This window comes from Lutra lutra, chromosome 11 (genome assembly GCF_902655055.1).
Source record: "Lutra lutra chromosome 11, mLutLut1.2, whole genome shotgun sequence".
Lineage (NCBI taxonomy): Eukaryota > Metazoa > Chordata > Mammalia > Carnivora > Mustelidae > Lutra > Lutra lutra.
Genome location: NC_062288.1, coordinates 62,721,965 through 62,782,912, shown reverse-complemented (window position 1 = coordinate 62,782,912; position 60,948 = coordinate 62,721,965). Strand labels below are relative to the sequence as shown.

General features: G+C 53.6%; 1 protein-coding gene across 6 annotated transcripts; it reads right to left on the bottom strand.

The window, feature by feature from the left end:
* Window positions 1-384: 384 nt before the first annotated feature.
* On the bottom strand, window positions 385-56,529 carry ADCYAP1R1 (ADCYAP receptor type I). 6 transcript variants are annotated; one of them, XM_047695204.1, is made up of 19 exons: window positions 56,156-56,529; window positions 46,714-46,829; window positions 45,643-45,782; window positions 44,644-44,749; window positions 29,868-29,975; window positions 27,484-27,504; window positions 26,419-26,460; window positions 23,988-24,100; window positions 23,251-23,348; window positions 22,634-22,766; window positions 21,531-21,684; window positions 21,050-21,110; window positions 20,447-20,516; window positions 15,893-15,984; window positions 12,944-13,027; window positions 8,921-9,001; window positions 5,699-5,828; window positions 4,291-4,332; window positions 385-2,768 (listed from the first exon to the last, which is right to left on the bottom strand). In XM_047695204.1, exons 3-19 carry the CDS (start codon window positions 45,691-45,693, stop codon window positions 2,580-2,582), a joined length of 1,575 nt encoding a protein of 524 aa, XP_047551160.1. In that variant the 5' UTR covers window positions 45,694-45,782; window positions 46,714-46,829; window positions 56,156-56,529; the 3' UTR covers window positions 385-2,579. The 6 variants fall into 6 exon arrangements, with proteins under 6 accessions (XP_047551160.1, XP_047551159.1, XP_047551162.1 ...); XM_047695203.1 differs by lacking the exon at window positions 46,714-46,829; XM_047695206.1 differs by lacking the exons at window positions 8,921-9,001; window positions 46,714-46,829 and having other exon boundaries at window positions 56,156-56,528.
* Window positions 56,530-60,948: the final 4,419 nt, after the last annotated feature.

Genomic DNA, 60,948 nt, shown 5'->3' with positions numbered 1-60,948 from the left:
TCAGAGAGGGAAAGATTTTGTCCAGACCTTATGCTATCCATCCCCCTCCACCCCCCACCCAACTGCCTATGACCCTGCAGGCCAGCTGCTTAACCTTCTGGAACATTCAAAATACATGGGGTACATCTGTTCACAAGATGGACAATATTTCATTCAGATAGAAAAATAAACCAACAAACCAACAGGAACCTGGAACCTCTACAAGGATGCACCCCAGGGCTCAGGTGGCAACACAGCCCATAGGATTCTAAGCTGATGATGTCTTTGCTGTTTTAAGAGGATATCTGTATAAAATCAAAGTCTCTTTTCCACAGTGAAACAGAGCTGCTGGTGGGGACTGGGACGAAGAAATGAGGTCTACTCAGGGCAGTGGTCCTAAGGTCCACTCAGTGGCTACCTCCAGATCCTTCTAGGACCTGGAGGTAGCCACTGTCCAAGCAGCCTTGGCACCCTGACCAGGCTAGGGACATGGCTGGATCTACACATCATGCCGAGGCCCCTGTCCAACTGTCCCTGGCATGATCCCTCCCTCCAGCCCACCAACTTCCACTATGGTGTCCCACTGGAAGAGACAGATGTTTCCTTTCTAAGAAAGGGAAAATAAATGGCGTTCTCCCCTCCCACCACATATACATGAACACATACACTTCAAAGCCTTAGATGATACATATTAACAATGATGCATGCCCTTTTATCTGCTTAGCTTTGAAAGCAACAATTGCTGAAGTGCAGAGCTTGGAGAAGCTTTCGAAGCCACTGCATCTCACATATGGAACAACTGAGACCCCGAACAGGGAGCTCTGTGTCCATAGTCTGAGCAGTAGAGGCCCAATGGGGGGCAGATTCTAGGTTTGCCAAAGACCCAGGGGTCTACAGTGCTTCACTGGCCAAGGACACAGGGCTCATCTCTAAACCATGCAACTAAGTCCTTCTCCAGTCATCTAGAGGATCTCTCCAAACACGGACCCCCAGGTCCCCCAGGCCCTGTGCTCTTTATAAAAACAAGCTAAGCAACATTCCCTCTCCACCCAAGTTCCCCAAGCATTACAGAACATGATCACGAAACAAGTCTGCAAACACACTTGGACAGGAACAACACCAAAAGTTGACATGGAATGAAATGGGCCCCCCACATGGGCCATGGCACTCTAGCACTTTCTCCCACCTTCCCTCAAAATCTGGTTCTACACCATTTTGAATTCTTAGACTGTGGCCAAGCAACTTGCAACTAGAGAACCACAACAGGAGCTGGGGAGCTGCTATGCCTTCCATCTGTGGCTTCTTCTAATAGGCATGGTAGGTGTGGTTCTCCTCCCAACATCCTAGGCCACTCTAGCATCTGTGGTGATTCAATGTCAAGAATACACAGAGGGAAGTCTTTGCAAAGGTCTCAGAGATAGTTCAGTAGCTGAGCCCAAGCCCAGGGAGCTGGTGGCCGGGGCTCCTCATTGTCCATGAGGGTTGGGGGAAGGGGAGTTATGAGGGCCCTGACTCGGGCACAAGGAGGTAAGGTGATTTGGGATTCATTGACATCACAGGAAGGCGGCTGGTTCATCCTATTCATGGCTTTGACTTGAGGAGAAATGAGGAGGGGGAGGGCTTAGGGGCTCCTTGTGGTAGGTAGGGGTGGGGAGCAGTCTCTCTGAGGCATGAGTCTTTCACCTCCCGCAGCTGATGCCTAGGGATGAGAAGCGTAGAAGGGAGGCTACTCGAGGAAACCCCCCCCCCCGCCGCCCACCTCAAGTTGGGAGCGAAGTAATGGAGCCAGTGAAGGTCTTCTTCCACGGGCCCCCAAACTCTTTCCATCTTCTTTCTGATCACATCCACATTGCTCAATCTTGGCAATTTTTCTTCTACCAAATGAAGAGCACCAGAACATGCCGGAACCCTGAGCCCCACACCCAAAATGGAGTCTCTGATTGGAAGAGTCCTGGAGCTGTCCACTGCCCTGACACCCAGAAGCTGGGCACCTGGACACCAAGATGCTGGGGGCGGAGGATGGGGGAGTCTCGGCTCAGTTCTCACCTCCACTAAAGGATGCTCAGAGCACCCAAGCCAGATCTCTGGCAGGCCTCAGGGACTGGGCCCGGCCTGAGAAGAGCCTCAGGTGGTGAGCAGACTCAAGGAGTCCACACTGAAAGTCAGACACTGTGGGGGCTCTCGGGCAGGCCCCCCCCAACTCCTCCCCCCAAAGCAAGGTCGTCAGCCTCAGCTCACAAGGCCTCATTCACAAGGGCAAGGAGATCACTAAGGCTGGTGGAAATAGGATAGGGTGAAGCTGGGGACTTGCCTGAGGTGAGCAGGGACAGGGGGTCAAGAGGTGGGGATGATGACTTTTCAAAATTGGTGGAGTATTTACAGGTTGGGATCAGGGCCCAGGGGCCCATGGGGTTGGGGGGACAGTGCCAGATGGGGAGGAACAATACCCAGGTTCGCCCTGCATCCTTCTCCCACCTCGGGGAGCCCGGCCTCCAGCCCAGGGCCTGCCCGAAGTGAGAAAAGAAGCTGAACATGCGTGGGCCAGCGCCCGCCTGCAGCCCCAGCCTGTGTACGGAGGAGAGAAGGAGGGGAGGACGGGCTCAGGTGGCCAGGTTGTCAGCCGGGAGTCCGGACATGCGGATCTGGGAGCTGCTCTTGCTCAGGATGGAGAGTTGGGTGCCCCCGTTCACCCCGCTGCTGGCCAGGGACGGGTGCCGGTGCTTGAAGTCCACGGTGAAGTAGCGGTTCACCTTCCAGCTCCGCCACTTACGCTTGATCTCCGCCTGCACCTGCAGGGAGCAACTGGGACGGTCACTTCCAGACAGCCTCTTCTACCTGACTGCTCTGCCGGGGCCCTCCCCAGCACCCACTGCCACCTCCTACAATACCCACAGACTCAGACGAAGGCTTGCAGCCCTTCAGGCCAGCAGTGGGGAAAGGAATGCCTCTGAGGAGCTGACTTGAGCTCCTTTCCCAAGGCACTGCCTGAGCAAGGAGCTCGAATGGCTTCTTGTTCTCTGCGGGCTTCTGGTCCTGGGCTTTGGCATTCCCCAGGCCGTCGCAGGCTCACAGGATCTTTCGGGCAATCTTAAAAAGCAGTCGCTTGGGGCAGACAGACCAGGGAAGGAGCCCCTCTCTCTCAGACCATTAACAGTGGGCAGCGCATCAGAATTACCTGGAGAGCTTTACAAATCCAGATGCCACAACCACAGCCCAAAACAAAGACATCAAAATCTCTGGGGTAAGGCATCTGTATGTTGTAAAGTTCCCCAGGGATTCCAATATGCAGTCAGGCTCGAGAACCGCTAACTAAGGTGCTGTCTGAGTGAACACACCCCCCATGTTGCCCTTAGCCTGGTATGTACAGGGCATGGCCAGCTTCAGCCTCTCTACGCCCTCCCCAGTCCAGCACCTCTGTGTGGAGCACAGACTGCACGCCTGCAAGTGAGTGGTCCCAGCACCCAGCCCTCCAGTTCCAGCTCCCACCTTCCCCACCGGTCTCCTGGCCAGCTCCCTGTGCTCCCACCCCCTGCCTCCCCTAGCCGCTGGATGCTTGGGGCTGGCGCCTCTCCTTATCTGACCTTGCTGGAGGCTGTCTTGGCAATCTCCGAACCCAATCTTCGTGTTTCTCAGATGCAAAAAGGGGAAGAGCCTGCTGTGCTGTGCCAAGACCCAAGCACAGGTACAATGACTCCTGGTCATTCCGCACACGCATCCCACCCATTCAGCCCCCACTCTTGTCCCAGCACCTCTGTTCTGGGCTCTGTTCAAAAGCATCACCTTAACAAACAGGAGCAGGAGGCCCTGAGACCATAGCTCTGGAAATGACACACTACGAGAAGGTGCCAGGCCTCTCCCAGGGTTTCTCGCAAGTTCCAGGGTCCCCACTCTACAGGGGATGGGTTTGGGCAGACAGGCAGGCCTGGTGGGGGCAGTGCTGAACATTGGGTAGCTCCCCACTTGGCACCCCTACCTGGCACAGCCTCATAAACTATAGGTACCATTTTTTGTGCCTTCCTCTTTCCATTTCTCTTTACTAAGGTGTGTCTTATAAGCAGGGTTGTGCTCAGCAGGGGACACCTTTACAAGTCCAGATGATGCCTTGCACAGCAGGCAAAGTGAGAGATTCTGGCCTAGGACAGAGGCTTCCAGGAGACTCTAGCACCACTGCCTTCCCCCTTCTCCAGGTGCTGGGAGCCTGGCATGGCCCTGGTCAGGAGCATCAGCTCTGGTGGGCAGCAGGCTATGCCCCGTCTGCTCCCCAGCAATTCCCACCTCCATTGCTAAGAAGCCAGAGGGCCAGAATCTTACCTCCCCATTCAGAAAACAGTAGAGAACAGCTACCACAAAGCCCTATGGAGAGAAAGCAAAAATAACCTGAGAATGCTAGCAAGGGACCTTGGGCACAGCGAGCGTAGGAGGCAGCAGAAATGTGGAATGACCCCAGGAATCAGAAACATACCTGGATGGGGGGCCCTTGCCCAGGAATCTGCGGTAAGATGGGAGAGGTTCTGCTGCACCATGATGGCCATGCTTAGGAGGCCAAATGGCTACAACCTGGCTTTGGAGCTCACACTCCCTAGGTCAGATCCTTCCCATTCCCAACGGCCAGCTCCATCCCATGTGCTGCAAGAAGCCTTTCATGGATGTCCCCAGGATGTTCTTGGGCTCCCTAACCAGCCTGCAGGACCCTGAGGGTGGCACCCCTCCAGGACAGAATGGACCCATGTCTTTATCCCCACCCCCTCCCCATCCCACACTTCCTTGGCCAGATACTCTTAACAGCACACGAAACACCATGACTAATTGCCTGACACAGAGGAGGCAGCCAGCTACCCTACATATGGCCTTTACATATACTCTTTGCATTTAGAATTCTACGCTAAGACGAGTACCCTGGGCTCTGACTCCGAGGCTGGGCTGCAGCCACACAGCTCCCAGCCATGCCAGGCTAAGAACCATTAACAGGGAAAATACCTTGAATCAAAACTGGGGGAGGGAGAGTAAGAGTAAGTTTACTCTTACTCTTACTTACAGAGTAAGCTCCTGACCCTCAAGAAGCTGGGGCAAACAGCGGGTTAGGGCGAGGTGCTTTACCGGGGGACACTCAAGTTTGCCCCTGGAGCACCTTCACGGACCCACTTGTGCAGCCGTCCATTAATTTACTCACTAGGCATCCTCACGCCCACTTGCTCACTCTTTCGCTCACACGTTGACAACCCCATCCACTTATGCCCTCAGGGATGGAGTCATGGTCCCTCTCTCACTATTCTCTGGATCATCTGTATCTCTCTTTGCTCATCCACCTCTTTGGTTCTCTTTGGCCAGGTCCTGTGCTGGGGACATCAGAGTAGGTAAGACTGAGCTCCAGGGCTCCTAAGAGGCGTGGTCTACAGGCTGGAGTCAGGGTGTGGACACAGAGGTCTCCGGAGAGCACCCTGCTCCCCGCCCCCCAGGCTGAAGGGGAGGGATGGAGTACCCAAGGGAGGCCTTGCTCAGAACCCCCAGATGCAGCCGCGGGAAGATACCAGCACCTGTTCTCACAGGAGCCCACGGTAGACAGCAGAATGGGCTCTCCCAGCTCTCTTCTTTCTACTGCTATTCCGGACATGGAAACACAAGGCTGAATCTAGGTTACAGAACTTAGAACCACCAGCAGATTAGAGACTGGGGCCCTGGCTCCCCACAAGCCCCCACCTACCGTACCCACCACACCTACCTGGAAGGAGCCCAGCCCCAGCTCAAACACAAGTCTCTCCCTCTTGCTGACATTCTCCGGGGAGAAGGCGAATACCGTGTAGTGGATTCCAAACAGTGGGATGAGCAGCAGGGTGGACCGGGCTAGCCGTCTGTTGAGAGAGAGTGAGAGAGTGCTTGCTCTTAGGGTGGCCAGGTCTTGACACTGGAGCCATGGAAGGCAGAGAGGCTAAGTCCCAGCTCCCCGCTCTCCCCCAGAGCTGGGGCTCCTGTCCACAGACTCTCTCAGGATTCTCTCCCAGGGCATGGGGGCTGGGGGGAGGGTGGCCAACCCATCAGGGCTTCCAGAACCCCCTGGGACGTTCTGGGTGGACATCCCATTCCTCTAGGCCATGTCAGTGTCCTGTAGAACCACTACATGTGAGTGTGGGGTTTACAGACACCCCTTGTGAGAGGTACAAAACCCTTGGCAAAGGGAGATGGGGACCAATGCGGGATTCGGAAGGTTTGTGATGTCATGGACGCTCAAGCAAAGCAAACTGTCCCCTGCTCTGGATGGAAGCTCCACGTGATTGGAAAGAGCAGCCCCTGGGGGGCCACGGAGGCAGCAGGCTTTTCTGAGCCTGGGGTTGCCACACACATGGGGAGTGATGGGGAAGTGCTGATGAGGGAGGGGGGGGGGGGGCACCGGGGGGTGGACCACAGAAGGAGAGACCCAGGAGGGATCCAAGGAAGGACTGACTGCCTCTGGGAATTAACATGCACCGGCTAAGCCGGAGGAATCCACCACCTGGGGACAGTCAAGGGAGAGGAGGCTGCCTACTTGGAACTTGAGGGGGTAGAGAGAGATGGAGCCAAAGGGCCCTCCTTGCATCCTGAGGCTGCTCTTCTGGGATTCCTCTGCTTGCCACTGGTTACTAGGCCCAGCGAGGTGGGGCTCTGCTCTGAGGGGCAGGGGCACAGAAGCCACAACATGACATCCAAAGGGTCCACACTGCATGTGCTTGTGGGTCCTATTCTGTCGGAAGGGGTGTTCCCAGAGGGTCTCCAAGTGGGACCCCAGCTTTGCCCACTGCAGGGTACTGGCTCCCTCTGGATCTCCTGGAAGACCCAGCCCTGCCCTTGTAGGTGTGGTATGCCCCCTGAGCCATCAGAGTGGGGGCGGTAAATGGGAGGTCTGGCTCCCCTCCCTCTCAGTTCCTGTCCGCGGGGGAGGACATTGGGGAGTGAGGAGGGTAGCCCTTTGATTTGGGGGTATTGCATGAGCCCTGCCCTCTTCCCCATCCTAGCCTTTCTGGGAGAAAATGTTCTGTTGAATGTGGGGGCTCCAGATTTCAGGAGGTGAATCCATGGGGTCTGCGTGAGGCCCTTGGCTTCCCAACTGAGAGAGAAGGAAGGAGAGAGAGAGAAGGGAAGAAAGAGAAGCAGAGAAGGAGACACAGAGGAAGGTGGTTGGAGTACCCTGGGAAAACCTTCAGGTGGACAAAGGCTGAGCCATGGAAGCAAGAAGCACCACGTGGGCAGATGCCCGACTCTTCCACCCCTGGCCACAGGCAGCCAGTTCTGCAGGGCCCGGGCGCCCTGGGCCAGAGCTGGCGCCAAAAGGATAGGAGTAGGTCCCACCCTGAGCCCAGGTGTCCTCAAGTGGGCTGTCCTCTCTCAGACTGTGGATCCTTGAAGATGCTCTTGGTGCTTCCCTTATCGGTTAACTTCCCTGGCCAGTTTGTGCCAGGCTGGGGGTTCACACTCAGAAGGTTCCTGCCCAGGAAGGACAAACAAACACACAGGCCATGGGAAAGCCTCAGAGTTCTGCAACCTGAATGTGACCTGGGGCTCAGGTCCTGCTCTTCTCTGTGTCCCCCGTGGTAAGGGGCAACGCATGGCTGAAGGACGAAAGCCTGAAAAGAAGTGGCAGGTAGCCTGGAAACTCAGGCATGTGGGCACTTGTGGGCCCCTTTATGATGCTGCCCAAAGGCGGGGGTTACCTCACAAGCAAAGTTTAAGTGAAGGGGCTTGGGAGGAAAGGTGGCACTCAGATGCGCCTGTGGTTTTTGCCCTCTTCCTCCCTCCCTCCCTCCCTGGGCCTGTTTGCAGGGATCCATCCCCGCAGTTTGAAAATTCTTAGAAACCAAAAGGCCAAACCTCTTCAGCTTTCACATGGCAGTGGTTGGATGGTTCCATGTGTGAGAAGCAGGGACCTTCCAGACATGAGCTCAGGCCCTTCCCAGTCCCTGGCCAGGTGGCAAATGGCAGCAAGGGTGACATTGGTGGCCCAGAAGCACCCCTGGAATGGTTGGGGACTTCTGCCAGAGCAGATGGTCGCCACTTTGGCAGACAGAGAAGTGGGGTGCAGACGAGGAGGCCATGAGAGCCCAAAGTTCTGGGACCAATATAATTCTGAGTGGACCAGAGGCCTTGGAATGGGGACACATGGTGTGAGCCTAGGGAACCCTCTGAAGACAGTCGCAGAATCACCCTATCTGATTAAGCCACAGAGACTGTGACACAAGCCTCAGCCTCTGTCCTTCTGCCCCCAAGGGGGCATCGATGGACAGAAGATCCCTAAAAAAACACAAGGAAAAATTTCCAATGGTCAGAGCCGCCCAAATTACGGTGGGCTCCCCCACGTCAAGGGATTTCCAAAGGAAGACTGATCTTCAGTTAGAAATGCCCTGGGCCTTTGTGCAGAGGACTCCCTGGGTTCAAATCCTCGCCCTGCCAGGGATGGGACCTTGAGTGAGTATTTCTCCTCTCTGTGTTCAGTTCTCTCATCTATAAAATGAGGTTATTACAAGGACCCCACCTCATAGGGTCACTGTGAGGATTAAGCCTCTTAGCACAGGATGTGTGAGCAAGGTTCCTCGGGGGTGAGGGTCCAGTGTATAGGAACTCAGGCTCTAAGACTCTTAGAACTAATTTGGTGGGTGCAAAGACTGAAGCCCAGAAGAGTGGGGGATTCAAGGGAAAACCACGCACCGTGGCAGCAGCAAGGAGGCTGCTCCCACAGGGACCACAGCTCCGTCCCCACAGCCCCCCGCCCCCCATCCCAATGGCTTGAGGTTGCATAGAATTCACAAGACACACAGACACCAACATGCAACAGCAGAGAAACCGCTGGGCTGGAGGTACAGGCTCGCTCTCCGCCCTCGGCCAGCTAGCAGGTGCAAAGCTCTGGGCAGCAGCGGCAGCATGCGGTCCCCTCCCCTCCGGGACCCCTGGCCGCAGCCACGCCTCGCACACTTACAGAGTTATGGTGGACAGTTCTGACATCTTGCAGGAGTGCTGCTGAGCCCGCTGTGGCTTGCAGTAGCATTTCTGCACGCAGCTGCTGGGTGTGACAAGATCAGCACTTCTGTCAGCTGGGGGCATTGGGCAATGAAGGAACTGAGGGGAACCTAGAGCGACACGTGGCTCAAGGGAGGGCAGAGGAGCCCAGGTACAGAGGAGCCCAGGAACCCCAGGGCGGGGGCAGTGACACAGAAGAGAATGAGGAAGCCAGGGGCCAAGATGTGGTCAGCTCTGGACATAGAAAGGCATGCCCAGACATGGACAGGTGTGTGCATGGAAACATACGCACACAATGAGCACTCACACTGGGTCTGCAGCAGGTGAGGGGAGCTGGAGGGCACGGGTGTTCTGAAGGCGGGGGAGGGCCTGGGTCTCAAGCAGGACCCTCCACCCCGGAAGCTGTCTGCTGAGTCAGCGCCAGGCCCAGAGCACGGCCTTGCCAGAGGTCTCGCAGCAAGACGGACAGCTGGAAACCCATGCCGTGGACCTCACGCCGCCCAGCCTGGGCCGACCCAGCCCAAATCAAGCATTCTGGGCTTGGGTGTCCACTGGTCTTCTTCCTCTACACCTCTCCCTCTTCTGCCTGGACCTCCTCCTCTCTGAACTCCCAGGCAGCTTGGCGTGGGCATACAGGGGCAACAGAAGTGGGATGGGTGGAAGAGACGGCTAATTAACCTAACTCTGCACTATCCAACAGGACAGCCATAACCCATCTGCAGCTATTTGAATTAAAATTAAATCAAGCTAGAAATACACCTTCCTCAGTTACCCTAGCCATCTCACAAGGGCTCAACAGCCACACATAGCTAGCGCCTCCCATACTGCACAGCATGGTCCAGGGCATGTCCATTCCTGCTGAGGGTTTCACAGCACAATGCTGGGCTAGGCTTCCTGATCAAAGTTCTGCAGGCAGGGGCTGGAGGGGCATCTTTTGGGCGCTTGCCCACAGCCTGCAGAAACAAGTCATCTTAAAGGAGAGGAGCCCCGGGGGTCAGGCTCGCTCTATATTCTGCTGGGTAGGGCACAGAATTTCCACCTTCTCAGAGAGGTCAGGCTGAATTTCCATCTGTCCCAGCTCTTTACGGTCCCACTGGCACTTAGGTGGGGACAAGCCTTAGACACTTCTTTTCCTTCTCTGATAAACATATAAGACCCAGGTCAAACACTGTGTCACCTCATCAGATAGCAAAAGAGTGGCCTCCTCCACAAACCCTCCTCCACGGAGCCCCTAGTACCTGCCGGTGACCTGAACTGAGGGGCTCGGATGCACATGAGAACAGAGACACACGATGAGACCAGACCTTGGGCATTCACCAATTCATAATTTGTGATTCCAGCTCTTTGAGAGGAAGTCTACAGGTCCTTGACCTGGGCAGACATGTCATTTTGCTGAGGTAAGAATCGGAGTCACGTACTTAAAAGATGAGGCAAGCCGAGGTCGCTCCAGGACCCTTGCCTCCATCAGGTGCGTGGTTCTCATTTAATAACCAGCACCTCTCGGTCCGCACCACATGGCACGGTGGGAACCACCACTGGCTCACCTGACAGACATGGGATGTGAGGGACGGCACAATGCTTGGTGCTGCCCAGACCAGTGGCATCAGCACCGCCTGTAAGCTTCTTAGAGATGCAGAATCTTAGGTACCCGCCCCCCACCACCTCCAGCACTGCTGGCTCAGAATCCGCCTCTTCACAGGACCCAGAGGTGATCCACAGACAGCTCAAAGCCTGAGAAGCACTGTCGTGAGGAAGTTATGTATTTGAGAAGTTTCTTCATGTGTCCTCAGTGAATGTCAAAGGTCTGCTTCGTATACATACAAAGAGATGGACAGACACACAAAGGTATGTTTTTCTCACAACTTAAAAGAGCTTAATTGGACATTCAGGAATGGGAGCCCTCCTCATCTCCACATATCTCTGCCTGGCCCAGATTGGAAGGCTGGCTACTTTCTCCTACAGCCAGTAGCCTGGTTGGTGCCCAGGCGCCTGAGAGCCCAAACCTCAGATGTGGCCCCCTACGTGCCCGTCTTAAGCCCTCACCCCAAATTCTAAAGCTTCAGCTGCTCTCCTCTGAGACTTCTCCTCCTTGAACTCCCAAAGGGTTATCCCTGCCCTTCCTGGGCCCTGGCCACAGTAAATACAGACTCCTCTGATTTCTTCTCCTCTGATTTCTAACACTAAAGGCCACTTAGTGGCAAGTTAGCTGAGAGCTCAGACCCCTGGTCAAGATGTGGGTCTCTGCTGGGAGGGGCAGAATAAAGTGGGGGGGGGCCTGATGCCTGGGAGGGCTCTCGGGAGAAGAAGAACCTAGGGACAAAACTAAGTGTCTTTCTTCCCAAACACCACTTCTCCCAAAACCTCCCTGGCTCTGCACAAAAGGACATACGGAAAAGCATATGAAAGGGTGGGAGAAAAGCCAGAGACAGGTGTGAGAAAGGAAGAGATGTCGCAACCTCTCAGGAGTTACTACAGTTGGTGAAAAAGGGGAAAGGAATCAAGAGGAAGACGTAACCCCAGACTGGCTGGTGAGCTCAGTTTTGATTTGGACCTGAAGGGAGATGAGAGACAGGCCAGGGTGCTGGGTGGGAATGGATCAGAAGGCTGAAGAGCCCCATAGCAGGTACAGGGTCCACACCTCCTTCTGGAAACCAGGGAGCCCTGGCCTATAACTCAGGGAGGCAGCGCATGGATTTTCGAGGCCTGTTTTTGTCACAGGCTAACCTCCATGGAAGCTCTGGTGCCTTTGTGTGCGGCATGCCCTGGGCGAGGCGGCCCCAGGGAACACCCCACAGAAGGCTGGAGCCCCCCCACCCCGCCCGCCCCGGAGGGCAGCACCGTGTCTACTCCACCCTGCTCCTGGCCAGCAGTGTGGTGCTGGGTCACTGGGCAGGCCCGTGAAACATCTCAGCCTGAGCCAAACACTCCCCATAGGGTCCCTCATGGCCCTGAGATGCCATATCCCCCTGGAACCCTGGCCCAGCACCTGGGGAAGCACTGCACACCACACCGGCACTCCAGCCAGAAGCTCAGCTCAGCAGATCTTGGAGCTCCCCTGCCGGCTCCTACCTCCTCCCCTACCACTGAGGACAAGCTCAGGCTCTGTGCCCCCTCCCCAGCCTTGGGGGCAGGGCTCCTGAGCTCAAGGCTTTGTCTAGACAGTGACTTGCTGGGTGGTCTCAGGCCTCAGTTTCTTCATCTGCAAAATGGGAGTAACCATTCCCCGCTGCTGATCCTTAACAGGAATTATGAGGACGGGGTGCTCCCCGATAGGGTAAGGGTGCTTTGGAAGTAGAAAGTGAACCTCCATGTGAACTGGGAGCCTTAGGCTGTGGGCTGAGTTCCTGGACTGACAGCTTCCTGGCTGCATTTCTGCCATGACAGAACCTGTCTTTAGAGTCAATGCCGTCCTTCAGACACTGGGTATGACACAGCCCTGCTGACTAGCGACATCACTAGTGACAACCTCCTTCCTTTACCCCAAGAGGCCATGCAGACTGGCTCTGTGAGGTCCCCAAGCGAAGTACATGTGGGGTTTCCCTCCCCCGCCTCAGACCTGAGAAGCAGCTTCCAACACCCGCTGGGAGCAGACCTGGGGAGCCCGCTGGAAGGACAGCCAGCTCCTGGAGGCGGTCTCAGCACAACTGGTGCCTGTGTGGGGACCTCACCCTTCCCTTTCTGAACAGCTGGTGCCTCACAGAGCTCAGGGCAGGAAAGGGCAGACTAACCCTGACCCCAGCCTCAGGCTGAGCCCTAGCCCCAACCCCAGACCAAAGGGAACCAGAGCACATGCCAAGCCTGACCCAGGCCCACACTCCATGCCTGGTCACTGCCCAAGGCCTGAGGCCAGCCCCTCATTCCATCAGAAGCCTCAGGTGAGAGTGTGGGTGGCTCAGTGTCACCGCCCCCTGCAGGCCTCCAAGCCCCCAACAGAAGCCCGTGTCTCAAACCCTTATCATCTGAGCAACTGGAACCAACCTACAGGAAAGGGAGTGAATGCTGGTTTGAGGGCACAGGCAGGGGGTCCTCTCGGGCTTTCTTGGGGACTCTCAGGCTTAAATTTGTTCTGGAAACAGAGGAAAAAACCGGAAAGCTGTTGTGGGCAGATTGGAAGGGGCTTCTCAGCCCCACACATACCTCTGGTAGACCAAGGGGACTCGGGCACAGCCCTGAAATCTCCTCTCCCACCAGGTCCTGGCCCTTCCCCTCCTTCCACCACCCCCGTAGTCTCCCCTCCCCAACAGCAGACACCTCCCGGGCCCAAAGCACTCCAGGTGGGGATGTTCTCTACAAGGCCAGATCCCACTGGGGCCTCTTCTTCCAGGAAGCCTTGTTTATCCCCTTATTTAGGGACCATCTCTCATCTGTAACTTCCTAGAGGATAGGAAAGACAGTGCAGTCAAGCTTAGAGCCAAGGGCCCCTGCTGTCCCAGAGCCATGGCTCCACTCGTTCCTACTGGATTCATTTCACTTCACTGACAACTAGTTCCCTAAGCTGTAAAATGAGGATTATCCTGAACAGTTGGCAACTCAGCCCATCAGATTCACTGGCTGTCTGTGAGCACAAATTGTGCTTGATCAGAGTGGCAAGTGTTGCTAGGAGCTCTGCAGTCCCCAGCAGCACCGTCACTTTGATTGTCCCTCCCTGGGTCTCCCTGACCCTGCAAATGCTCAGAAATGTTGCTAAATTTCATAGGATCAAACTGATCCCTTATCCCGCGTCAGCCCTCCCCGCTGGCTTGCAGACCACATCTGAGTTTTCCATCTCTGGGGCTGGAGACAAGTACAGGTTTTCTCTAAGAAGAGGATGTATGCAGACAGCAAGATGATTTTTTTTTTTTTCCAGAACGGAAGCAAACCAACCAGCTGGTTCTTTCAACATGGGCACTTAAATGTAGAAACCACTTTGAGAAATGGTCATCTACACATCAGGAAGGCCCAAAGACTACAGCTCCCAGTCTGTGTAACTTGAAAGCCCCCCCACCGCCAGCCCCACCCTTCTCTCCACCAGACCCTGGGGCTTCCTACTGCCTGGGACAAGATGTCTGAGCTGAAGTGCGGGGTTGGGGTCCATGGAGTGTCCTTATTTAGGCTGTAGCTGGGTCCCTGTGTGCCTCCCTGCACAGGCAGGGTGAGGGGAAGTGGGGAGAGCCTCCCAGAGAAGAGATCCCAGGAACCGAAGAAGAGAAAACACTTCCTACAAGGAAACAAAGAGTAGGGGGAATGAAAGCTACAGCTCAAAGGAGAGAAAAGGGCCCCTTCACTACTGCTAGCCCCCTATGTCTGAAATAACCATGTGGGTGCAGACATGAGAGCATGAGTGCCGACGGCAGAGGGAGGGGAGGGAAGCAGGAGGGCCCTGTTTTGTGGGTTCTGGAGACTAAGACAGGGATGACCCCCTCAAGGGCACTTAGTTGCAGGGAGCCAGCCCCATAGATGACCCCCCCAGTACAAGGCCTCAGAAACTTTATGATTTATATATAATTTTTGACGACATAACACATACACATAAGCAAAAACATGAAAAAATGTTTGGGTTGGCAAAAACATGAAAAAAAAAGAAGACAGTAAATGCATAGCAAAAAAAAAAAAAAAAAAAGAGGGTCTTTTCTAATGTAATGTAATCATCCTCAATGCAGGGAAAAAAAGGTTGACCAACCCAGGCCCTGGGCAGAGCCCCTACCCCCACAAGAAGGACTTCCACAAGCAAAGTGCCCAAGTTAAACCTACAGACCAAGGGCAAGCTCCAGCTCCCTGGGGAAGCCCCAAGGAGCGGAAGGATCTGGGGCTGGTCTCTGGGTATTTCCTGCCTCCCCTTCTATGCGGTACAATGGTCAGCTGTGGAGAACCCTCTGCTGGGTCTCTCTGTGCTGTCCCACTTGTCCACTGGTAGCCATCAGGGCTCTGAGCCTGGGGTTGGGGTGGCTGATGAAGGCAGGACCCATCCCCCACCGATGCCATGAGAAGACCTCGGCTCCTTCTAACCTGCCCTCTTCTTAAAAAACCGAGGAGGCAACACATTTTCTACCTTGCCTATGGACAGACCACTAGACTGCCCTCCAATATTCTGTGCCCATCTGGCCCTTCCAGCCAACCACAGGGGATCGACCTTCCTCATCAGCATCAGAAATGTCTCCAAACCCCATACACCCACCAGCCGGTCATTCTTGGGATCATCAGGCAAGATGGGTGAAATAGAAGATGCTTAGACTCAGAACAGGTGGAAGGCTGGGGGAAGGCTGACAGAACGAGTGGGACAAGCTGTTAGTGACTCCAAAAATACTTGTAGAAAGCAAGTCAAATGGCCATGGAAGTGGAGAAAACCCATGCTCAATGGTAAGTGTTGGCCCCAAACCCCCTGGATCTCAAACATATCAGTGTACGTCTGCTCAGGGAGGAGGAGGGAGAGCTGCAGGAGGAAGACCAGACCCAGAGATAAAGCTGCCCTGAAAGAAGGTAGAGAAGAGAAAGGACTCCCCCCTTCCAATACCCAGACCAGCAAAAATGTCCGCCTGGCTTGCTAGTCAGGCCTGAGCAACTTGCACACACTGGGCTGGTGGTGGGGACATCAGGCCACAGTGCATCCAGTGGCATTCATGAACTTCCCACAGACCCAAGATCCCCAAAGGAAATCCAACTGCTAACCAACGAAGGCCCTAATTACCCTAAGGAATCTGGTGTTTTCCACCTTGATTTTCCTAGTGTGACACAGGATGTGACCACCTCATCCTCTCTTTCTTCCCTCCCACCACGCAGATTAGCAGCTGGGTTGGCTGAAGGATAGGCAGGCAACTACATTTTAATGGCACTTTAATCAGAAAGGAATCTTGCAAATGCCCTGTCAGCGAAACCTAGGCCTTCTCCTGTGACTCGAGTACAGGGCCCACACAGCTGTTGGAAGTGACAATGGCATTCACATGAAGGTACTTACAAGTAGATGCTGGACTCATTGCCTCCCATGTCCGGAGACTGAAGTTTCTGCACAAGGATAACGATGATGCCAATGAAGAGAACAAAGTTAACCTGAAGAGCGAAGAAAAATAGAACTGATTCCGGGCCAAGGCTTTCCACAGCCCTGCCTCTGCATGGCCTGTTACAGCCCCAACCCTCCCCGATCCAGTCAAAATCCCATCTCAACTTATAATTCAAGATGGTGGCAGGAGAACATGCGTTTACCTCACCACTTACTAGTGCTAAAATGACAGAAAAGAGAAAAGAACAAGAATTTCACAGGAATCATGAGGAATAGGAAAGATTATCCAGAGTGAGTCAGAAAAGCAGGCAATTTCTGGTAGAGAAAGAGCAAACAGGATTGGGGTGATGGAAAACAACGCCCAACAGATAGAGAAGAGGCTCCCACAGAGGTGGAAACTGTCCTCTGGAGAAACTCCAAGTTCAAAGAATGGAACATGGGGAACCAGAATGGACGGGCATAAGCATTATTAATTAAAGGGATGCCCGGGAATAGCAATAATAGCCTTTACCTTCAGAGGAAGATCAGGGACAAAAATCTCTCTAAACAGAGAAAAAGCGGTGGGGGCGGGGGGGGGGGTGGACAGGGAGCAAATAAATGGAAACAAGTCGCAAGGAAAGGATCACATGGCAACAGCCTCTGAAAGTGGCCAAAGCAGCTACAGCCGGAGGGAAAAAATGTAGAGCTTGACACTAAAAAATGTAGAGCTTGACACTAAAAAATGTAGAGCTTGACACACTATCTTAGCACTAACTTGACACTAAAAATAATAAATACTGAAGATAAAATAATTAAGCATTCAAATCAAAAGCTAAGGGGAAAGTGCCACACATTTAACTTCTACAAGAAGGAAATTAAGAAAGATAAAAATTCATTATAAAAAGTTGGGAAAAAGTAGACTTGATCAATAAAAACTTTATTTGGGGGTCTGGCTTGTTGGCTTGTTTCTACATTCTCCACGAAGGTAGTTCTCCCAGTCTTCTCCCCCACTCCAAGCCCAGGGCCCCAACAGTCCCGGGAATTCAGCACAGAACCTGCTGCTCCCTGCAGAGGTTAGTCAGTCCAGAAGGAGAAAATGCAAGTAAACAAATTTAGGGATGAGAAGGAGAACAAGACAACAGATGTATAGAATATTTTGAATCATAAGAGAAAATCAAACAAAATGGGAAAGTAGAAAATAACAAAATCAAATCAAGGAGGTGTAGAAAATCTGAGTAGAGAAATGACCTCAGGAGAAATTTAAAAAAGTAATCAAAGACATAAACATTAAAAGGCTTTGGGGCCAGTTAACTTTACAGACCAGTTTCATAACACCTTTAGGGAAGATGTCATTTACAGACTATGTCATTGTTTAAAAGCAAATAAAAAGACAACCTCACAAGTTGCTTATTAGGCTAACAAAACTCCACTACAAATCCCAGACAACGGGGCACCTCAGTGGCTCAGTAGTCAAGCATCTGCCTTCGGCTCAGGTCATGATCTCAGGGTCCTGGGATTGAGCCCCGCATCAGGCTCTCTGCTCAGCGGGAAGCCTGCTTCTCCCTATCCTACTCTCCTTGCTGTGTTCCATCTCTCACTGTGTCTCCTTCTATCAAATACATAAAATCTTTAAAAAACATTGGGAAGGAGACAAACCATAAGTGACTCTTAATCCCACAAAACAGAGGGTTGATGGGGGGAGGGGGGTTGGGGGGGTGGGGTTATGGACATTGGGGAGGGTATGTGCTATGGTAAGTGCTGTGAAGTGTGTAAACCTGGCGATTCACAGACCTGTACCCCTGGGGATAAAAATATATGTTTATAAAAAATAAAATTAAATTAAAAAAAACAAAAAAAACAAATCCCAGACAACAAAGAAAGCATACAGATACACATGCACACACACACACACAAACACACAGACCCAGAGAACTTACAAAGAGTAATTCAAAAACTATAAATAAGATACTAACAAATAGAATTTATCACTGCATTAGAAGAACAAACAGATCATGGCCTAAAGGTTTTATACCAGAAATGCAAAAAACCTCAAAAAACAAAACCAAAAAAGTCAAAATCTACTAATATTTCTTACATTAACAGATTAAAACAATAAGCTACCCTTATCCCCCGTAAGATAGTGAATAGTTCAATGATCAAAACATCAACAAAGACATGAGAAATGAGCAATCTTGGATTCTGCTCATTTGATATCTATGAAAAATTTTTTTTTGAGATTTATTTACTTATTTATTTGAGAGAGAGAGAGAGAGAGATCACAAGTAGGCAGAGAGGCAGGCGCTCAATCCCAGGACCCTGGGATCATGACCTGAACCAAAGGCAGAAGCTTAACACACTGAGCCACCCAGGTACCCCATCTGTGAAAATGTTAAACATACATACTCTTTGTCCCAGAAATTCCACTCCTAGAGATTTATTCTAAAGATATATTCACACACTCAGATATGCACGAATATATCCATTGTGGCATTGTTCATAAGAAGAAAAACTGGAATACTGTAAAAGTCCATCACTAAGGGAAGAGACCACTTTAAAAAATGTTTCCAAAACACATTTGATTTCCTGATTTTTTAAAAAATACACACTAAAATAAGCCAGAAATAAAAACTTTCCTAATTCAATGAAGAATAACTGCTCAAAACTATATAGCAAACACCATCCTCGTCCAGACCAAGGAATAGGGGTGCCTGCATGGCTCAAGTGGGTTAAGCATCTGCCTTCAGCTCAGGTCATGATCTCGGGGTCCTGGGATCGAGCTCTGCATCAGGTTCCTTGCTCGGCAGGAGGCCTGCTTTCCCTCTCTCACTCACCCTGCTTGTGTTCCTGCTCTCTCTCTGTCAAATAAATAAATAAAATCTTAAAAAAAAAAGAAAGAAAGAAAGAAAGAAAAGTAACCAAGAAAAGAAAAAATACACAAAACGAACTGCTTCCTTACGCAGCAGCTGTAACCCACTAGAACATACGATGACAGAACGAGTCCCAGACACAATACAAACCCAAACTGGAAGACACTCTAAGATTTTATTTATTTATTTGACAGACAAAGATAACAAGCAGGCAGAGAGGCAGGCAGAGAGAGAGAGAGAGGGAAGCAGGTTCCCTGCTGAGCAGAGAGCCTGATGCGGGACTCGATCCCAGGACCCTGGGATCATGACCTGAGCTGAAGGCAGAGGCTTTAACCCACTGAGCCACCCAGGCGCCCCTGGAAAACACTCCAGAGCTAAATTGAACAAGACAATAGGAAAAGCTGTACAAAATGACTCCATGGGAAAGACTGAATCAATGGAGAAGGATCAGGCCATGTTCTTGGAGAGGAAGACTCCATATTTTAAGAAAATCACTTCTCCAAATTAATTTATAGATTTAATGCAATTTCTCTAAATATCTCCATCACACTCTTTTTGCAGCTTGACAAGGATATTTGACAATTCATCTGAAAGAGTGAATGTGTAAGAAAATTTTGAAGGAAAAAAAGAATGAAGAAGAGGATATTATAACATATTTGATTTAGACATCAAAACCTGCTACCAGGTTATAATAATTACCACAAGGAGGAATTCACTGCAGAAACAGCCAAATAGATTAGTAACATAGCACTGAATACCAGTAGAATATACTGAATATTCACAATAAAAGGACATTTCAACATAATTGAAAAACGACGGTCTATTTAATAAAAAGATGAGAGGGTAGAATATCTATCCACTGGGAGAAAAAAAAAACTAAGGATGATTAGATATCATTTCAGATCAAAGAAATAAAAATTCAGCTAGATTCGGGACAAATATATAAAAATCCAACCCATAAAAATGTTATAAAACAACTAAGAATACTTCTATGTCTTAGGATGGGAAAAGGCTCCCATAAAAAGATACAAGTTTCAAAACTTATGAAGACAAAACTTGACAGTTTGTATAAAATTATGCAGACTTGGAAATATACTTACAACATACTTAACAAATAAAGCGTTACTATCTTTGAAACAATTAGGAAGACAACTGAGCAAAGCAACCAAAAGAGAAATGAGCAAGAGAAATAAATAGGTAATGATCAGAATAAAAGCAAATTGTCAATAAATGTCTGGGGAAAAGTACCTCACTGCACTAGCAATATGGAGAAATTCACACTAAAACAATGAGCTACCAATATTCCCCAGGAGCCTGTGCAAAAATTTAAATGATTGATATTGTAAGCACTGACAAAGATAAGAGGTACTCTTTCCCACCCAACAATTCCATTTCTAGAGATTTAGTCTAAAGAAATACTCATGTTCAAAATTATGCACAGAATTGCTCCTAGTAGCACTTTTTCATTATGAGGAAAAAAATGAGAAAATATAAATGTCCAATACTAGGGGACTAGCTACATAACTAGTGTCTCCATGTTGCCAAATATAATGTAGCCGGGAAAAAGGAGAAGGCTGGCTTATGCAGTGGCCTCTGTATTTGTCCCCTTCTCCTGCCTTCTGTCCAGGCCCCTGTCTCTTCCCCATCCTTGCCCAAGGATACTCACCATTATGGAGCCAACCACAGGGCCTTTGATCACCCACCACAGAGCTGTGTTGTCATTCATATCCCAGCAGCTGAAAGACAGACAGAAAGATGAGAGATTAAGCTCAGTGCTGGGATGCCTACAAGCCAATGCTGACAGCCCCACTGTGGCCCTTTTCCCTTGCAGCTGTCTGAGGACGGGCTGGCTAGGAAAGGAGTTTTCAGGCATGCTGTAGACCGGAGCCCAGCTCTGGTTCTTCTAGTGTCCTGGTCCTTCCCTCTTAGAATCACCAGTGGGCTCCTGGGCAAGGGCCATGTTTCCCCTTCAGGATTGTGAAGGTGCGACCTCACCCTCAACAGCCTTCCTCCCCTCCCTGAAAGGAAAACAGGACACTCAGAGCTGGGCCCAGCCATGGAGAGGGCCTCTGAAACCTTGCACATTCTCACTAGGATCCGGCTGAGATGTGGCTAAGTAGGTCCATCCGTGGTGCGATCAGGGTACAGTCGGGGGCAGGGGATTGGGGTGCAGTCAGGGGCTATTAACGTGAAGTCAGGGGAGCCACTGAGGCCCATCTGTAAGAACCTTCTCGGGGCTCTGGGCCCTGGCTCTTGGGCACGTACTCACCCTGTGTCATCGAAGTAGAGCCTCAGCATAGCCCACACAGACACACACACAGTTGGTGTCCCTGGGAGAACAAGAAAAGAAGCCTGGTGACAACAAGAAAACCAACAGGCCTTGGGGTCCCCTCAGATTTGGGCTCCCAGGGGGTTTCTGACCCATGGGGCAGGTCTCTCTTTCAGACCTGGGGTCTTGGGGACCCTAACTGTTCCTCATACCTCTGCCTCTGCAGGTCCATGTATCCCTCAGACCTTTGTCTATCTCCCTTCTCAGAAGGACTCCTGTGCATACCATGTCTTTCAGACAGTGGGCTTTCAATGAGCAGGAAGAACAAGAAAGGGTCCAAGAACCAGAGATGCCATCAGCTGCAGACAGGGCAGCGCCTCCCTTCCCTGACCTAACATTCCCTGACAGCAGGACCAAGGACATACCTGGCCATGAGGCCTGAGCCATGTGGCCTGAGCACTGGCCACAGTCAGTGACCTACCCCAGCCTATGATGGTGTACCAGTAGAAGTATCTCCTCTCAGGAAAGAAGGTCTCCACTAGCAGGGTGAAGAGGTACAGACCCTCGATGAACAGCCAAAAGTAGTTCGACACGACACAGTAGTGGAAGAAAACCATTATAGCCTTGCATTCCACCTGCAAAGAGGGTGGGGAAGGTGAGGGAGGCATGAAGCCCCCACTGCTGGCTCCCACCCAGCCCTGAAAACCCAGCCCAGCAGGAGCACGGAGAATCCTGGGGGTCCTTCTGCTCAGGCATGCTTGGGCTCAAGCATCCCACAGATCTGCAAGACTCAAGGTTCCTGGATTTGAAGAGTTAAAAATGGCAGCATCCTATGATTGTGAGTTGAAGCTGTCCACAGAGGCAACTCTAGGCGTGTCAGAAAAGGATGAGGGGAGGGCGAGCAGGGGGCCCGCTCCTCTCCCCAGGTTCATTCTCCCCCAACTTTCCTGCTCCTTCTCCAGCCCCTCTGCTTTTCCAACCCTGCATCCTCGTCAGTAGGGGAGTACAGAGGACCCTACAGGAGGCTTCTTAGTCAAATGAAGTTTTTAGACATCAATGGGGAGACTCCTGGTCCCCAGAAATCTCGGACAAGAGGGGCCCACCCTGACCCCTCCAAGTGTGCTCTCTTGGGTCAAGCCCCAGTGCCCTGGGCTGTTCTTTCCATCTTATTCCACCAAAACCTATATCCTCTGCTTACCTCCAAAGGTATGAGAACTGGGGAGATGGTCTGGAGAGATCCCAACCAAGCAGCCTCTCGGCTCCGTCACCAGTTAGTGAAATGACCAGAGACCAGGCAAACCCTCTCTCCTTGGGCCACCAAGACTCAGTGTTTCCACCTGACCCTCCACATCAGCTCTGCCATGTATGCCAAGTACACTATGTGTCAAGTACACACAGACTGAGGGACAGGAAATGACATCGAGCTGGGGTCTCGCTGGTTGCTAGCAACTCGTGATCCTTTCTGGATTTCTGCGTTCCCTGGGGACAGTCACTGTCCCACCTGGATGGCAGAGGGGGTGGGGGGGGGGTTCACAGGGAAGGGAGCCCTGGAAGGGCTTTCCTGCCAGGGTTCCACACACTCACGGTGGAGATGAAGCAGTGGTTGCTGTCCTGCTCTGCGTAGAGGATCCAGTCTTTGATGAAGACAGAGATGGCCCTCAGCATGAACGACACGAACAGGTTCATGTGGATGAAATTGCGGGTGCAGTGCAGCTTCCTACACCAGCAGGCCGGGGGGAAGAAGAGGCCTTGAGGTGAGGAGCCCCATGGCACCTCCTCCTCCACTCCAAGCTCTGCTCTGGGCCAGCTCCACGGCTCTGACTCGGGGGCTCCCCACCTTTCCACATCTCTACATCCTCCCTCATAGCCAAGCCATTGTTGCCTCGCTCCATGACTCTGAGACACCAGACTTTCCCCTCCTGTGGCCTCTGTCCCTTGGACCAGGAAGATAAAAGTGAGGCATGGGGGTCTCCTGCTCAGGTTCCCCTTGCTGCGTGGCCCTGGACATATCAGTTGCCCTCTCTCGGATGGAGTGTCCCACCTGTTAGTGTAGGGGTGGGGGAAACACCTTCTAAGGGCCCTCCAGGGCTGACATCCAGGGGAGAGGGTAGGGGTGGGTGGGACAGAGCCAGGGCTCTGAGCTATGGTGCTGCTACTCTGAATGCTGTTGGTGTGTGGGTGGCGGGGGTGTGGGGTCTTACCGGAAACGACAAAGGATGACCATGGCAGTGGTGAGGGTGACGAGGGATGTGCTGTAACCAACTGTGTACAGGGCCTTGACCGACAAGTAGTAATAATCCTGGAGCAAAGCACAAAACATCCAGGGCTTCGCAGGGAAGCTGCCCCAGCCCTCAGCTCCCTCAGGCCAGGGCCTGTCTACCCTGGGGGCCCACCACCCAGCTCCACCTTCCTTTCTTCACCTCTAGCTGATCTCATCTCCTCCTCTCCCCCCACCCCAGGGCCTCGACTACCCTGTCCTCCACCCTCTCCCCAACAAGCTTCCTCTTCCCCTCCGCAGGGTCTCTACTCTGTCAATACTCAGTAAATGCTTGCTGAGTGCAGGGGCACTGACCCACCAGAACAGGCATCAACCTTAGTCTGGAGAAGTGTCCAGGAGGCCCCCTGCTGGGCCTAGCTTCAACCCTTCCTTTGCTGGGCCACAGGAAGGATGAGCGGCCTGGAAGAGTAGCCAGGGAGGTAGGGGACATGTGGTGGGGGCTGGGAGGACTCAGGAAGAAAAGCAGATGCTTCTTGGCCGAGAATGAATGAACAAAGGCCTTGCCCTCTGTGTGTCTGGCTTGGGTATGCAGCAGGTGCTCCCGTGCTGCCTAGGGAGAGACCTGTAGGCCCAACAGGAGCCAAGGTCTTTGGTGGGAACACCTGGTCACCAGCTCCGCAGCCCGACCCCTGCCACCTCCACAAAGGGACAGCCACTCACCTGGTCCCCGGGCTCGTACTCATCATAGTCATCAAACCCACACGCATCTACGTAATGAGGGAAGGGCTCTGACCATCCATCCTCTGTGCAGTTCCGGCTCACCACCCTCATGTCTGCAGCAGAAGAAACACTCAGCGAGACATGGGAATGATTAAGAAGACCCTGTAATTCTTGAAAATTACTTCTTAAGTGGGAATTTCTAGAACCCGCATATGCACATCCGGGAAGCACGGTGGTTGAAGGTTCATGAAATTTTCCACTGTCTGAAGGAACACAGTGCTTGCTAGTGACCTCTAGCTCAGCCTGAACATGAAGGACACTGGGGAGGACAAGGCACAGCTGATCTCTTAACAAGGGCCAAGAGGACCGAGCCTCTCTCTCTTCTGGACCTGGGAAGTGCCCCTGGCCCCTTCCCCAGGCCATGGGTCAGCACTCGTCAAACGTCAGCGAACAGAAAAGAATGACATGAGATCACCATTGCAGACTCCAGCAGCCACCACTCTCTAACCCAGGAATTCTGGTCCAGGAATCAGCTCAAGTGACCTTGGGGCAGGAGTGCCCCTCAGACATTGGGAGCTCTGTGCCTTACAGCAGCTCCAGAGCTCCCGCACCAAGCCATGTATGGCTTGCTTGATTAACAAGGACCAGACTTCCATTAACCTAGCGCCAGATCTTATTAAGATATGTATTCAGGTTTAAAAAAAAAACAACTTTTGTCTTCCCAGGTTTAGAGGTCTGTTTCCTCTCACTAATGTACTTTAATTTCCTTTTGATAGACTTTAAAGGCCATTTTGTAGGACACCAAGAGGGAAAGAGTCATTTACAGTCTGCAGGGTGGGATTTAGATTGGTTTTTGTCCCGCCTGGGGCCTTTTAGCCTTTAATGATTGCTCATCTCATCTTCCCCTCTCAGATTGTCTGCAAGGGTGAGCCACAGATGTTCCGTGGAGGGGAGAAGGTCAGCAGCCCCCTATTCCTCCAGCCTTGGACTCTGGCCCCGACCAACACTGGTTCCCAGACTGGCTTCCTGGGAGTTTACCTGGTATATTATGACACGTGGCAATGGTTCTTTTTTCATAGGATTCAGGGGCCAGAAACTTGTGTAAAAGACACTTCCACAGAAGAGGGGCTCCAGCACCCATGTTGCTGGACAGTTCCCCCTGCTGGGGCCAAGGCCACCTCTGGGGAGGTCAGGAAGGAGGCAAGGGCAGAGGCCAAGACAGGAAACCCCTCTGCTTTTCCAACCCTGCATCCTCACCAGTAGAGTTGGAAGAAATGAGGCCAATTCTTTTTTGCCAAGAGAGTCAAAAACACTTGCTGGGACTCTGGGAAGCAGAGGGTGAGTGACCCTGCCACAGAAGACAGCTCTGCCCAGAGTGGGGAGACTACTGGTCTCCATCACTTCTCGAATTCGAAGTCCTATGACATAGGACAAGGAGGATGCCTGGCAGGCCCAGGGAGAGGAGTTGCTTCCGTCCCCCATTTTGATGCCAAATTCCTCCTTCTTCCAGCAAATCCATGTCAAGCTGTTACTAGCGACCTCCTTCCAAGTCCTCTGAAAGTCTTCATGCCCCAGGGGAGTCATGGCCTTGGCCATGGGCCTCCTCTCCTCTGTGCTTTGCCCACAGCAAGGTGGTGGGAAGAGGAAAGGGAAGCTGCTTTGAAAAAGCAATTATTTAAAAGTGTCCCAGAGGTAGAAGCCATTTCCTTTCTTTTATTTTTCTCCTTTCTCCGTGTCTTTTTATAAGATAGTGTGGGCACAGAACTGTATAAATCTTTTTGTTCAGAACTATTCCACGAATTTGTCACGCTATTGTTCTGATGGAAATCTCTAGAAGATGGAGTACTCTCAGATTGTCAAAACCTTACAGTGACTGCACCCACTTCACTAGACTTTTACCCCAGCAATTTCATAGGAGCACAGGATTTTAGGGCACTGGTTCTCAAAATGGGCACCCTACCCAGACAGGCCCCTCAGCAGCACTGGGAAGACAGGCTGGAAATGCACATTCTCAGCACCTCCCCGCCCCAGGCCAGCTAAATCAAAGACTCTAGGGGCAGGGAATCAGAGTTTTAATGAGCCGCCTAGGTGACTGAAGTCACAGTATAAGTTGGAGAACCACTGTTGCCCCTGAGGGAGTTCCAAACTTTCAGGGGCCCTTGAATCTAAGGTGTCTGTATTTGGAGTCCATAGTGTGGCTTTGAGAGATCTGTGCTCCCAGAAATCATACACACAATGCTCTGTCTGGGCCCACGAGTGCAAGTTTCCGTGGAGAAAATCCACACCTTCTATAGGGAAGGAAAAGGACCCAATAAAGATCCCACAGCCACAGAAGTCCCCACCTGTCCTGGACCTGGGACCCTCAAGCTCCCATGCCAGCACGTGCCCTCCCTCCAGCCAGGCCATGGTGGGCCCCAGTTGATGGCCTCACCTGAGAGATCCAAGGAGTTACTGTCAGGGAAATCGAACTCTCCTGCAAAGCACAGAAGTGGGCATGAGTCAGCACACACGGCCCTCATGTGCCAGAGCTGTGCGTGGTACACTCTCTACCCTGGAAGGTCAAGGCTGTCCCAGGTCTGAAGGACATAGGTGGGGTCTCCGCCAAAAGGCTGCAGCGCACACAGCAGCCGCACCCCTCTCCGACACAGCGTGCCCTCCAGCATCAATCCCATTTGCTTTGTACTGCAGTGATGCTAAGGATGGCCCATGACTCAGTTCTCCCCACTGAGCCACAGGAAGTGGAAGTGGAATAGAGTCAGGGAGGTGGGAGGGCCTCTGGACTAGGAGAGGAATGCAAAAGGATGACTGGGTCTTTTCCAGAAAAAAGCAGGAACAGCAACATGGGTCCTGGGCTTGGGTTTCTTCTTGGGTCCACAAGCCTCCATCTCAGCCCCAAACCTGTCTCATCCGAGGGGGCCCAGGACTTCATCCACAGACATTTTTTCTCCTCTCTCCTGACTCTTTATTCCACCTCCATCCTTTTCTCATGACAAAGCCCCTGAAAGCAATGAACCCTCATTTCCATTCCACTTCTGAAAACCCTATTTCCAACACATAGCTGACCTTCCACCCCCTACCCCTAGGAAGCCTCTCCTGACCTTTCACTATCCTGCCTACATGCTGCACAGCTAGGTATCTCCTGTTCTCAAGCTTGCCTTCCATTCCTACATCAAGGCCACCAAGGATGTCTGCATCTACATGGGCTCACACACACATTCAGGGCTGTACCATGACCATTTTCTATCCCCTCCACAAGTGTGTCTCATCCTTCCAAATCAGTGCTGAGTGCCCCAAGACCAAGGGCTGTGTCTTCCATGTGCCTGTATCCCCCACCTCCTTGGATGGCTAAGGGCAGGGGGTGGGGGTGGGGGGAATCTGGTCCCTGAGAAGCCTCTCATTCCACCCCCACCCATTCCCAGCAGTCAGAACTGGGCTCCCACTGGATGGACAGATGGGCAGATGATCAGCAGTCTCTCCTCTCCAAGGTTCCTCTTACCAAAGGTTTCTAGCTTCCACACTGAAACAGAGAAAGAGAGAGAACCCATAGGTGAACCAGGGAGCTAACGTTGGGTCTGCTCTCACAGGGTCCTGCTGATTTCCTCTCTTCCCCACTCCCCATGCCCAAGCTCTGCTGGGGACCCAGGGGCATGAGGACTGTAGCCTGTGGGTGGGCCAGACACAGGAGACTTCTATCTCTCCCTTCAGAATGGGACCCAGCGAAGGAGAGATGAGCCAAGGCATTTGAGAGAAGGAGAGATCCGTTCCCCCATATCTTCAGTAGCCTAGGAAGCAACAACTACTATAGTGAGCAGATTCAGCCCTGGGAGCCATGAACTAGAATAAGAAATGCCATTTTCAACTTTCTAAGCAAGTCTCACTAATCCAGGTTTGTGAACAGAGACGCTAAAGGGCCCTGCCTTAATGAGCCATTAAGAATTAGGTGTAAATAACACATTCACGGTGCAATTGTCAGAGGGAAGGACACAGTGTGAAGGGAAGTTTTCCTTGGCATCTTAGTTCACCACTGATTCATTCTGCCTTTTTGTTGTTGTTGAAAAGCAGCCGTCTCGCCATGGTACCTGACCCAAAGTAGATGTTCAAGAGACCTCAGGTAAATGATGAATGAGAGGAGTACATGAACAAAGGAAGTGAGGAAGGCAGTTTCCACAGGAATGCAGCAGCGATGTGGCTGAGTCACCGGATGCCACCGCACCAATGTCCCCTGTGCACACTCTACCCTGCACTCCTGCACTGCTTTGCCTCTAATTCCAAATTCGCTTCCTGTCTGGCTCTGGGGCACACCCAGTCCTCCAGCTGTCAGGATGGGAGAGCCCGGGGCGTCCTCCTTCTGGGCTGGGGGGTCTGGAGGCGGGAGGTGTGGCTGAACACCCCAGAAGGGGAAGTAACAGGGAGGGGGAGCTAAACCCTGCCTCCCTTGGTCTTCGGATGGGGCCCCACACCCCAGCATACAGCCACTCTCCTCTCTGCCACCTCCCACAAGCACCTGCCCCTCCAGGCAGGGTCACAGTTGCTGGCGTTCTGGAAGTGAAATAGAATGTGCCTCTGCCTCTGATAGACGGGTCAGAGGTTGGAGGTAGGCAGGACTCCATAATGGAGTGGAGCTCAGAGGTTCTCCAGTTCTAGAAGGACCCTGTCCTAAGCCTTAGGCAGACAGCCTCAGGGGGCTGAGGGCCAGGTGGCAAGGTCATGTGCATGAGCACACAAGTGACTCAGATGCCTCTAACTCCCTCAAGAGGCCCTGCCCTCCATCCTCCCCTAAACAAGTCCCCATCCCTGGGCTCAGCAGTCAGTGGGCATGTTCTCAGGACATTACCTGCCTAGAGCCCGGCCCTGCCTAACTTGGTGTCCTGCTTCCCTCCACAGCCACAGGAGTGGGGTGGAGGACCAGAGCAAGGCTCTAGGCCCTTCCCAGGGCTTGGGAAGCCTGGCTAGGAGCAACCTTTCTCAGGAGTCTACAAGGTGCCAGTTGAAAGGTGGAACTGGCCTAGAGAGCCCAGTGGACTCACACCCAAAGAAGAGATCTGCATGAATCCATCTTAGACCCCTCCCCTTGGAGATGCGGTCAGTAAAGCCTTGTGCCTTTGTGAGGAGCACCACCCCCTTCTCTTGTGCCTCCATCCCTACATCCTGAGTCACACAGCTCAGCCACTGCCCAACTCTAGGACTCTCAAATGGGTCTGGGGCCCATGAATATCTCCACAGCTTATCAGTGCTCCACACCCCCAAGACCTCAAACACAGGCATGTCCCAAGCAGAGCTCTTTGTGATACCATACCTAGTTTCTAAGTGGGTATGTGAGTGTGGACATGGGGGAGTGTCTTGTGTCCAACTGCCAGAGAGCGTCTCACTGTGTGTCCATCTCTGGGTGTCTCTCTGGGCCTCTGAGCATCCCTGTATGTGTGCTATGGATAGTAGCACCAGCTGCACTACTGACCACTGCAATGTGCCTAGGCCTGGGCTGCCATGTGCATTTCTCCACACAACTCCCCAGTCACTATGTCACACTGCCATTTGACAGACCAGGGAATGGGGAACAGGGGACAGAGGGGTAAACTGCCTCACTCAAGGTCCAAGTTGGCTAAGAGTAAGAGCCCACATCCAAGAGCACAGCCTGGCCTCACCCACAAGGCCCCATCTCCAGGGCATCCTGGGAGCCATGTCTGCGGGCGCTTCCATGTCCCTGTGCGGACCAGGGTCTGTACTCTCATGTTCCTGCTAGCATGGGAGCTCTGGAAGGGGTAACATGGTTACAGGGGGGTCCCAGGTCCTGGGTACTTGCGTCCCAGGAAGGCTTGGGGCCAAGTGTGGGGAGAAGGCTAGACCAATCATGGTCTAGGGAAGCTCCAGGGGGAAACTCACCTTGGTCTGGGTTGAAGATTCGGAAGAATTCAGGGCAGCTGACCAGGACAATCTCACCCACGTGGGCAGGCTTCCAACACGTGAGGTTGTCCCACATCCCAGGGCAGCCTATGGAGGAGAGAACCATAGTGAGAGGGGGCCCAGCCCCACCACACCAACCACACTCACCACACTCATGCAGGTGGGCACACACACACACCCTGGTGAGTCAGGCCCCTGCGGGGGAAGAAAACAGTTTCAGGGAGAGAAGGTGAGGCTCACTGTGTGAGGCAGGGCTCAGCCTCATCCCTGGAAGACCCCTCAAAGAGGAGCTGAGACATTTCAGGGGCTTCTGGGGTGGAGAGAGAGCTCTCACCTGATTTTCCATCTCTCATAGCCCCATGGTGCCAGGAGGACTATGGGGAAGGGAGAAGCAGGCCCATAGCAGGCCAGGGTGGGATCACCATGCACGAGATGCTGGGGGGGTCCTTGGAGCACCACACTATCTCTCCACACCAGCTCCCCTAGTCCTCCCAGCCTCCAGCATCACAATGGGGTCCAGCTTTAGCTCAGCCTCCTTGGTGGGTCCTCCCTGCCTCTAGGGGAGTTACAGGAACTGGCTGGCCTCAGGGTGCTGCTCCAGGCCTGCCCCTGCCTTCCAGAGATCGAGGCTCTGAGACTTGGAGGGGTGCGGCAAGCGGTCTGACAAGGAAGAGGGCAAAGCCGGCCAGGCAGAGGCCTGTGTGGCCAAGGCCTGGGACTGTGAAGGGACTCAGAGCCCAAAGACAGAAGAGGCCAGTGCAGTAGTGGCACAGGCCCAACTCAGGAGAATGCTGAGGGCTGGAGGGGGAGCAAGGACAGACCAAGGGGTGTTTAGAAGTCACCCAGACTTGGTGTGTCACCGGACACATGCTGCCAGGAACAAGAGAAAGATGGCAAGCTTGATGACCAGGTACTAATTTGGGGGCTCAGCAGACCCTCCTGCCCCTCTGCCCACCCTGTACCCTCTGTCTCTCTCTCCTTCCACCCCTGCCAGCCTTTCCTGAGAGGTCTGGGCAACCCCATGGCTGCTCCCTCACCTCCCTTCACGCTCCACCCCTTCCTCTGACGTTATCCCTCCTCTCGGATGAGGTGCCTCTGGCCACCAGCTGCCCATGTCTTCACCCTCCTGATGGGGTCCGCCTTGCCCACCTTAACTGAAGGCAGATATACCGGTGGCCATCCTGCCCCCGGAGCCTCACTCCTCCCACCTTGGACAAGATCACTGGCTCATGGACTTAGGGACAGAGCTACACACAGACAACCCCGGATCCTGAGACCTGCACTCCCTGAAAACAGGCTGGATATCCCCACCATGAAAGGCCCCAGGTAATCCAAACCCAGCCTGCCCAAGGCTCCACTCAGCATCTCCCACTACAGCCCTGTTTCCTGTCTCAGCCCCAGCTAGACAGACTTGAAGCCACTTCTGCCCATCTGGCCAACCTAGTCATCTTCAGACTTTAGCAAGCACCCTTAACCCACGTGATTAACGAAACCTTTCTCTGTACACCAAGAGATGATGCATTCTTTCCTAGAAGAGAACACAGCCCTTCTGCACCAGTCACCAGACCCTGCTGTATGGCCTGTGGGCACCCCGATAATGTCTGCAGCTGGCTTCTGCACGCAATCAAGAAATGTTACAGACCACTGGCCTCCCGTAACTGCCCTAAACCCCTTTAAATAAATCTCTGGGCCAAGCAGGAACCTCGGAGTTGGCTTTTGGCCAAGACCGCCATCTTCCCAAGTGGCAGGTGTCCAGAACAAAGCTCGTATTGCTTTCCAATCAAAACTCACCTCTCAGGGGTCGGCTGTTCAAACAAAGGGCAGCCGAAGTTGGGTTTCAGTAACAGACTGCCCTTGCTATGTCTCCTCCTCCTTCTTGCGCCATATCCAGAGGGCCACCATGTCCAGTTGGTCTGACTGACAAATATATGTGGACACTCGTGTCCTATTCTCCATCCCCTCAGCCCACTGACTTAAGGGGTAAGCTACCTTGGACTGACACCGTGTTCTCCTCACTTGACACCACAAGGCTGTGACCGTGACCTTTTTGAAAGGAAGATCTGGTCAGGACATCCAGCCCACCCGCAGTTGTGCAAACCTTTCAGAGGACCTACCACCTCAAGTCCTCGGCACGGCCCCCAAGGCGCAGCCCTTGCTTCCCCCTCTGGTACACAGGGAGAGGGTGAGGCCCTGGGATGGCAGTTCCCCCAGGGAAAGGGGGTGAAGTGCGAAGGGCATGAAGAAGGGAGCCCCAGGGAACCACACATTTATCAGGTGGGCAGAGGAAGTGTGAGTGGTGACGTAATTCCCAAGAAGGGGAGCAAAGGTGGAGGAGGGAAGTGGCCACATTGAGGGTCCGACAGCATAGTGCAATTTCAGGAAGGGACCCATATCCTGCTGAGGGGGTCTAGAAATATGGGCTTTGGAGAGGGCTTCTTTACCAGATCAAGGACAGTCAGAGGGTGACCGACAGTGTCCCACCACCCGGAGCTGTCGTGAGGATTAATGAATTCATCCATGTAAAGCTCTCGGAGCTCCAGGACCACTCAATGCATGTTCATTGCTATTATTGGCATTAATTTCATTATTTCAATTAGGTGTCCCTGAGAAGCATTCCCCTGGGAGAGGCCCAGGCAAGGAGATGAAGCAGAGCCCCACAAGGTGAGGAGAAATTCCAGTGGAGTGTCACGGAGGACGCCTGGGCAGGCACTAGGCCGGGCAAGGGGGCCTAGGGCAGGCCTCATGGGCTCCCTGCCTCTCTATTGGGGTCCACAACGGACTTAGCCTTTGGACAAGAAGGCACCCAGAGCTTCCAAATGCAGAAAACCTGGTCTCTCAGAATCCAAACCCGGCCACTTTGGAATTCACACCCAGTCACATTGGCCTATGGTCTCCTGGCTCCTGGGATGACCAAGTTTGGGAGCTGGAAGCCCCACAGAAAATTCTGAGGGAAACAAACCAGAAAGACTAGGTCACTGGGGCCATGTGAGGGGAGCAGGGTCCCAGGTCTCACAACAGTAGCCAGTTATTGCTGATTCCTGCCCACCCTTCACAGCAGGAAACCAGCCGACACATGGCTGGTTATGACATCATGTCCTTGAAAGAGACCCAGCAGCGTATCTTTGGCTGCCATGGCCCACGAGGATCACGGAACGGCAGTGGAGCACGGCTGTGTCTGGCCCATGCCCTAGCAGCCCCAGCCAACAGATGTTCCCTTAATGTGGAACATTAGGCCCTGGCCCAGCCAGCTGCGACAGCCAGCTGATGCTCCTGAGATCTCAGGGCCCTTCAGATAAACAGAGCATGCTCCCGAGGGTTAAGAGCAGGGAAAGATGCAGAGCCCCAGGCAGCAATGCCATGAGGCAGTAGGGGCCCCCAGGTCGGAGGTCGGAGGTCGGAGGCCTAGAAGCCTGGTTTGAGAATTTGTCCTGCCCCACCTCTCACAGCCACCAGGCCCAGGGCCACAGTGGAGCAGGAAACAAATTTGAGAAGGTTGCATGGGAGGGCAGAGGAAAAAAAAAAGGCCCCTGCAAGGCAGCCTTAAGACTCGAATTTGGTTGACTTCTGCCAAGGGCTCCCTTCATGACGCTGGCAAGTCTCTACCCACTCCACCTGACTCAATTTCCCTGTGTGCACTGCCAGGGCGGAGAGTCTCTGAGCGTATGCCCAACTCTGGATGACCAGATCTCAAATTAGGAACAAAGGTTCACTCACGACCTGCTGGTGTCCAGAAGGGTGGCCGGGGAGGCCGGGGCTGCCCTCCAGGGCCCCACTACCAGGGCAAGCATCTGCCAGGACCTACCCGCCATGGTACCCCACCCTACCCCATGGCCTGCCACACTATCGAAGCCTTCCTGGTGCCCTCCTTAGGTTCCTGGCCTGGTTCCCTTCCAGGGACTAAGGTTCCCAGGGGCAATTCCTACAGCACCAGGGCAGGTGGAAAGACTAGAATGGAAATCCATAACTCGAGGGCCCAATCCCAGTGTCTGGGTTTAGGGAACCGCATGGTAAGAATTAGGTATTTGGTCTTAGTCCCAGCTTCCAGGCAAAGCACGTAAACCTGTGGAATTTCCTAATAAAGGTAAGGGGAGTGTCTTCAGTTATTCATAAGGCTCTTCCGACCACACCTGAATTCATGCTAATGAGGTGACTTTGGGGCAAAGATGGCTGGTTGCCAGCGGGTACTTTCAGCTAAACCCACCCACACGGGCAGGGAGCTAGAAATTGGGCTAATCACCAAAGGCTAAGGATTTAGGGGATCATACCTACATAACAGAACTTCCATAAAAACCCTAAACAATGGGGTTCAAAGAACTTCTATGTGGATGAACACATCCACATACTAGCAAAGAGGTGAACCCCAAACTGCACAAGGACAGAAGCTCCTGTGCTCCTTCTGGACCTCACTCTATGACCCCCTTCATCTGGCTGTTCATTATATCCTTTATAGTAAACTGGTGAACGTGTTTCCCTGAATTCTGGGAGCTATTACTGCAAATTATTGAAACTGAGGAGAAGGTAGGACATGGGAACCTCCAATTTGTAGTCAAGTCAGACAGAAGCGTGGATAACATGGGGACCCATGATTTGCAATTGGCATCTAAAGTGGCGGAGGGGAGAGTCTTCAGACCGAGCTCTTAGCCAAAGGGTCTGTGCTAACTGCAGACAGTGTCAGAAGTGAATGAAATTGTAGGGACACCAGTCGAGTGTTCACAGAAGCCTGGAAAACCCACACGTTCGATGTCAGAAATGCTGTGAGTAGAAAAATAGCTTTCCTTTAGGGGACAATGTCCCTGACCCCACTGGGAGCTCACAGCCCTCTGCCCACCCTCCTGCCCTGCATCACAGGGTTTGCAGGAGACCGAGAGAGCCACCTTGGGGCTTCCCAGGATGCTCCACCTCTCAGAAGTGGCATGGGCTCTAGCTTGTCTCCCCTCCTTGATGGGGCCTGCTCTGAATCCCCCCCAGAAACCTCTTCCAGGAAGATGAGAAGGATAGGGAAGAGCCTTGGGTTTCTCTAACTGAGGACAGCAACTCATTTTCCTTCCACCCCCACAGAACACATCCAGTCCTCTATCTCCATCTGTTTCAGACTCTAGTCCCAACAAAGCTTAGTGTTGTTGGGACTGGAGGATTTCAAGAAGCCTTTTCTCCTTCTCCTCCCCCTCCTCCTTTTACCCTATTTTTCTCACTCTCCCTTCCCCTCCCTCTTATTCACACATTTATTCAAGAAATTGTGTCAGTTATGAGTCCAATGCTGCAGAGCAATACAGGAGTGAAGAAAACAGCCCCAGTCTCTGCCTGTACAGCGCTTACAGCCCGGTGGTCTAGGGAAAGATCTTGCTCTTTAGGCTAAATGCTAAGAGAAGCCCTTAGATGATGAATTACCTTCCTATTGCTATTGCAACAAAGCCAACTCAGTGGCTTTAATGACACAATGTCTTATTTTGCAGTTCCGGAGGTCAGAAAGTCTGAAACTGACCTCCCTGGGCTTAAATCCAGACGTTTGCTGGCCTGCATTTCTTCTGGAGGATCTAGCGTGAATCCATTTCCTTATCTCTTCCAGATTCAAGACACTCTTTGCCAGTGGCCCCTTTCACCACCTTCAAAGCCAAGAGCACAGCATCCTCAACTCTCTCCTTCTCTGACCCTCCTGCCTCCATCCTTCCCTTATGAGGACCCTTGTGATTACACTGGATTCACCTGAATAATCGAGGATCCTCTCCCCATCTCAAGATCTTTAACCCAATTACACCTGCCAAGAACATTTTGCCATGTAAGGTAACATATTCTCGGGTTTGGGGGATGAGGATGGGGCCACCACTGCTTTGCCTCCCTTAGATGTGTTTCAAGACAAGGTGTCCCCTAATCCTCCTACACTGTTGGTGGGAATGCAAGCTGAGGCAGCCACTCTGGAAAACAGTATGGAGGTTCCTCAAAAAGTTGAAAATAGAGCTACCCTATGAGCCAGCAATTGCACTACTGGGTATTTACCCTAAAGATACAAATATAAGTGATCTGAAGGGGCGCGTGCACCCGAATGTTTATAGCAGCAATGTCCACAATAGCCAAACTATGGAAAGAATCTAGATGTTCATCGACAGATGAATGGATAAGGAAGATGTGGTATATATACAATGGAATATTACGCAGCCATCAAAAGAAATGAAATCTTGCCATTTGTAATGATGTGGATGGAACTAGAGGGTATTATGTTAAGCGAAGTAAGTCAATCAGAGAAAGATAATTATCATATGATCTCTCTAATATGAGGAATTTGAGAGGCAGGGTGGGGGGCTTGGGGGGTAGGGAAGGAAAAAATGAAACAAGATGGGATCGGGAGGGAGACAAACCATAAGAGATTCTTAATCTCACGAAACAAACTGAGGATTGTTGGGGGATGGGGGGTAGGGATAGGGTGGTTGGGTTATAGACATTGGGGAGGATATGCGATATGGTGAGTGCTGTGAATTGTGTAAGCCTGACAATTCACAGACCTGTATCCCTGGGGCAAAAAATACATTATATGTTAATAAAAATAATTAAAAAAAAAAAAAAAAGACCAGGAGTTCCCTGATCTGATTCCGTAGGAATTCCATGGGAATCAGATCACGTGTGGGAAGGTAGAACATTTCAAGAACAGTCAATCAAACACGGAGACATATCTGTTAGGATAGGGCAGAAGTGCAAGGGAGGGCGGAGGGGCTCGATTTGGAACCGGGACAGCCAGGAAGGAAAGGTATGTCATGTAGGGAGGTCTGGAGGCAGGACTGAAGGGCCCTGCGACAGACCAGCTGTGACCGGCAAGCCTGCCCACGATTGTTGGGGGCTCACCGATATCACATCACTGAGTTCGCACAAAGGTAAGTGGAGGTTATGGACTGCTCTCAGAGGCATCCCTCACAGGCTCCACGCCCTTTCTCTCCCTCTCCTCTCTCTGCAGCATCCTTGGAGGCGCCAGGTTGAGGCTGGCAGTGTTCTAAGATGGAAGGAACCCGGGGCTCTGAATGATGGTGCAGAGTCAGGCTGAGTCCCGTGTCTGCCAACCACGCCGCCCTGTGACCCGCGTAAGCAATAAAGGCTGCTGGCCTGCGTCTCTGAAACTTTAAGGTCTTTTGTTGTTGTTACTGCAGTGAAATCTAAGCTACCTGACTGATGCAGTGAAAGGGAGGCGGGTACCAGAGATGGCACCTGGGTTTCTGGCTTGAAATGTTGGTATGGCTGGAAGGGTCAGCCATTCCCCACAGTGGAAAGAACCTGGATGAGAAGCAAATGGTGGTGGGCACGATGCAGGCTGGAGCTCAAGGGTTTCGTCTGGAGTATGTTCAGTTTGAGATGGTGCCAAGAGCCAAGTGGATTTCCCACAGGCGGTTAGATAAAAGTCCGGAGTGCAGATGGGGAGTGGGAAACTGGGGCAGGAGAACAGGAGTGGTCAGCACAGGGAACAAGAAGTGCCCAGCATAGGGATGCTAGGTAGGGCCATGGGCCTGGACAATGGCTCTAGTGAGAGGGTATGTGCCAAAGAGAAGAGAAGAGGATACGGCCTGTTCCTGACAGAAGAAGGAATGCAGCATCAGAAGAGGGGCTGGCAAAGAAGGCTGAGGAGGGGTGGCCAGAAACCGGGGACACCCAGGCCAGGTTAGCAACACAGCAGACAGGAAAGCATGCTTCAAGGAAGACATGGTCAAGTACATCAGTCCCTGTTCCCCTCCTCTCTTCGAGTCAAAAATCAGAATGGTCTCTCTCCCCTGGGAGAACTCTCTGCTTGGACATCCCCAAGCACCTCTCCTCTAGTTCCCCAGTTCTACATGAGGACCATCTCTGCCCTCCTGGCTCAGTCTGTTCCCCAGCCCCACCCCCCCGAAAACCTGAAAGGCTCTATGGAACCTGGTCCAAGGAATCCAGGTGCTTCAGGGATCCTGCTCGGGGCAGAGCGCCGTGCACACTTGGCATTGGGGGTGGGTGTGGCTGCTGCTCATACCAAGACACGAAGACACAAAGCAGCCAAGGAGACACAGTGCCTTGCAACAGCAGGAGGGGGAAAGACCATTTGAGCTCACTGAACAGCGAGAGAATACAAGGACCATTAGCCTCGACTGGAACAAAATAAGAAGCTAATCGCAGGTTGTCATGGTGATGATTTTGTCCAGTTCCACACAGTGTTCAAAACCCATGAGACCAGAGGCACCAAAGGGACTCAGACAAAGACGCAGTCCTCCCTGTGAGGATGCTCAGGTAGTGTTAGAACAAGCCCTCATTTTAGCACAATTCAAGGGTAAAAAAAAAAATGATTCCATTTACTGTAATTGACTTTCCAGCCAATATTTCTGATCCATAAAATGGGAACCAGCTGTGGGCTCAGTGCTGGGTGGTGGGGAGGTTGTTGGGGAAGGAAGAAGATGCAGTCCTCCCCTCTGGAAGTCAGCGGCCCTCAAAGCGGGGACCCCGGACCAGGAACACCACAGGGAACTTGCCAGAGATGCCGCTGTTCAGGCCCTACCAGACCCACTGAGTCAGAAACTCTGGGGCTGGGTCCAGGAATTCTGCATTTTAACAGCCTTCCAGGAGGTTCTGAGGCAGGCTGGAGTCTAAGAACTACGGGGCTAAAGGAAAACCAGTTCGGACAGAAATGGAACCTTTTGTCAGAAGCGAGGGTCCCCTGGACCCTCTCCCCATCCCATGTTGAATGCCTGTTCCATCTCAGAGCAGCTGAGAGATGTGGTCAAGAAGGGCTGGGGAGCCTGGGCCCGGCCCTCCTCCAGGCCTCTCCTTGTGTGGTGAGAGTGGAGGTAGGAGCTGGGGCGAAGCACTCGGCACCCCGGACAGGCCTCACAGGCTGGAGCAGAATAGCAATGAGCAGGCTTCCTCATCTTCCTGACAAATCTCCCTCCTGCCCCAGCCAAAGCCACCGCAGGCCTCTTTCATCTTCTCCAGAATAGGGAGACCCCCAAGGAGACCACACCCAAGCAGCCCCACTGAAACGCAGGGAAGACCTCCAGGCTGACGGAAGCCCGCAGCCCCGCAAAGCGGAGGTGCTGACCAGACCCACCTCGCACAGGCAGGCCCCTCGGGCTGAGCACAGGGAACAAAGCGGGCCGTGCCTGTGACTTGTGTGCCCGGCACCTCTTCAGAGTGGAGATCCCGTTCCCACGCACAGGACTCCTTTCTCCTCTCTGGGCACAAGAGCACTGCCACACAAAAGCACCCCCCGGCTGGGATGGCAGACCTGGGTCCTGTCCCAGAGCTGGCTCCGGCGCTCCGTGTGACTGAGCCAGTGACGGCCACCTCCAGCCTCAACCTCTCTCTGGGTCACATGACAGAGCTGGACTTGGTGTTGTCTCAAGTTCCATTTAGCATTCAGGGGCTTGGGATGAGGTTCAAAACCGCCAAACAGGCCGCCTCAGTAACGGTCCCGAGAAACATCTTTAAAACACACCCAGGATGTTGTGAACAAACCCCGAAGTCAGCAAGCCTGCTTTCACTCTGCCGGCCTCACCTGGGTTTTCTACCCTCTTCAGCTGGCTGCCAAGCGCTGGCCCCACTCCCCACCCCCACCCGGCATCTCCCTGCCCCTTGGCTTCCACCCCGAAGGCCACTCTGGGCATTACCATCCCATGTTCTCTTTGGGGTGTTCCAGTGACAGACAAGAGTTGGGGAGGAAACAGTTACCTTCCTGGGAGCCCTCCCCCCCAGCCTGCCCCCGCCACACACACTGTAGCGTGGACACACCTCAACCCTGCAGATCGGTGTCCCCATTCCAATGCACTTGCTTCACTGGATTTAAAAGATTATAGGAAATACACGAAATACATAGAAATACATTTTTCAAATACAGCAAAGCATGACTGTGAGTTCATAACTCATGGTAACTAGAGCAAGAAGAGAGTTTTCCTTTTTTCTCTTTCAAGTGCACTTCGGGGGCATCAGTCGACCTCTGGCCAGAGTTCCATGCTTGGTGCATGTGCTTAAGGGCAGAAGGGGCAGGAGAGGGGCAAAGAAGGGGTGCAGGGGGAGGGCTCGTCTCCCAGGTCACCCCAGCGCAGACCGGCAACACCATGCCAGTTGCCAATTCTCCGTGACATTCATGTTTGACTCTTGGCTAGGAACGAGACCCCAGCCTGGCTTACCTGAACGCTGGGGGCTGCTCTCTTGTCCAAGATGGCACGAGCATCAGTGGCTGCTGTCCTCTGGCCACAACAATGGCTCTCAAACTTGGATATACTTTAGAATCATCTGAAGGCTTTTACCACAGACCTCCCCACCAAATGCTGATTGCATTCGTCTGGGAAGGGCCTGGCTATCAGCATCTTTAAGTGCTCCTGGGGGTTCTAAGACGCCTTGCAGAGCAAGGAGATCAACTGTTGCCTGGATTTCACAAACAGGTTTAATATGAAGCCAAGAAGCCTGGCTCGACGGCAATGACAAGGACACCCCCAAGGACCTGAGGCTCGTATGGAGCATGTGGGGAAAACAAAGGCCCTAGCAAACTCTCCCCTGTCTGCTGACAGCAAGATCAGTGCTCCCCCAGAACTTGGCACTGGAAAGATGCCCAGAGGCCACCTCCTCAGAGACCCCCCAAGGGGTTCTTCTAACCTCAGCTTGTACAGAAAAGCCCCTGGTGACCACTGGACACTCCCAGGCCTCCCCCCTACCCAGCACTGCCTCCTTCCACAGCACTGGAGCTGGGGCCTCACACCCTTAGAAACATAGATGCCCTTTAGCCTTTCTGTAGCCAAGTGAAGGGCAGGCTTCGGGGGGGTGCACTGAAGCCCCCACTCCTACTTATCTCTCCAGCCTCATTGCAACTTCCTCTGCCAAGTGATATTTCACTGCACAAGGGGGAAGGGTGCAGTGGATGGTCTCGCTCTGCTCCTCCTCTGAGCCACAGTGCAGTTGTCAGCAGCAAGGGCTACGGAACCACCAAACGCATGTCCCAGCTCCTCCCTCCCTGGCTGTGTGACTTACCAGGTAACCGGCTCGCAACCCGATTTCTGTGAGTCTGAGAAGCAGCAGCTATAAGACGGAAGGGAAAACTCTGCCTAGCCTGTAGGTCGGTGCGGTTTCATGAGCCACCCTGGGCAGCTCCATGGAGGGGAAGATTCAGAAACTGTCCGTAGCCAGCTGCTACAATCCCCATCTCCCATACTCCTGGCTCCCTTCCTCCCTCTATCAGGTCGTCTCCCACCTGGAGCTCTTGCTCCCCTTCCCATGCTTCTCCATCTGCCCTCTGCAGCCTGGATCTGGTTCCCAGCCCCTCCTCGGGTCTTCCAGAAAGCCCTTCCAGATTGTCCCAAACTGCAGTTTCCTGCAGAGAACTCCACAGTTCCCCAGAGCTCTGATCTAATGGAAGACGGAGACCCCAGAGGCACTCCACGCCCTAACACTCAACATCTTTGTTGAGTACTTAGCAAATGCCACATAACACCCTTAGCCTTTCCCACAATTGGAATTTAATGCAATAATCCTACATGGTAGATATTATTTTTTAAATCTCCATTTTGCAGACAGAATAAATGAAGGGATTAAGTGCCCTTTGCAAGGTCATATAGCAGGTGAGGGGGGCTAGGGGCTCAGTGTCTCATATCCTTCTTCCAAGGCAGTGGATCCCAGGAGTTGAGGGTACAGAGTACCCGAATACAAGTTTCACCTCTGCATATTATTTAACTGTCTCTAAGCAAGGGGTATAACTTCTGTGGGCAGCAGTTTCCTTATCTACAAAATAGGGGTGATAATAGACCCCACACCTAAGGAGCTGCAGTGGGAGAAAAAAGCACTAGCACAGTGCCTGGCATGTGTAAGTCTATATAAATATTGACTATTAATGTGATCCATCTCACCCACTTAATTAATAGAGAAGGTTCTGAGGCACAGAGAAAGAAAGGGCCACGGAGGTGACAATCCAGCTAAGCCCTCAGTCTCCTCTTCTTTTCCACCTGCTGGTTGCCTTTTGGCTGTGCTTTGTCCTACAGAGATCACATCTCAGCTTTGTCCTATAGAGCCCCACCCTATGACTCAGAGTAGGAAGATAGGAAGAGGTAGGAGAACCTCTCTTCAGGCAGACCATGGGAGGGTGTAGACTCCTCGCTCCTTGGGGCACTCAGAGTTAGAGGAAAGCTTGCTTCCAGGAGACCCCTCCATACCCTGCCTCTTGCATGCTCAGCCTGAATGCCCCTTCCTCCTTGAAGCCCTCCCTGATTCCACCACGTCCACTCACCCTACCCAGCACAAAGTACTTTCTCCTTCCACTGAATTCCCACAGCATCAGCTCCACCTCTGCCATGGGCATGATGTCTTTGAAGTAGCCAGGGCTAGCAGGGTGCAAACCTCTGTCTCTACAGTCCCCTGCCTGTGGCCTTGCCCCATTCTATCCAGGCGAGACACTAAGATTCCAACTTGTCATGTGAGTGAGTGAACAAATGAGTGGGTGAGTGAATGAATGAGAGTGACTGAGAGTGCATGAATGGGTAAGTGACTGAGTGAATGAGTGAATGACTGGGTAAGTGGATGAGTGACTAAGTGAGTGAATAAGTAAATGAGTGAATGGGTGAGTGAATGAATGAATGCGTGAGTGAATGAATGAATAAATGGGTGAATGAATGAATGAGTGAATGAGTGAATGAATGAATGAGTGGGTGAATGAGTGAATGAATGAATGAGTGAATGAATGAGTGTGTCAGTAGATGACTGAATTTGTTCCAGAGGCCTGGGGTCCCTCACCCAAATCCAGGTCTGAGGGGGACCTGTGGTCAGCCTTGACTCACAGGGCCCCTGGGACCCTCAGCCAGACCCTCTTGATAGCCCACCCCAACCCACCTTAATTCAGGGTTCCAGACACAGGGAGGTACCCTTTCCCCTCCCCACCTCTTACTGCTGGGGTTCCCTCAGCCTAGAATGTTCTCCCTGCTCGTCCATCCTTCAGCTCTCATCTGCCAGCAAGTGCTAAGCTTTGCTCAGGGGTTTCAGCCTAGCTTCTCATTGGAATGGCCTGGGGAGACTTAAAAGATCCTGACTACAACGGACCATGGTGCTGATTTAATGGGTTTGGATTGTGGCTTCAGCACATTTTTCTAAAAGCTCCTGGTGATTCTAATGCGCAGCCAGGTTTGAGAACCAAGGATCTGGTTTAAATACCACCTTTTCCATGAATCCTTGCCCATCTTCCCCAAGAGAACTCCTTTCTTCCTCTTCTGAGCATTACCTGGTGGTGAGGACCCCCTCCCACCTCGCACTGTCCTGCCCCCTCCTGGGAGGGTGTCCAACCTTACATCCATCTCACTCATGCCTCTGGGAGGACACCCCTGTGGCCAGGCCCTTGTGTCCCCCCCAACCCAGGGCTCCCCAAACTTCTGTGCAATTAACCAACACACAGCTCCCCAGGTCTGGTCCCCACCCCACCTCTACCCTTCCTTTCTGGATGCTTCTCACTACACAACCCCAAGTGTATCTGAGACCCGTGATGAAGGAGCCACGGCCCTGGGCTGGGAGGCAGGACACCTCAACCTGCCACTCACTCCAACCCCTGTGTGGTCTAACGAGTCACTGCTATCCAGGGTCCCCTTTTCCCATCCCCTTGACTAGAGGTTTGGACCAGGTACCCTTTTGGTCTCCTGCCACTGTGTGCCCATCTGGGCCCCCTGCTTCAGCTTCCCTGGGTGGTGGGACCTAGAATCCACTTTCGGCCTCAGTTAAGACCGAGTGAGAGCTCGGCCTGGAGGGAGAGGCCAGCATGACCAGGAGCTTCATTACCAGTTAATGCTCACTGACTGTACGGGGAGCTCAGCCCACAGGGACCATTACATTTAACTGGGCTGCCGATTAATCAAGTATTTAAACAGATGGCGCTCAGAAGAGCTCCTCAGAAATGGGGAGGATCCAGAGGGAAAAATCGAGCCCTCCAGTCAGGGAAGGGAGCCCCACCCTCCAGCAACTCAGGCACAGTTGAGGTTGGCAAGGCCACCAGGGAGGCCCTGGCCCCAACTCTGCAAGCTCCCACACACCCCACTCTGTGGGCCTGAGTCTGCAGGAGAGGCCTTACACAGACTTCTGGTTCTCAGCCAGGGTCCCTGCCATGTCCTTGGGACACTTGGAAAATGTGCGGAGGATTTGAGGTCATCAGTGGGATTGGGGGTGTTCTGGGCATCTAATGGGGAGAGCTATGATTGCTAAGTGTGCTGCCGTGCATGGCCCCATCCAGCTCCAGGAAGCAGTATCCTCCCCTCTCCGAGTGCTAACAGCAGCCGCAGGAGAACACTGCACCCAGCAGGCTTAGGAATGGGGTCCCTGCTGCAGCCTTGTTCTCTGGCTTCTGGTGGGGTGAGCACAGGAAGAGGGAAATGACCCCGCAATGCCTGCCCGGGGTTAACCAGGTGCTCTCCAACTCAGCCACTGGCGACAGCTGTGTCCCTGTTGCCACCAGGCCCAGGCTGCTTGCTAACAAGCTCTCTAATAGCCACTCCCCAGCCCAGACATCAGCCCGCTCCCAGCCCCCAGGGGATCAGAGGCGGCCAGTCCAGCCGCCCAGAACAGCCTCCTCCAGAATGAGGCATCCGGGGTAGGATGTCCCTGAGGAGGGCAACCCCAAGGTCACTGCCCAGAGCAGATCCAGGACTCCATCACCCTGCAAGGTTTCCAGAAGGACCCAGGTACCTGTACCCTCCACCACTTTCTACAAAATGGCCAGAGACCTGGATGCCAGTTTCGAAAGCCTGGCCAGGCTGTGATGGGAACTCGCTGACCTCCTCAGCACCCCACTCACCTGGGGAGGAGTCGTTCAAACCCATCAGGTCGTTCGCCCTCTGGATCTTCTCCAGGCACATGGCTTGCTCCTTCTTGAAGATGCAGTCAGAGTGCATGGAGGTGGCCTGCGAGGGACACACGGGACACATGCGATGGATGGGAGGAGCAGGCAGGAGGTTCACAGACAAACCCTGCTACCTAAGCCCCGGAGCAATGTGGGGGGTGGGGTGGGGCAGAAGCAGGGAGAGGATAGTGCCAGAGAGATTTGGGGGCCAGCAGGGGCCCCAAATATCATGAGGGCTCTTCTCCTTCACCAATTCAACATGTGGCCATCAGTGGCTTCCAGCCTTCCTTGAGTCTCAGTTTCCATGTGTTACAATAATATTAGCAAATACACATGCAGCTCCGTCCTGTGCGTGTGCATTATTCTGTTTTACACACACACACACACACACACACACATATACATAACATATAGCTCAGGAGCTCTACAAAGTAGGTGCTTTTCATCATTCTCCATTCAACAGATGTGAACCCTAAGCACAGAGACGTTAGGTAACTTTCTCAAGATCACTTAGCTTAGCAGACTGTGCAGTGAGGACCAGAACCTAGGCAGTCTGGCTCCAGAGACCAGGGGACTAGCACTGTACTTCAGGGGAGCAAGCAGGGGTGGGAGAGAGAAGGGGCTAAGGGAGTTCATCCTCTCTCCCCTCTGGGGGTTCAGGAGGCGTGCACACCCAGGTGCTGCGGGCAGAGGAGCACTGGTTGCATCCAGCGAGACCTACGAGCTGCTCTCATTCCCTCCTGCCCCCATTTTACAAAAGTGGAAACCAAGACTCAGAAAAATCACACATTCCTGCCCAAGGTCACACAGCTGGTTAGTGGTGGGCACTGTATTTAATTGTAGGACCAAGTAACTTTAAAGTCCATGAGAGCTGTATTCTCGTGCTGGGGCAGGGACGGTTCCTCGAGGGGACGTCTGTAAGCATGCCTGGAGAGGAGAGTCCTGGGCCCTTACCATAGGCAGCAGGAGGAAAGCAGCCAGGGAGGTCTGCAAGATTCTGGCCATGATGCTTCTCAGTCCGGACGGAGACTCAGGCCAGCTATGCTCGCCTCCCACTCAGAGCAGCCGCTCGCCAGCCCCGCGGTGTCTATGGGCTGGAGAGAAAGGAAGGCATGAGTCCTGTGGGTCCCCTGGCAGGGACAGGTATTCCTCCTGACACCCCCCCTTATCTACAGCAAGGCTCTCAGCCTATCAGGGTAAGCCCCTCCCTGCCTTGGTATATGTGTTCCTTACTCCTCCAGCAAACAAATATCCACTGAACACCTACGCAGCGCTCGGCACTGGGGATACAATGCAGGGCACAAGGGCTCAGGACCCCATCAAGCCATCAGAATGGTCTGCATGGCTTTCTTCTCTGTAGCAGACAACTGTCTCCCCCAGCTCCCTCCACTGTGACAGAGTTTTTGCCAGCATGCCCACCTAGAGAGAACATTACTCGTTCCTTCCCGCTTGCAGGTGTGGGCTTGTGACACAGGCCCCACCTACGGAATACAGGTGGGAGGGACAGGTGCCACCTGCAGACCCCCCGTCCTCGAGGCAGCACCCGTTCTCCACTTCTGCTCTTTTGCCCTGCCTGAATGCCAGAGCCAACCCCTGGGCCGTGGGAAGCCCCACACTGAGAGGAACGGGATCACCGTGAGCACCCCACCAGCCTGGGAGACCACCCTAGCTCCCAACTGCCACGTGAAAAAGAACTGCTCCTTGACTCCCGTGCCCACCACAGAGCATCGCTTCATTCCAGCTGCCAGGCCAGGGCTGCTTAGACGTAACCTCCTTTCACCCTGCCTCCTTTCACTGGGCCTCCAGGAGAAAGCAGTGGTTGCTGAAGAGCATGCTCCAAGAAGGGTAGGTCCCTGAGGACAGGGGCTGCCAGTGGGGACCGGACAGGGGACCGGAATCCAGTGGGGAGGGTGTGGGGGCCCTGGCACATTCCCGAGGGGGAGAGTCTGGTCTGCTTCTAAAATCTAAAATCGATTGTTAGCACACATTCCCTTCACCCCAGCAATTCCGCATCTGAGTATTTATCGAGAAATACTTGCACTTGGCCGAAAAAAAGCACGTGCAATGGCAGTCACTGCAGCATCACTTAAAATAGCATCCACAGCAGAAAAGGAAGCAACCCAGCATCCATCAAGCAGACCCTGTTAACAGGCCCCAGCAGCCATGCAAGGGAACACCACACAGTAATTTAAAAATTATTATTCGCATTCCTATTAAATTATTATTAAAAGGATTCAGTCGGCTGGTGTCAGAGCCCCCACCACAGGTGCCTGGGCTCAGAGACCCATGGTGGGGGGTGCACCCCAGCCATTAGTCTCCACATACCCCCCACTCCCTGGGCAGAGCTGCCGTGACCCTCATTCCTTTTGTGCCCCTGGCTTTTTGCCACCCGTGTGTCCTCCCTCCCTCTCCCCTAGCTTCTCCAAGCTCACTTTGGTGACCAGCAAGTGCCCAAAAAGGAGAAAGCAAATGAGCCGCAGGATAGCTCCACCAAAGGGGGACCCTGTCTTACCCACCTCTTGCTCTACTCCTCAGGGCCCACTCAGAGATGCTGAGGAAGGCCTTGGGGGTCCCCAAGAAATGCTCTGAGAAGCCCAGGGGTCCCTGAGGATGCTGATGCAGGCTTTCCCCTGCGGGTCAGGAAGGATGGGCAGGCTGGGGGAGCTCTGGCCCCAGCATCCCGGCACCCCGAGGCACCGGCTGTGCCAGATTCTCAAGCCTGGGTTTCTATACAGGACCCTCCACAACTCTACTGGTCATGGGCTGCTTCTGGCATGACCAGGCACTGCTGGTCCCCAGGGGGCTCGGTCAACCTCACTCTCCCTGAGCAGCCTGAAGCCCTGTGTGCTGAGGCTGGAGCTGACCCTCTGACCCACCTGGCTGGGGCAGAGGAATGCCTGGCCCCCTGCCCACAGCACAGAACCTGCAGGCTGTTTCTCTTGGCCAATGGAGGGCTTAGAAAAGCCACTGCAAGGCATCGAAAGCCTGAGATCCGCAGCTGACTCCTCCCCACCTGGGACAATATCAGGCCAAAGGCCGGTGAGATGTGAAGTCAGGTGGGCCCCCACCCACGACCATGCCGGGTGGCTCTGGAACCTCTGGCAGCCCATCTGGCAGGGTCACCAGCAACCTCAGCCCACAGGCGACACCTGGGCTCCGGCCCCAGCACCCAGCCACAGTCAGGACCGTTGACTTGTGTGGGTCTCAGCAGTGTTAGCCAGGAGGAAGATGACTCCTCCTCTCAGCTCCCTCCTGGCCAGCAGGGCCCAAACAAGAGCCAGAGAAGGAAAATGGGTACACAGCCTGTGTCACCAAGTAGACACAGTGCTCCTTCCTCAGGGGCCACCTCTCTTGTGCTCCCAGCAAGGTGCCACCAGAAATAGGGCCAGTGGCTGTCTCTGTCCCTTGGGGGAGACCTCTGCCCTGGGGCACAGAGCAAGGTTCCTGGAGAGGACATGTGGCAAGAGCACTCAGCCATGAAATCGGGGCTCCCTGCTCTCAGCAACACCCTGAGATGGCAATGGCACTACCTGCCTCCTTCAGGACGGGGACCCGGCAAATGAAGACTTGTCGCCCCCTCTCCGGCCCCTCTTAGCCCACACTCAGCCTGGACCACCCATCAGAACCACTGAGGAGCGTTTAAAGATACCCCCGCCCAACTGAACCACTGCCTCTGGGGTGGGGGCCCAGATATCAATGCTGGTTTTGGCTCTCCAGGTAACTCTCATGGAGAGTGGGATTTTAAAATCCCCATTTTGACCTTTATTAGAACTCAGAGAGCTGGCCCGGGAGAGCAAGCAGCTGCCACGCCCCCGGTTGCTCCAGGGGCAAGTGGGAGCACCAAGCAGGCAGAGAATGAGTCTGTGTTTGAGAGCTGGCTGATTTCTGATTATCTCCTCTCTCTCTCTCTCTCACACACACACAAATACACAAATACATAGAAACAGGTCCACAGAGAAGAGCACAAACAAACGTCAACCCCACAGAGTCAAAGAGAGACATTTATCCCCAGGGGGCATCGGTGCCCTGCCAGGCATGGAATACACAAAGGTAGAGACCCCTTCAGGGGCCGACAGACAACTCCGCACACACTCACACACACGGCCCTTCGCAGAGGCACAGACACGCACGCAAAACACAGAATAAAGACACGTACAGATGCAATCAGACGGCGGTGCCGGGATTCACCTGCGTTCGTCCGATCCCCAATCTAGGTAGTAACACACACCCGAAGCTGCAAAGGCATTCAGACACACAGAGGCAATGAGATACGTCTGGACTCAGGCCCGGGCGCACACACACACATACCCACATACCCACGCGAGCACGTACACGCTCACCCACTGGCACGGGGACGCCAGACTCGAGGGACGCCCCTGCCTGCTCCCAGCAGGCCCGCTGCTCTGATGAAAAACAAGCCGAAACAGAGGCCCCCGCCCGACCATCCCCCAGCTCTGCTTTGTCACTAGGCTGCTTGGGCCATGAGGGGAAGCAGCCCAGTGACGCAGGGTGGAGGGGCTGGGGTAGGCTCAGCTCAGGGTCTCATCTGGAGCTAGACCCGGGCTCCCCATGCCCACCGCTGCCCCCCCTTTTTTTAATTAAGATATAATTGACATATAACGTTATCTTAGTTCCAAGCACACAACGTAAGGATTTGGTATTTGTATATATTATCATCACAATAAGTCAAGTTAACATCGTCCCCACACAATAACGTGATTATCAACATGAGAACTCTTAAGATCTAGTCCCTTAGCCCACTCTTGCCTCTTGTCTGCTCTCCCCACCACTCCCCGGCCCACTGGACTCACCCGCGAGAGAGAGAGTGCGGGAGCTCTGGGGCCTTGATCTTTCCACACCCCCGCCCTAGCTGGGGACCTCAGGGACCTTCTCTAGCTTCTCTAAGACGAGTCTCCTCAGCCCCTTCTGGCATTTCTGCCCGCCCCGCTGTCCATGCTCTGACACCTCCCGGCCCCATCCTAGTTGCACAGCGCTCAGAGTTTATGGCTGGAGGCCACCTGCCCTGGAACCTGCTCCCATGAATGCGCCCCCTGGGCCTGCCGCCTGCAGCCCAGTCAGTGGCTCCTCCCCCTTGTCCTGGCTGCCTTTCTGCTCAGCACTCCCTCAAAACAGCCAATGACCCTCGCACAGGACAAGGCTAGGCATGGCCACTGCAGCCTGCGGTTGGGCTCTCGCCTGCCCGGCCCTTTCAGCCCAGCCACGCAGCTGGCGCAGGACGACCTGGTCACCAATATTCTTAGGCTCACTGTCTTGGGTCCAGGCTCTGCTGGGGCAACTGGCTTTTACAACTGATCTGAGAACAATTAAACTCGACTCCCCGGCATTTACGATGATGGGCATGGAGACCATTCTGCTGGAGTTTTAAGTCTTAGCCCTTCAGACAAGCCAGTTTTTCCTGTGCCTCAATTTGACTGTCTGTAAAATGGAAATAACAGGAATGCCTATGTCGTGGAAGTAAACTATGGAGCACACAGCACAGCCTGGTTCCCAGTAGGGCCATGTGGGGATTAACTGTTAAGATTCTTACTACTCTGTTCAGGTTTTTGTACCTCTTGCTATCACCTCCATCCCCATAGCCCTGTATCCCTTTCAAAATGGCAGCAGCAGGACCGCTGCACCTTTATTTGCTCAGGACTAACATTTATTAGACACTCAGTATATGCCAGGCACTCTTCCAAGCGACCAATTTGCATTAACTCCTTTTACCTGCCCAAAACCTTGAAGCAGTTACTATCATTATCCTCATTCTATAGCTAAGGTAACTAAGGCACAGAGAGCCCAAGTTACTTCTCCAAGGTCACACAGCAAATATGTGGTAGAGCTGGGAAGGGAACCCAAGCAGGCTGGCTCCAAAGCTTATACACTCCATCCTTACACTCCTGCCATTCTCTGTCTCTCATAAAAGGAAGATCAGCTCAGAACTCATTGTATGTTATTAGTGATCCTTCTCACACCTTTGGGGATTGGTCAGACCTTCTGGTACCCCCTGCCCATACGTCTACATCTGAAATATCTTCCTTGGAAAGAGTTCATTATAGACACACCACTTTAAACCTGAGACAGACTTTCAAGGCCATCTTCCATTATTACTACTGAGTTGCCTGTGGGGAGACTGATGCCAGAGAGGGGAAGATAGATCCCAAGGTCACACAGCCCAGAGGACTGGAGCCCTGCCTGGCAGGAAGGGATGTGTGACAGATACTTGGTCTAGAGCGGAGTCTGCTCCCCCGTTTACACTCAGGAGGTCCTCTTTGGGCCCCACCAGCCCAGTGCCTGATGGCAGCAGGAACAGAAAAGAGCAGCCGTGTCCTCCCGTGAGCCCCTGCACCAAGCAGACAGGAAGACAGCATCATCAGTCAGCACACCGGAGCCAGCGGTGACTCACTGGGCTCCCAACTTTCCCCATGGAGTGGGAAGGGACTCTGACAACCTCCAGTCACTCCCCAGGCCCCACAACCTGCAGGACACTTTCTGTTGCACCCCAGCTAGGGATGGTCCCGCCCCTGGGGTGGGGTGTCACCCCCTCTGTGGTGGCTGGTCCAGGGCCCTCAAGGGAAAGCTCTGATATCTTTCCACCATGTCCTTCCGGGCCAGCTTTTGCTGGATGCCCCTGCAGTGAGGGGATAGCACTCCACCTTCCCTTTCCCTTGGGCCACATAGCTCTAGGTGCTTCTTCTGCCCTCATGGGGCTGAGGCCAGCCAGGCTACCCCCTACTGAGCTCCTCAGGCTACCCACCATCACTCCCTGTCACCAGGCAGTGCCAAGCCTAACACGAGACAGATGACCCATGAGAAATGGATCACCAGCTTCCCTTGCTCACCACATACTCCTTTTTAATGCGCCTAAGCAGGCTTGTCCCCCACTTCCTCCTCTCCCTCCCAGGGCAGGAAACCAGAAAAGGAGACGGAAAGATAAAACGTTACCCACCCACCCCACCTCCGCCAAGTTTACTCCTCAAAGGAAGGGAACTACACTTTTTGGTGGGGGGAAGGAACAGGGAAACGTCTAGAACCTCTTTCCTCCTCAACAGGGTCAGAGCTGATGAAGAACGGAGCCTAATGCCTAGGTAAAGGGCATCCTGTCAGTGGCAGGATTAATCATTAACACTGATGTGCCTCTGGGTGTTCAAACCTTCCCCTTCCAGAGCCTGGCCACTGGGGTCCTGTGCACAGTGGGTGACAAAACCCAGGTCCTTGGAAGGATCCCTCATGATTCCACCCACAATCTCCATTGGGACATGTGGGAAACTGGGGCTCAGGGCAGGGAAGGGCTGGGCCGGAACTCAAGAGTGCATGCTGGCGGGGTTACCCCATCTCCCCTGTGAGGGTCTGAGGTCCTGTGAAACCAGGAGGCTTTCCCAAGGTCATGCTGCAGAGACCTTCCAGCTGACTGGTCCAGGTAGCTTAGCTGACCTGGAAGGGGTGTGGGGAGTTCAATGCCAGGGAGAGACCCACCCCCCTCCACCCCTCAAGAATGAGAGGCCATTTTCTGGATTCAGGGTAGAGGTGATGGTGGCTTGGGCAAGGAAGAGCAGCTGGAATGGAAATAAGGGAACAGTATCTAAAAACACAGGGAAAATGGGAAAGGAAATTCTCCTTGGCCCACCTCATGGGGGGAAAACGGCAGGAAGGAAATGTCAAAAGGGAACAGGAGAAGGAGGAAGAAAACAAAGGCAAGACCTGGTTCACCACACAGCTTTAAATCAGAAGCTGGGAAATGTGGAGAAGCCTACAAAGGAGCTATGTATTTTTTTTTTTTTTTCTCAGCCAAGCCTCTGTAGTGCCCATTTGTCAGGGCAGGGTGGGGGTGAGGAGATATGGGGGGAGGTTGAGGGCAGTGAAGGCAATGCATTGCCCTGGGATGAGAACATCCAGGTATTCCTCAAGGTCAAAGCCACCTCCTACTACCATCTCTAGGAAGCCCACCTAGAGATCTGCCTCCACTGATCTCGCCCTTGTCTGAGAGCCACCAGCCCCAGAAAAGGAGACCCTCCCTCCTGCTGGGGTCGTTTTGGGTCCCGTTCTGCTCACTGTGAGTTTCAAATCTTGCTGGAAACATGAGACATGTCCAGGGGTCCCTGCATCTCCCTCCTCGTGGAGGTGGGCACAGACCTGGACACAGAGGCTGAATGGGAAAGGGGACACAGGACCTATTTGGTGAGCTGAAGGGACATGATGTCATTTCATGTTCGTGAATGTTATCTCCAGGTGTCCATAGAGCAGATTTACCACACAGACACAGAGAAGGCCTGTCTGGGTGGGGTGCTAAGGCCAAGCAGGGAGCCTCTCCTGGCACTGACCCACTAAACAGATGGGCACTCCGAGCTCCGGGCAGAGTACAGGGAAGCATCCAAGGCTCCCTAGGGCAGCTCAGGCTCCCAGGACCAAGGCCTCCCTCCCTTCAAATGTTAAACCACTTTTCTTCTCTAACCTTCCGGCCTAGAGTTTGGCAAACACTTCGAGCAGGTCAGACCCAGCCTGTCACCTACTTCTGGCCAGCCAGTGAGCTAAGAATCATTTTTACATTTTTAAATGGTCAGAAAAAAATTAAAATACTCATATTTCATGCCACATAAAAACTATATGAAATTCAAATGGCAGTGTCCCTAAGCAGTTTATCAGAACTAGTTGTGCTCACTTGTTTTCGTATCATCTATGGTTCTCTCCCACCAGGACAGCAGAACGGAGAAGCTGCCACAGGCAGAACAGCCCGCAAAGCCCAAGTGTTTACTACCTAGACCTTTACAGAGAAAGTACGTCAGCCCTCCATCGAATCTCATGCCACGCATGCACTTTCTCCGTGCAAGTCCGTGTGCCTCTAGACTTTCATTACGGGAGACTTCCGTAATCTCCCTCGGGCAAGTGTCTGAGTCCCCAGGTGTGCCCAGATCTAGGTAAGACAGTGTGTCCCAAGGTCCCTATGTCTTTCTGCTGTTGCATATCCCACCCCAGCTCTCTGGCAGGTGTCGTTGGAAACCTCCATGCCTTCTCGACAGTGTGTCACTCCCTCTTTGTGTGTCACTGTGGGGGTGGCTGTCACCATGTGCCTCTTACAGCATCCAGAGCTCAGTACAAATGTCGCCACTGAAGAGTTTCCAAGCCTGTATGTTGCCACACACATCTGGACCACTAGGCCCAGCACGTTTCAGTCGCGGACTCAGATTCCTCTGTTCAGGAGCAGCTAAGGTTCCAGGGTCTTTGGCCCTAGCAGTGTAGAAAGCCCCCAGGCAGCCCTGTTTGGGATATCAGACCTCTGCTCACACACCTTCCGAGACAGGAAACCCACTGTCACTCCCAGTGTGGGCTCTACGCTGGGTGGCTCTCAGGGAGGCGAGGCCTTCCTGGCACTGAGCGCAGCTCCTGCTCTGTGCTTGGCACTCCTCGGTTCTGCCCTCTGGCAGACAGCACAAAGTGTCCTCCACTGAATCAGCGCCAGCCCTCGGTCAGTGAAGGCTTCGTCCCTGGGAGGCCAGAGGCCTGGGACACTCAGTCTGAGGCCACTTCCCCGGGAAGAAAGCCACTCTGTGGCCTGAGCTCTTGTTCTTCTTGGCCTCTTAGCTGTACATACTAATCTGTAAATACCCATTTTGTGTGTTTGGTTTGTCAACACAAGTTGAGAGAGTGTCCCAATGCAGAGGCATGGTAGGGAGAGGTGACCACATTAAAAGGGGGGGGGGGGCGCAAAGTATTTCTCCAATCAACCCCCTGTCACCCTGAGCTTTACACCAAAGGGGACTTCCATGGAGGCTCGAGCCTGATTAGCCCTCAGTATGCAGGGAAGGGTCCCTTGAGAGGCTCCCCACAGACACCTATCCTCATTGCACACAGGGCCAAACAGACCAGAGGGAGCCTAGCCCAGATACAGACCCACCAATGAATCATCACAGAGGAAGGGACCGGGTCCACATCCCTGGTAACCCATACACCTGCTGATGGATTAGCTGGAAGATTTGGCCCCAGGCCCACCCTAGTGTGTTCTGTCTCTGAGCTGTTGTTCAACAGTGGTTTGTATCCAGACAGGCCCCTCTGCTTGCCCTCCCAAGGTCAGTGGGGAACAGGAGCCCCAGATTCAGCAGGGCATGGGGGGTGGGCTCTGCCTAGCCCACCTGCAGCCAGCACCAAACTGAGATTGGGGCTCCTGAGAAAATCTGGGTGCTGCTGCCTCCCCAAACTCCCCCAAGCTCATAGTTTTTCACCCCCTTCATTAGTTCACATCACCTCAAAAGCCTCTAGCCCAACTGATGCTTCTCTCTCTCTGCCAACAGCAGTCCCAAGGCAAAGACCAACCCAAAGACCCTGCGTATTGCCATCCAATTCTCCAGCCACCCCACACACAGGACTGTTCACCAGAAAGCTAAACGCTGTCTTTCTTTTTTTAAGGGTGGAGGGCATTGCTTTATGGGACACTGTAAGGCAGGAGTAAAGTCAGGGAGACTGCAATAAAAGCATGGAAATGGTCTGGAGAAGTCACAGGGGTCCACCACCCCTCCACCAGCAGCTTTCTAAGGGAGCCTAAACTCCTTCTAGTGGTGAGGTTCCATTCCCCAGCAACGTGTGAAATGCAATCAGCTTCTGGCCCGGCTCCCTCCTGAGCGGCTAGCTCCATCCATTGGAGCCCTGGCCCCCTCTTCTGACCTGCTCAAAGCGCCAACGACCGGCCCAGGATGTGGCCCCCGCCTCTCGCAGCTGCAGCAGGAGCCTGTGCCTTTAAGGCGGCCGGCAGGGGTCTCGGGCTGGCCCACTTTGGTCCTGCGGGCGAAGCTCTTCTCCCACAGGTCCCCTTAGGCGTTTCCTTTGAAACCACCTAAGCCCAGGCATCAAGACCCCATCCCATATGCTCCGCGAGAAACCAAGAAACGATGCTCTCTTGAACAATCCCGAACGTGTCACTAGAGATGGACATTCTAGGCTGGCCCCTACCCCCACCCACCCAGCACATCGCTTGCCCACCCCTGAGACCCCGTGAGGACCGCAGCACCCAGAGACCCTCCAGGATTGCCTTCCCGATCCGCGTAGGCGCGTCCGCCGGCCTTGGGAGTAGGGAGACAAGTCCCTCTGGCCGCAATGCCTTTCCTGCCCCTGGTCCTCCCTCTGGCACAGGGAGGGGCGAGAGATAGCTCCCTGGGGGCTGCAAGGATCGACTGCCCCAAGTCTAACCCAGATATGGGTTAGGGGGTAGGGGGATGGGGGGAGGGGGCGTTGTCAGACTGTCGCGCAGGAAGGGAGCAGCAGCGGGAGGGGGCTTCATTTCGATTTCGCAGGTTGGCCCGCGCTGGCCCCGGCCCCCTATCCGTCGGTGAAGGACGAGGCTCGCGTGGATCACCGGGCTGGAGGAAGGGGTCCGCTGTCTCCTGGGGTGGGGGGAGGCGGGGGACGAGGGTTCTGGATCGGGAGGGGGAGCGAGGGGGGGGGCGTGGAGGTGCAGGGGCGGCTGGGCGGCCCTTACCTGCTCACAGCCGGGCCTCGCCGCGGGGCCTGCGTGCTGCGGGGCGGCCCGGGGCACACTCCGAGTGGAGGGCGCACAGGGGAGAGTCCGCGCCCCGCGCCGCCCGAGGATGGGGAGCGAGTGCGCCGAGGATGCGCGCACCGAGCCCGCCTCTCCGCGTCCGTGTGTCCGCCGGAGGCCGGTGTCCGCTGGTCCTTGCGCGGCGGCGTGTGCGTGTGCGCACGCGGCGACCGCGCTCGCCTGGAGCCGCCACCACCCGCCGCCGCCGCCGTCAGTCACCCCCCGGGCCCCCGAGCGCGGCGCCCCCCGCCTGCCCTCTCCCGCCCCGCACCGCGCGCCGCCCAGGCGGCTCTGCCCTGCGGGAGAGGCGCCGCCTCCTCCGCGAAGCCCGGCCTGGGGCCGGAGGGAGGGGACCGACCACCGCCTCCGCCACGCACTTCGCAGAGTTGGGGGCGGGTGTAGACCAATGGGCGCCCGGGGGGAGGGGTTAGGCCGGGGGTGTGCGGGGGAGCGGGACCCCGCCCGCCGCGTTCACCAGGCCTGGAGACAGACATCAGCCAGAGCTTTGGCCGAGACCCCTAGGCGGACCGTGCGGAAGCAACGACCCCCTCTGTCGCCCGGGGTTCCGCAGCTCAGAGTCCGGTCTTCCCTGGGGCACACTGCCCTCCTTTCCACCCTCCCCAAGATATCTAGAGTGAGAAAGCCCTCTACCTTCTTCCTTCCGAGTCCTCAGGAGTCCCTGTCTGTCTGAGATTGTGCTGCCTCCTCCGGGAAGCCTTCCTTACTTACGGGGCAAGTCCAGACTCTGGTTGGGTTACTCTTTGCCCCGATAGCCTGGGCCTGGGAAGGGCAGCCAGCTTTGGCCTGGCTGGATGAACTCAAGTATGACCCCCTGGAGAACATCTCTACGGCTAGAAAAGGGCAGGGGGCTTATAACAACTGAACAGTGATGCTGCTCTGGAGTCAGACTGACTGCGCTCCAGTCCCCGCCGAGTCAGGGCTAGCTCTGAGAGCTTGGGTGAGTGCCTTGACTTCTCTGAGCCTCAGCTTCTTCACCCGTACATGGGAACACCTACCCATCTTGACAGCAGCATTAGGTAAGAATGGTACATAGACCCCATACCAGGTTTTCACTGATTTTATTTACTCACTCATGAATAAATTAATATTGCTACTGTTATTGTAGTCCTACTCCACCTCTTCCTAGTACAGGTGGATAAATGAGGCTTAATGAGGGGAACTGAACTGGTCAAGGTCATGTCGCCAGCCAATAGTGGAGCCAAAGCCTAACTGAAAACAGTTACCCACTCCCAGACAAGTACTTTACCCCTGCCCCACTCACAGGGTCCCAAACCCCTCCCCCACTCCTCCTCACCCCAGGCTCCTGCCTGCCCCTGCTCTGGTCACACCCCAGGCCTGAGCAACCCAAAAGCTCTCTCCATACCCCCATCCATAGTCCTGCAACCAGGCTGACCTTTCTCAGTAAGTTATTGTCCAGCCTCCCCTGGGCCAAGCCTTGGGTGTGGCCGCCTTGTTAAGGAAGCCTCAAGGAGAGAGGAGGAGGAGAAAGAGATGAGTCTTTCCTTGGGGATTCCAGTCCAATCGAGGAGAAGAGGAATCCATAATGGAGACTTATAGGAAGTAGCTGAGGCCCCAGAAAGAGGCAAGGAGCTCCCAGACGCTCTTTCCTTCCAGTCCAGGAAACCTTCCTGGAGGAAGAGAATGCCAGTCCTTCTCTGTGTCAATAAAGAGTGAGACCTCCCTAGAGAGAAGAGGGCCAGGTGCTGTGTCAGAGTTTGACAGATGGACAGACAGACAGGACTCCCCTTCTGGACCTGGCTACCCTCCTGCCTAGCTCATTGCCCCAACCCCTGGGAGCCTCCTTTCTTTGCTGTGAAGATCAAATGAGATGCTGTGTATGAAGGTGCTCTGTAAACTGAAATGTCAGCAGAGAGAAGGAAAGGCTGCCTGGAGTCTCCGAGTCAGGAGGGAAGCAGGAAGTTCAGGATGCCGGGGACCTGGGAGTGTGGGGAAGGGGGAAAATCAAGAGTAACCTACAGCAGGCCAGCTCAGCCTTGAAATGTCAATGGCCAGGGTCCCAGAAAGGTCCCCTTTGTCTCTGAGCTTCTTCATTCTGTTCTAGGTTTATTCCCTTTTCTATACTAGTGCTCTAGGTCCCACTCAAGGTTTCTGTATCCCCCTGTTGTCTCTTCTGTGTCCCACATGTATGTCTTCTTTGTGGACAGTGAGCACTTTTGTTAATTGGTCCTGGAGGAGGGACCTCTCCAATTCTCTCCAAAGTGCTGTAGGGACCGGCCAGCCTTGCAGATGGACTTCTAATCCCAGCCCTACTAAGGATCATCAGCCTGGGGGAGGCATGGAGGTGACCATCAGAGCTCAGATCCAGGAAGGTTGTTCCAGTCCCCTTCCCTGTGAATGAAGTGCCTGAGGCCAGAGGGACAAGAGTCCTAGGATGAGGACACACAGGCAACTTTTCCGTCAGGACTGGGACCACAGCCTGTGTCCCGGTGTTCACCTCAGTGGTGTTCTACCTGGTGGGTGGCCTCCATGATGCTGGGGGCCCAGGGTGGGCTTTCACAGTCCTCACTCTTCTAAGCTCGTTCGGGCAGAGGCTCTGTCTCTCCCAACAAACATGGTTCTCCTTGAGCAGCAGCTAGGCCAATTGTTTCCCCAGATGACAACTCCCCAAGGACAGAGCCAGAGTCTCCCCGCTTCTTCTGAGGCAGCCAGCCCATTCTCACCCTACCTGCCAGGCTTTGGGAAGATTGGAGGCTGAGCACCCACCCTTGGGAATGGTCTCCTCCCAAAGGACCCCTTGAGTTGCCTTGTCTCTCCTCCAGAGGGAGGCCAGGGGGTCTTCCCACAGCCTTTTTCCTATCCTGAGGGGCTCACTGCCTTAGCTCCCTTCCACATGCCAGCCAGCCAGGCGGGCGGTGGCTGAAAAATACGGCTTTAAATTGAATTTTCTGAGACATGCCTGAGGGAGATGGATGCCAGGCTGCCCTACCCAGCATTCATCTCTCCTGAGCAGCAGTGCCCTCCATGACTCCTGACCCCCCAGCCCAGCCCAGCCCGCCCTTCTGCTGCCTCTCAGTCCAAGGAGAACAGCACATCGGAGGGACACAGTGGCATTTTCATTACAGGGAGCTGACATGTGCCAAACGCTCACCTTGCCTTGGGCCAGTGTTTCTCAGCTCTCCTGGTGCTCCTGAATCCCTGGGGAGCGTTAAAAATATACCCATGCCCCGGCTTCACCACCCAAGTCACTAGAGGGTTGGTATTTTAAAGCTCATTCTAATGTACAGCTAAGGTTCACAACCACTGTCACAGGCCCTCTGCTAAACACTTTACATACAAGCATCCCAAGGTGGCATGCTTGTGTGTCTGGCACTGGTTAACGAGTGTCCTGCGATACTGTCCCTCGGCCTGCCAGGCAGCCCAGAAGTATATACATGGTTTTGTTTTCTATGTGCTCTAAGACATGAAAAGGATGGGGAATAACTATCTTACATTAATTAACCAATTAACTCATATTTGGGGAATGGCCCTGAATGCCAGGCCCTAGAGTCCATGTTCTTTTTGTGGAGGAGAAAATACTGATCCTGGGTCCATCCTCACTCAGGCCAGTGGGAACCAATAGACTAGATTACACAGGCGGGGGGAAAGCTTGATTCCGAAGGCCCTCTGATCACTCCTGCACCTGTGCAGGACCAAGACAGCCCCAGGGGCACCAGGGAATGCCCGCTGGAAGGCCTAGAAGCACAGAAGGGCAAAGCATCAGGGAAGTTCTGGAATGTTTTGGCCCCATGCAGTGTTTGGAAGCCATGCCCATTGCCCCATAAATGTCCCCTCTCCCACAGATACACAGGCTCTGGGGACACTGCAGGCATTAGGGCTCTGGCTCCTCTGAGATGGAGCCATTCCATGAGCAGACCCCGCAGGTCAGGTACACTCTGACCCTGCCCTCCCATCTGAGGTCAGTCAGCATCTTCATCTGATGAGCCAGTTTCATCAGGCACCTTTTCAGTTACCCTCTGGACACTAGGTCCTTAGGACCCTGGGGGTTCTCTGAGAAACCAAAGCAATGAACGTTAAGGCTGTTTAGATCCATGGTTTTCACACCAGGCTCCAGGAGCTGTGGAAATCCTGCCTCACCGCAAGCCTGGAGTACAAGAGGAAAGGAGACCCATCTTCAGAGCTAAGCAGTCCAGAGTCCTCTCTGTCCTGCCCCCCACAGGGCATGGCAGGGGATAAGGATGAGCAAGGGGAAGACTGTCTGGAGTAGGGGGAGGTGGGACCAGGGAACCAGAGATTTGGAGCCCTGAATTCTAAGTGCCTATGTGAACAGTTAGCAATCCATTTCACAGACAGAGCAAATGAGGTTCAGGGAGCAGAAACGACTGGCTTAAGGTGACAAGGCTAGCTAGTGGCAGAGTTGGGCCACAAACCAGATCTCTGAAATTTCAATACTGGGCTCTTTCCGCTCAAGCATGATAACTCTTAGAAAGGGAAGTGGAAAATGTGGGTGTGTGGGAAGGCCAGTGGCCAAAGAAGTAATTTCTTAAAGCTCAGAATAAAAGTGAGAGATATAGTCTCCTTCCCCCATGTTCACAAATACTCAAATGTATCTGTGCTCAGATGTGCAGACTCCTGAATACACATACTTGTGACATGTAAGTGTACTTTGCACACATACACATGTGCATTTCCATCCAATCTCTGCCCAGAAGGGCAGTCACATAGGGTCCAAGCATGCGCACACGCACATACCG

Coding starts and splice junctions, on each gene's coding strand:
- ADCYAP1R1 (XM_047695204.1), bottom strand. CDS start 45,693: ATGGCCAGAATCTTGCAGACCTCCCTGGCTGCTTTCCTCCTGCTGCCT. Junction 24,101..26,418: donor TAACTCCTTGGATCTCTCAG/GTGAGGCCATCA, acceptor CTTCTGCTGCAG/ACATGAGGGTGGTGAGCCGG. Junction 21,685..22,633: donor ACCACTGCTTCATCTCCACC/GTGAGTGTGTGG, acceptor CCCTCTTTGCAG/GTGGAATGCAAGGCTATAAT.